At 32.3% G+C, this 56,582-nt stretch overlaps 2 protein-coding genes and 1 long non-coding RNA gene across 4 annotated transcripts; all 3 read right to left on the reverse strand.

The window, feature by feature from the left end:
- Window positions 1-65: 65 nt before the first annotated feature.
- Window positions 66-9,038, reverse strand: LOC134238339 (beta-1,3-glucan-binding protein-like; the record flags this gene model as incomplete). The annotated part of the gene is made up of 11 exons (XM_062720462.1): window positions 8,996-9,038; window positions 4,396-4,482; window positions 4,032-4,115; window positions 3,751-3,867; window positions 3,319-3,446; window positions 2,965-3,039; window positions 2,783-2,849; window positions 1,747-1,923; window positions 1,469-1,546; window positions 1,007-1,124; window positions 66-189 (listed from the first exon to the last, which is right to left on the reverse strand). Coding segments are annotated over exons 1-11 (1,098 nt in total), but the record flags the coding sequence as incomplete, so codon positions are not given.
- A 6,699-nt stretch (window positions 9,039-15,737) lies between these two features.
- Window positions 15,738-17,016, reverse strand: LOC134238338 (uncharacterized). Of its 2 annotated transcripts, none has more exons than XR_009985975.1 (3): window positions 16,896-17,016; window positions 16,254-16,377; window positions 15,738-15,949 (listed from the first exon to the last, which is right to left on the reverse strand). It is a non-coding gene; the product is annotated as an uncharacterized LOC134238338 (long non-coding RNA). The 2 variants fall into 2 exon arrangements; XR_009985976.1 differs by having other exon boundaries at window positions 16,873-16,997.
- Window positions 17,017-30,147: 13,131 nt separating this feature from the next.
- LOC134238337 (uncharacterized) lies at window positions 30,148-51,371 on the reverse strand. The gene is made up of 4 exons (XM_062720461.1): window positions 51,296-51,371; window positions 48,094-48,351; window positions 47,704-47,886; window positions 30,148-30,419 (listed from the first exon to the last, which is right to left on the reverse strand). Exons 1-4 carry the CDS (start codon window positions 51,336-51,338, stop codon window positions 30,148-30,150), a joined length of 756 nt encoding a protein of 251 aa, XP_062576445.1. The 5' UTR covers window positions 51,339-51,371.
- Window positions 51,372-56,582: the final 5,211 nt, after the last annotated feature.

Here is a 56,582-nt window from a genome sequence, read left to right on the forward strand (position 1 = left end):
AAAATAAAAATTGTGTTGATTAAAGATTTAATTTTGGTATGTGAAAGATTGAAAGAACACTTTACTGGTTGATCAAAAGGAGCGTTCAGAGAAGTCCCCCAGATGTTTGTTCCATTAAAATGTCCAAACTTCCAGAAACCTTCAGAAGGCGTGTTTACACGTAGTATTTCTTGGTCATCAACCAGGCAACTGAATAAATACATTAAAATCAACAGGGAAATGTAAATATTTTGTGATTGGTGCTATATCAGTTATTTATTCAGTATAATACATTTAAAAATGTCCCTATAATATTATGTTTACTTTGTTAAATATCCTTAAAAACCATATTCACTACAACCTTATTTGGATATTGACAATTATTGCATCTTAAGAAAAACTGGATGTTATTATGTAAAATAAATTTGTAATAAAATAAAATCATACATTTGTTCTTGTATTAGCTACACAAAAAATGAAATCAAACAGATTCACGTATTAACACTCTGATTTTTATTTATCTATTTTTAGAAAATCTCATGCAAATAAGTAAATAAATAATAAAAAAAAAGTTACATACATGACGTGTTGTTCAGTCCACTCTAGTGAGAAAACGTGCCATTTATGCCAATCACCATGAGTTGACTGCCTAGATAAAAAACAGAGGAACAGTAGGCAAACCGTCTAAGATTAATTACACAGATTTATAGTGATTTGCCTGATCTTTGTTTTAAAAAAAACTTAAACTAAAAACATTTCACTTACTGCTAAATTTTTTTTCGAAATTCAATTGTTCTTCGGTATCTTGAATACCGAGAAGTCAAAACCAAAGGATATGTGACTCTACAGCAATGAGTCTGAATGTCATTTAAATCTTATCTAATATTTCGGAAGTTTATTAGTCCCATAGGGTTCAAAATAACGAGGCTAGACCGTGTTCTAAGATTTCTTGACATAAATATTCCTTTAGGATCAATTAATAGACCAGACTGATAAGACACAATTAGGATGACGATATAATATTCACAAGGCTTTATGAGTTAGTCTTCCTGCACTATGACGAGGGTCGGGTCCCCAATTCAATGTTGAAGCAATTTGATGAATTCCTCGGTTAAGTCCGGTATCTGTATTCATAAGTCTGTTGCCTGAAATAATTATACAAAGGAGAATGTTCCAAAACACATCTTGATATAAACAATAGTTGTTTGCAAATACTGATTACTTTATCAAAATGAATCATTAAAAGGAATTAATTAAATTCTAAAACAAGTTCAGAAAACCGCAAAGCGGAGGACCCCCTCGCAAAAACCATATCTATAAATTAAGGCAGCATTCGAGATCGATCCCGATGTAAATTACGTCACTTCCGTAATGCATAAAAGGAAAAACAAACCCATCCACCCACATATACAAAAGCGCATTAGTATATCTCATCCTACTCTGTTGCGAGGGGATAAAAAGATACACTGTCAAGAAATCTGTACTATACCTCTAGCTTCCATGACGTCAATTTCTCCAGATCGAGGCCAGCTTCCATACACACTATTTGTAGGCATTAGCCAAATAGCTGAGAGATGAAAAAAAAACTATGTACATCTTCAAGTGTGTTGGCTAATCATAATTCTACCCTGTAAATACTTATATTAAAAACGTAATCAGGGAGACCTCACGAGCTTCTGTTTCAATTATTTCTTGAATTCAATAAAATCAATATACTTGTTATTATTTTTATGGGCCTCTTATAGATTGCAGTAAATTAAGTATTACTTGGCCACAACCAGTCGCCTCTGGGTATTCTAACTCGAACATTGACGCGGCCATATTTGATGGCTGCATGGGTGTAAATTAGACCGGACATGACGGGGTTGAGTATTTCCTGTCCATTACCATAAGCTTCTTTGTGACAACCATTGTGTATTGCTTTTGTACAAGCACCCCACACCTCTGAAAAAGAATGGTTATATCAAATGGTGTAAAAATGAATCATGTGACCATGTTGACTGACTTTGAAATTTGACTGACTTATAAATTCTTCTGCAAAACTGTAGTGAAAATTGGAGCGGCAAACAAGTAAGTGTAAATTCATGCAACTTGCCGTGTTGTGTTCAACAAAATAAGGAGAATGAGCTAATGCTCTAGTTCAAACAATTTTCTTGTTTTTGGCGCTTTTTACAAACTCATGTATGGATATACTTCTTCATGGTTCATGCTGTATTTAATATCGGATTTCGCTTGATAATAAATCCTAAATATAAAAGATAAAATAGAAACCAACACGTGTTATCAGTGTAATGTAATTTGGTAAAACAGACTTATAATTCGAAATTACTTGAGATTCAAATATTAATACAATGCATACAAATTTTGTCTCCACAGGAGAGTTTAGAGAAAAAAACAATTTTATTTGAAACACCTTCCGTTCTAATTTAACTTCATTTTTTTGCCCTTGATATATTTCATCTAAATAGCGTTCGTCTGTGTTACTACATTAACTTTATCACTGTATTTATTATGCATTTTTTTGTTTTAGAAGGTTCTACCCTTGCATATAATTTGCTTTGTTAATGCATAACATGATTTTGTAAAATATTCTTTGAATGAAGTACCATCTAACCATTTGAAATTATTTTATTTATATTGATTTTCAGAATCTTTTTCAGGATACTTTCCAATATGTTTAAAAACGTTAGATCTAAGCTGGAGAGAGATCTTGTGAGAATATCTTACACTTAAGTGTACATGTGTATTTCTTTTTCAGTATTTATTTATAAAAATTGATAAAAATGACGATACATGTACGTACTTGGGACATCCATCTGTCCATTATACAAGTCAGATTCCGTAAAGGCTGGGTGATCTACTGTGAGTGTCTATGAAGAAAAATACATCTGTATGTATAGGTAAAGTTAGAACAGGTCTACAAGAAACATATGCTAGTATTAAGGTATTAAGGAGAAATTAATCTCAAACATATTGAATACTTACTGGTTTAATGTAGAGAAAGCCGTGTGAAGCATATATGTTGCTCTGTTCTGGGGTGTAAACTTGGAATTCTCCATTCTGAAAGTTAATAAAATCATTTTACATGTACACTGTATTTCTCCCAGAAGTCCCTCGTGTGGGGAGTCGTTACGCAACGGTTTAGGTAAAACCAATGTCATAACTCCAAAGAGATTGAAAATTGATTTAGACAAAACATTCCACAATTACGTAAAGTGGCATTAGAGTTCGATGGTGTGGTCTTGGCTATTTTTAGACCATGTGAAATTGATATGAAATAAAGCTTCTCAGTATAAGTATAAGCATAAGTGAATGATTTCCAGATTTGTGTATACTTACCCCACCACCAGCAGCCGTTATTTCTATCTTGTAGTGGCTTCTATCAAAGGTGTTAAAATCGTCTCGAAATACGGTGACCTTACGAAGACTTCTAACTGGAGCTATGGCGTTCTCAGGTAACAGACTCACTATGCCAGGCAGTTAAATAAATATTGTATATAGAAAGTAAATTTACTTAAAAGCATTTTAAGTATTCTTCGTATAAATTCTTATTTTTGGAGAGGTTAAAGATGAACATTACATATAGCAGAAAATTATAGTGTCTTTCACTAATTAACAATTTTCAATTGCCAAGAAACTTGTTAGTAAAAGAAACTAGTATGCAATGTTTGTAACTCTATACATTAACGAAGTTGTGTTCTTGGTTGATGATCACACTAGTCAAAAGGCATGTAAAATTCATCTTTATATCTTAAGTTAGCAAAAGTGTACCTGATTTCCATTTCAATTGTTTTAGGACATTTTTCCTTTTAATGGCAATCTGGTAGTGGATGATGTCCCCCACTTTAACATTGGCTTCAGAATCAACATGCTCCCACACTCCGTCATCTACATTCATACAGTTAGAAGAATACCAAGATTTAAATTCAAGTATGTTCTTGAATATTTAGAATAGATAACGCTTAGAATTTTGAATTTTAACCATTTTTTATCAGTTTGAGCAAAGAAGCATAAATTTTACCCATTTATTTTCAATTTGAAGAAAATCATACCCTTTGAAGACTTCAGATTGTATATTCTCTCTTTTTTCCCTTGCTGTTTTGTGCGAATACTGACAAAGGAAATGTCTTCATTCCCTAAATCAATTTGATTTATCATTCTTATACTGCTCTTACAGTCAAACTGGTTTGAAATTATTTCCACAGAAGACACTTTATCAAAACACAAATAATCAATCTCTAAGTTATTAGAACTTCCTTAAATATTTATGTACACTTATCTTAAAATACTTTTAAAAATTAAGAAATATTTTGTCACGTGAAACTAATTTACGATAACAAGTGAATAAAATTCAAGAAAGTCCTGCGTGATATACATATCAATGTTATAAACATTGAACTGATCATCAAGACTTACCTGTAAATTTAAGCTTCAGCTGGGATTCTTTCACAATGGAAATATATATGTTAGCATGCTTTGCACCAGTAACAATGACAGTTAAAACTGTCAAACATAACAATCCAATCTGTTTCATAATGATCTCTTCTTTGAGAACTTATCACAGTTTTTATCTATATATAAGACAAATTTGAGGACTCTCTTGGGTCTGTATTGAAATGCGACCAGAAGTAGTCCTACCAAATTGTCTTACATTTGTTCACTTTAGTTATGTGAACCTATAGAAACTCACATATATGATGGGAATCATCATATATACTATATCAGTGGTACGATCTATATATTGACATCAAATAAGAGAGTTCTAAAGGACATGCACTTGTATTGTCTGTAAGTGCATTGGGGCGGATTTCATGATGTTTCTTCCTTTAAGACAATCTTTTGGGAATTTATCCAAATAAAATTTAGTGAATCTTCTTTGATCTTTTGCCAAAAACATTCAATAATTGGTTTGATAAATCTAAAACTTAAAGAATTAAGGAATACAAAACACAAATGTTCTAATATTCAGATACGGAACTAGGACAAGGTACACAACATCGAAACGCGGTTAGACCATCAGATTTTTGTATCTTCCTCAAGGTTTCGTAAAAGGTCAATATGTCCAAAAATTTATTTTTACAATAGCCCCAAAACAATGTGAGGTATAAAGTTAAACCTTTTACAGTTTATAAATTTTTCATTGACTAACAAATAGAAAGTATCACTTGATAATAAAATACTTGGAAAACATATTAATTGAGAAGAATTCTTCTTAAAAAAGCATATATTTTCAAAAAATACACCTAATTAATTCTGTGATCTTAGTGAAAACCATTATTGCAGAAACAAAATATGTTTATCAATGAAGGGCAAATTGGACTGGGATAGCCTCTTGAAAGTTGTTTTCCCTGTTTATTTTGTCCAAATGTTAAGACTTGAAAGTGAAAGTACATTGCAAATGGCGGATTCTATAGGGGTCTTGTCTTTATACATGTCATGCTTTAATTAACAGCCTCTCAGAGACCATTCACGTCCAACTTGCCCTTCAATATGATCAACATATATTATATCTGAAATGATGGTTCACAAAAAGGACAGAATTAAGCAGGTGCATTTTTCTTTAAATATGCACATTTTCTGATTTAATTTTTCTTAAAAAATATCTTTTTAAATAAAAATATTTCTTATCAAGTGATACTTTCTATCTATTAATCAATGATATATTTATAAACTGTAAACGTTTTGACTTTATACCACACATAGTTATGGAGCTATTGTAAAAATAATTTTTTAGACATGTTGACATTCAAATGACGAAACCTTAAATGAAACGAAGAGATTGCAAACAGTATTAAAAAATAATTGAAGCAACAAAAATCGGAGAAAAAGCAAGCACAGGCCTCTAAAAACATAGAAGTGGAATGAGGTGTGTGCGATAGGAGAATATCAACATATCGATCATAACAAGGAACACACAGCAGGTGTGATCTGTTGACAGGCGATGCTTAGTCCTACGTGTTGTTGATATCAAGTGTAAACGAAATTGTGAAATATATATATATATATATTTGCATATCTACTGCACTCTCCCACAATGAACATGTAGACATCAATTGCATTCATAGCAGTATAGACGCAATTGCTTCCACTATGAGTGCAATTGCTCTATCACAATCGTGTAGAACAATCTCTACTCCACTTATATAATGTTTTGAGAAGTATATATACGAAATGTTTCATAAGAGGAATAAAAATAAGTTTTTAATAATATTCTTTGAAAAAAAAGAAATTCAGAATATCTAAAATTGCTGATTTATATATTTAAAAATTTCAATTTTGGTCAATGTATTAAATTGTAAAATAAAACTTTTTAAAAATTATAGAGAACTACCATGTTTTTATTTTTTGTATCATGCATATTTGAACAAAGAACGATAACTCTTCACACTTGGGTAATAACATTCAGAAAGAAAAAAAATCTTTAACTAGTATATCTATTTCAAGAATGATTTCAGCTATTTAAAATAAATAAAAAAAACTTTAAAAAAAATTATAGAAAAGCATTCTAGAGTAATAATCATTATCAAAGCATTCTCTTTTTTCATCATAGTGTTTAAATTATTGATTTTCGTCAGAGGGTTTAAATAACGTTGATCGATGACGTCACAACTGCAACAAAACAAAAATGTGATGACGGCGCTGCTTGTATCCAGATAACTGTGTTTGAAAGGGAAATACTTTATAAACATGTTTGTGATTTATTAGAGAAAAGGAGCATTAATCAGGTTTACTGATTTTAAAGCCGTATGTTTTTCTTTACTGAAGACAAGAAGCTGCGTCCTTATGTAAGACAGGATTTCCTCTGATATTCTTGAAAAAAAAATCAAAGAATGCAAATATAAGTAATAAACAACGATTATTCAGTGAACATGGCATTATGAATAGCAATAGCTCTGCTGGCATATTTTCCATGATGCGCTAGCGCGCATCATGGAATATGCCAGCAGAGCAATTGCTATTCATAACGCCATGTTCACTGAATAACGTTGTTTATTTCTTAAATATATATATATATATATATATATATATATATATATATATATATATATATATATATATATATATATATATATATATATATATATATTGCTAATTTTTCATGGATATATGCATGAAATTGTTTTGTAAGTGAATTTTATCGCAAAAAATTCAAAGATAAAAGTCTATATCATGGGACATTTTCGTTCCATTTACGTTGTGAGCAATTAAGTTAAGCTGGAAACCATCTACTTATTAATTTTGTTTTCCTTTCATCTATTCGTATTTGATCTTCAGGAACCTTACTCTCTTTAATTATGCTGCTTTAATTGTGATTCAATTAACATTTTTAAATTTTAAAAGCTATACCAGTTATTGCTTTACACTTTGAATATTCTCTTTTTTTAAAATTTATTTTTTAATGTCCCCTGAGTCCTACGCTCTACTTCTGTACATCAAACTGCTGAAGTGTTCTCATGATTATAATAAGCATTGAATCCTCAACCAAATTGTGAAATTCATGGTCTTAGGGTCAGTGATTCTGATGCTACGGCGGGAATACATTATACATTTATTAACTGAGTTTGAGGGCAACATACGTTTTGTCGGACCCATGAATCAAACAGTTTGTCTGAGGCCGTTTGGTTCTTGAGTCAACAAAACGCATGTTGCACTCAAACTCAGTTATTAAATGTTTTGTTATTCCTTTCATTTTAATATTTTTTGACATAAATGTATCTTGTATAGTCTGAACACCAACAAATGCAAATGAGATTAAGCTCTGCCCATCGTGTTGCGTAAGCGGTCCAACATCTCATCGACAGATCCAACATTTCACTCAGCGGTCAAACATCAATGTTTTTATGTCTGCTCAGTAGAAATGTTAGACTTTTAATTCATAGCGAACGGCGCGGCAAGCTATAACGACGCCTGGGCGCTGAGAAAATTCGGACTACTGCACATTCATTCAATCATTCTAGAGCCACAATTCATTGCTTGTTGCTAGTTCTCGCGAGAATAACAACAAAATTTAAAACTTGATTTAATGGATATATTGCAGACAAATAGTAAATAAAATCTTCTCCATTAAAATCAGCGCTGTCTAGACTTGGTTTGGTAAATTAATGCATCCTACACACGACATCATATGACGTTAGAGTAAGTGTTGCCTTATATATATATATACTTCAAAGAGGATCACTTCATTTCTCAATGTCTTTTGAACATATGTAGAGAAATGAAACTTTAAGACAACAGTTATCAAACACGGAATTGGTGAGTTTTCCAACATTCAGCACCCCACAATGTCCAACTTCACAAGGAACCATGAAGCCATCATAATTATTTACTTTAATTGGAATGGAAAGATTTAGTGATAATTTAACTCCATTCGACCACTTCCATGTGTATTTGTCTGGTCCTTGGGTATTGTTAAGTCCTATCTGGAACATTCTTCCTGGAGAGCTCGAGTAGTCATCTTTGAAAATGAAGAAGCATATGTATTTTTTAATGTAAACAGTGTATCCTTTGACAAAAACTGAAAGGTAAGGAAAAAGATCGAGTTCTTTCTATTTTATTTCTTTCCCTGTTAAGTTCAAATTCGGCTCCCCCTCCCGTAAGTTTATTAAAGAACAAGGTATGGTAATCGCTGAACCTAGTTCCTTGTTTGATGCTATCAGAACACAGAAAAAAATCTGATGGTGTGTACTTAAAATCTTAAATTGATCCTTGTTATAAAACTAGCTCTATTTTTTATTCAAAGCCTATACGGAGGCGTCAAGAGAGTGAAGAATTAAGACGTTTTCTCAGTCCTGATGGAATTTCGTCAAAGAGATATCACCCACTTCGGAAAACATAGGGCATATACTTGTCTATTTGAGATTTTTACATACAATATGCTTCTGATACTATTGTATGAACTGGAAATATTTAGTAGATTGGCTAGTTTGTGTTCTATGTTTTCGGAAAGGAATTGTACCGTTAAATTGATTAAAATTTGCAAGAATAGAAATTGAGAAAATTTGACATATTTTCTCACCTTCCTTTGACTGCTGTATATCCCATAACATAGAACCAATCATTATTTTGTGGCAGGGGTGATAAAAAGTTTTCAATTTATAAGTTGTTGCATCATTCTAAAAGACACCCCAAAGCAGGTTCCAAAAAGAGGTCTTACCCTATCTTGTCCTTTGTTATTCTTTTTTTTTGTATCATTAATGATGGCTTTTTTTAAAGTCAATACAATGATCTAGCCACCTGAAGAGGACAATATTCACCGAGCCCGAAGGGCGAGGTAAATATTATACTTTGAAGGTGGCTAATTCATCGTGTTAACTGAAATAAATTGTTGTATTACTATATGATTCAATCATCAACTGAAACAAGTTAAACATATGTAGTTGCATTAATTAGAATTTTTAAAACTAAATCTATTTAAGGTAAGGCCTAGAAAAAGTCAGACTGGTAGGATAGGTTTTTAAAGAATAGGGGAAATGGGGCATAATAGCGGAATTTGACAACTTACCTGAAAAAAAAATCCTTGACTAGCCCCCCTCCCCCCCCCCCAACAATTAGGAGAATCTGCAACTCAAAACTTTGGTGACAAAAGCAAACCAGCCAAACATTGTTATATAAAATTAATAGTAAATATTTACATTAGAAAAGAGCGAGATGAGGTCGGCAGATTCCCTTCATGCCCTCCTAAAATTCTATGTACCTGAATGTCAAATGACCGGAATGGAAATGGGAATATTTTATGTTAATATCATTTATCAATATGGATGTATAATTTCTTAATATATTTCAAGTCCAATGTAGAGAACATAAATCTTCATGTTCGATCACCTGGAAGGTCACACCCAGGTGAACATAACGTAAGTTTACTTTTCACCAATACATGTATATGAGGTCTAAGAATTACTGAGTATTCAATCATACAGTCAAAAAATATTTTTTTAACAAAATATTGAACCCTCTTTGGAAGATTGACACACGGTCATTTTTCAGCATACAAAATGATGAGATTGGACAAAATTACATTTTATAACTCGAGCATTGCAAAACAACCAGTTCTAAATTCAACTATTTTAACAATAAAATTGCTGGTCACGTAAAGTTAAAAAATTAAGATTTCAACCTTCGGTGGGAACATACGTGTATTTAGTTAAAGGTCCTGTAGAGCAAATTTCTGGTTTACTTCCGAGCTACATGCTTTTTAAAAGAAAAAAATCTCTTTACTCACAATGATTACGTATAAAAGTAGTCACAAATCCTATTTTCTGATCTGTATCTAAAGAAATCAATGATCCGCCAAACTGTTTACACGACGCCATTGCCCAGGTAGACGTATTGTTTTCAGTCTCAAAAACTTGGAAACAGAGACCACCTGCCCTATTGTGTACGAAACCAAAACCAGTACATGGTGCTGAAAAGTGGAATAAGATTTTGAAGTTCATTAGAATGGTTTGTAAGAAGAGTTTAAAATTCCCAAACATTATTGATGAACGAAAGAATTTTACGAATAAATACCTCCTTTTGCCAAATCTGTAAAATTACATGTGCCAGAAAAAGAGTGTTTTCTTATAATATTAAAATATTAATTGATGAGTTATAGTATTCTATTGGTTACTTTTTTGGAAGGAAACTTACAGGTAATCTCATACATGTCAACACCGATTTCTTGTTTAAGTTCAGTATGCTGCCAGATGGAATACTTATAAAGGAAACATTTCTTTTCCTGTGTTTTAAAGAAAAAAGTTTGACAAAACTCGTCTGAGGCGCACAGGACTCCACATGCGCTAAGGGTCCATTGACCTTCCATAGATATCAGCCCAGATGTTGGTAAAAAGTCTTTGTAGCGGATGTTTATTACAAAATAAGTACTTCCTAGGTTGCTTTGCATAGTTCCTTCAAAATAAAAAAAAACTAGGTACAATGCGCACTGAGCTTGTGTATAATTATACATGTATATAATGGCAAAAAAGAGCCCAAAAAGAGTCCGATCAAAAAGTAAAATAAAAGATGCACAATGGCATAATGTATAAAGCATCTTTAAAAATATCCTGAAATTTTATTCATTGGTATAGGAGGAGATGTGGATAAGAGATGTGTAGCCTTTAATATTATAGAAGAAATGGCAGTATCAATATTTAATTTGCTCTGGGAAACCCGAAATACGTGGGCGATCAAAAAGTAAAATAAGAGGTCACATGGCACTATGTAACAAAAAATCTTTGAATGCCTCATTAAAATTCATTCAGGGGCATGATGACTTGCGGATAAGAGATGGGTACCAAAAAGCATAAAGACGGATGGACATCTAGATCGTTATATACCATCTCACTTTTCAAGCTGGGGTATAACTAGATGTACTATGTATACTGAGCTTACTTAATGTCCCCCTTCCCCCTTCTCTGCCTCTCATATGATTACATATTATGGCAAAGCTATGTTCTGAAATGGGAGACCGGAAAAAAATGTCAAAAAGTGACAACAGAAGTGCACAATAAAATTATGAAATAAAGAATAAGTAAAAGCACTATCAAATTTTATTCAGTGGTATAGGAGTTGCAGATAAAAGATGAATACCCTTCAATTAAAGATATGGAGATAACGAACAGTATTCATCATCGAAGTCCATAAAACAATACAAAATACGAGCAGAGCAAACACGAACCTCCAAAGCATCAGGGTATGGAGCAGGTGCAAGGGAGGAGTGAGCATCCCATGCTGATCGGTCACACCCGCTATGTGCTCCTTGTCATGATCGGGAAATAACGGAAAAATCCGTCGTTAGTTTAGGTATAATAATGGACTAACGGTAAGTATCCCCAAAAATGTGTTGTGAAAACGAATTTTGCTTATTGTGACAAAATACGTACCTAATATATGTGATATCCATAATAAAAATATCCAAAGTTTCATATTAGGTGTAATGTGATGCATTGAATTTTCTCAAACAACTTAGGTCATCAAAGAAAATGAGGAACGTAACGTTTTCTACTGAATAAACATCTACATCTACACGTTCTCCGCTCCAGAATGCAATTTAAAAGATTTAATAATTTATGAATATGTTTCGGAAAACATTAATATTTATTCGTTGTTCAAAAAAATTCACCAAACCGAGGATAATTGATTGCCTATTACTGTCTCTCAGTCTTAAGCTAATCAATTATTTGATATAATGCCATGGGTTGTGTTAAATCAAAACTAGAGGTACTTTGAGCTTTGTGGTTACTAAATGAATCCTCCGCCACCTATACCATTAAAATGACAAAGTCCATGTTTTGTTCCGGAAGACTCGAAGTAAGTATCAGTATCAAAAAGTAAAATACGAGGTCACAATGGAATTATGTAAAAAAAATCTGTGAAATTATTATTAAATTTTGTTCAATGGTAAATGAGGAATTGCAGATGAGATTGGTAATCTTCAATATCATAAAAAGAATGGTAGTATCCATGCTTTGCTATGGGAAACCCGAAATATTTGTCAGATCAAAAAATAAAATAAAAGGTGCACAATGATATTTTGTAACAAAGATTTTGTAAAAGTCTCATCAAATTATTCAGTAGTATAAGGAGAGTTGTAGGTAAAATATGGGAACCCCACAGCGTAACCGACGGACGGACGTAAAGACGGACATCCCGATCACTATATACCTTCCTACATTTCAAGCGGGAGAATAACTGGATATAAATGAAACCCCCGCCTCACATATGGTAATAATGGCAAAGTATATGTTGTTCTATTGAAGTCCCGAAACAATGGCATTATATATTAAAGAATCTTTGAAAGTATCATGATTTTTCTTCAGTGATTTAGGAGGTATAAAGACACTATAAAGATTGTGAAATTCATGGCCCCATGTTTAAGGATTCTGATGTTAGGGTTGGGTTTTCTTAAACATACATGTTATGTACACTAATAATCATTAAACATTTGAAAACCCTCTCCTTTGTTCATAAATACATGTATTAATCAAACTGTTTGCATAGTTTTAATGACGAAGGGCACTCCTTCCAAAAGTGAAATTTTAGTGGTCCATGTCCAGAGGTTTTGGTGTAAGCGTTGGGCTTCCTGGTTATATAGTGAAAATGCATTAATAATTTGAAAATATTCTCTGCTACTGAGTATTAAACAAAAACTAAAGGTACTGTGAGCAATGAACTCACTTAGTGATACCCCCTCCCGCCTCCCATAATGTCCATCGTTTGTTATATATTGTTTTACGGTAACGTGTTAAGAGGAATAACTCGTGGTATCTAATATATTCAGAAGCCGCCATATCGCACGTCATAGGTAAGAATAAAATAAAAAGAATAATGGCAATGCCCATGTTTTGCTATGGGAAACCTAAAATACGTGTCGGATCAAAAAGTAAAAAAGAACGTGCACAATGGCAAAATGTAGTAGAGGGTCTGTGAAAGTTTCATTAAATTTCACTCAGTGGTATAAGAGGAGTTGCGGATAAGAGATGGGTACCCCAAAGCGTTACAGACAGACGGATGGATGGATGGATGGATGGACGGACGGACGGACATACCGATTACTATATACCCTCCCACTTTTCCAGCGGGGGTATAAAAAAATTAAGTGCATGGATATGATGAGCAATGGCGTTTCTTCCAACACGGGAAAAAACTCTGCCCTTCAGTTTACTGAAATCTGACTGAATGACATGTGGATCTCGGTTTAAAAGGGGAAGGGGGGCTTTTCAATGAATTTATATTGCCAGACTCTCCATCTAAAATTGTTCAATTCCTGCGGGAACTCTTTGTGTACTTTCAAGGGCGGTAGGAAATAATATCGTCCCATTGTCGGTTTTAAAAGTATATAAAAAATGATTTCTTCTAAAGCTTAATCTGCCGAGTGACTATTAGCATTATTATAATTGAAACAGCGTCATTTTAATTTGTTTAATTTTATCAAAATCTACCTCAAGATCAAAGTACCAAAAAAAAAAGGATGGACATAGTTCCGAGTAGATACATATAAGTTCTACTTTTATCCTCTTTTCTATCATTCTTGGAAGATCCTTTGACAATTTGACTCTATCATCCTAAAAATTCAATATAAAAGGTTTCAAGACTAAAAGCTTATCTTTTGCAGTGTTATATTTAAGCTCAAATGAATAGTTGACCTCAAATACGTATTTGGCTAAAACGCTCTTAATAGCGTGGTACGTGTATAAACGTAAAAAGTTATATCAGTGTTTCAATAAATACACTATTTAAAAAAATGTGCCATTTTGCTGCAAACATCATACATTATATACACCATGTATTTTAAAGAAACAATGACAGCTGAAATATACAAAATGTTGTTGATTCTTTTGTACCTGAATTGCGTTGTTTTTTTTAAAGCTACCTCCTATGTATGGTATTTAAGGATAAGACATCAAAATAGTAAGATCTGGACACGGAGTGATTTGTGTACTAGTGCAGTACTGAAAAGATGCTATGCAAAATAAATCACCTATCAATTATCCTTTTATAACTAAATTATCAGAATTAAAAGTAAAAATATATTTTAGAATATTTCCCTAAATTGTATCACATATCTAAAATCACCTGCTAGTTGCTGCCGACTGTTTATATATTTGTAAACACACATGCCGTGCTGTTGTTTGATCCGATCCAAAGAATGTTGTTTCTCTAGTGTTAACTGAGAGTGTGCGGTTCAACCGTGCTCTCCACTTCCCTCAGTAGATACGACAAGAAGTGGCCGTTCGTGTCGAACATATGTACTGAGTTTGTCTTTATATCACAGACCAGGAGGTTTATCAGAGTGTCTGTGCAGTTTCCAAGTAGCGAAATCTGTGGTTCCGAATGCCCTCTGTAGGTAAGCCGATGAACAGAGGATAGACGTAGGTTCCAAAGTTTTTTTTCTAGTTTTATTTATGCTTTTCTTGTTGGTCCTTGCTCAATTTGTTGATATGAAAGTCCTTACTTATGTAAAAAAAAAAGTGCCCCATCACTGCCCGCCATGTGTACTTAAGGAAGCTCTAAACACTAACAGAAACTGTTATTTTTTTTCTTTTTTTTTTGGGACTCGGGGAAAAATATATCATATGAAGATATGCATATTGAGACTTTTTCATTCATTTAGAACATAGGGTACATGCCTTATTTGCACAGGAAAAATGTTCAAAGACAATGGACTATTTGTAAGCAGAAATCTCTGTTGTAGTACACATGTGCTAACATTGGGAAAATTAATGAAAATAATTAATTAAATTTCATACTCTTGGTCTTATATAATGCTAAAAATATTTTAATCATTATAAGTTATGTAATTAACGGTAAATAACAATTTCTTTAATCTTACATCTAAGGGCAGATCACTCTAACTGCAAAAAAACTACCCAAGAAATTGAGCTCTTTAGTATGCAGTGTTTAGAGCGTCCTTAATAGCTTTCCTGAAATATATCTTTCAGGTGATAAGAAATAGCACCACCGGTGTCTGTTAAGACGAGATTATAGCCATCACTGATCCAGAGTTGGTCTGGTGATACAAGGAGAAGGTAATGACAGACATTTCCCAGGTAACACAACAACGTTATTAAAACGTTATAAAAACATTTTCTAAAACGTTATTACAACGTTATTTTGTATGGTTTTTTTAACGTTATCATAACGTTTTTCAAAAACATTGTCCTGCAATGTTTTGGAAAACATTTTTGAAAACGTTTTCAAAACGTTTTTAAAAACGTTTTCAGAACATTTCTTATATGTTTTAAATCGTTTAAAAATATTTTACAACATAAAAATCATTGTACTTCCTACAGTTTTAATTAGTTTAAATTTTTTACACAAATATAATCCATGAACTGTTGTAAACATCCGCACAGTCAATAAAAGTCTTCTTAACAGAAAAAATTTGTCACAATTGAAATTAAAAAAAAAAAAATCACAATATCCTTCTTCCTTTGAAAATCATGTTTGGCACTTTTGGCATTTGGATCACTTGGACTTCTTTGTTTTAATTCTTCTGAAAAACAAAGATTTAGAGAAAAAACTTTAATTAACAAAATGAATGATCATTCTCGCAAATCATTTCTGTAAAATACATGTATGCATGTATATCCATGCATTAGAAGAATTAAAACTATATATAGTCATACATCCGATAAATACAAGGAAAGTCTTTCTAAAATTATTTATAAAAAAAAATTAACTTTGTTGTTGTTTTTTTGACAACAGTGTGTTTTGGGCAAAAGTTCTATAAAATATACATTGTATACTAAATAAATCTATCTCCGTAATACATTCTTGTCAGGAAACTTCAAACATACCTTAAAGAATAAATACCCTGGTAAATCCCTCCAGCATGGTATGCCTAAGCAAACCTTATTATGTCAAATTCCTCTCACTACATGTGATCTTTAAAAAGGTATATTTAGTCTTTGCAAACAGCCGCTGTAAATGAAATATGATATTTATTTCCAAGAATTGTAAATTGTGAATATATACATGATACTGAATATAAATACAAATCATTTAACATTTTCAAAGAAGTATTTAACTTGCTAAGCCCCCCCCCCCCCCCACACACACACACTTACACACACTCCCCCTCGCAAACATACTCGATCTATTCAAATCATGTTTTGAAGCTCTCAATTTTAAAATCTATCTCTTAGCCTGGGGTTATTATACTACACATGAAGTACACATTAATTAAGAAAACTCACACTAGACACAAGTCATAAAACATTTATGTAAATGCACAATCATGATAAACTTAGATGATGAGTTTACTTCAAAAACAACAAATTACCCGCCCAGTTCAAATATCAGTGAAATGTTCAACCATTTACAAGGAATGATTTAGGTTTATACATACACTTACTACTATAATACAATTTCTTAATATATGTATACATATTGAATACTACTTTAAATTCAACATACCATACGATGATGTAAAATATTACCTTAATCCTGTTCTTTGTCTTTCAAGAATGCTGCCCGGTTTTTCAAAATCTTGATAAGTTGACATATATAGATCACGTGGAAATAGTTTGCAGCAAGGAGCGAGCGCTAACCACGGCATCCCGCTGTGCGACTCAATTAACTTTTGATAAACTCATTATCAAGGAGGAAACAACACAAGTGAATAAAATGCACTGCCTTACTGTGTTGAACAACATCACATCTTAGAAAAATACATTAAAAACGGCTTTTAATACATTTTTTCACAATGTTTTAGGAATGTGGCATAAAACAATTAAAGAAGAACTGAATTTAAAGAAATTTTTTTTTCCACCCCCCCCCCCCCCAATATGCTTTAAAAGACATCCCCTAGTAATCAATAACAAACAAACAAAAAAGTATATGCTAAATCAGTAAATGTATTTTTTAAGAATTGAATTATATAGATGTTTGTTGTTTCTATAAGTTTTAACAATGTTTTCCAAACATTTTAAAACAATGTTATATTCAGGTTTTCTGGTAACATTTGTACCTAGAATTAATTACAATTTTAATTCAATTTAATTTTTTTTTAAATTTGAGTAAACGTGACACAATACACCACATACTGTGCAATATATTCTTAATCTCATACTGTAGTTTTTAAGAATATTTTACCCCCAAACAATGGAATGTGAAAACACTTTTTACTATGCTTTTTAAGTAATAAAAATTATTTTTAATATCATTACATGTAAAAATGTTATACAAAAATGTTTTTAAAAAACTTCCGTCCAACCAGTATCAAACGTTATGAAAAACATTTTAAAAATGTTTTTGAGAAACGTTTTCTAAAATCGTCATTATAACCTAGATAAAACGTTATAAAAACATTTTTCAAACGTTATGTCAAAAACGTTTTGGAATAACATCCTTACAACCCGAATATAATGTTATGAAAACGTTTTGTGCTACCTGGGTTCCTACTTAAACTGTCTTTAATATAGGATGAGACATTATTTTCAAGAGCTGTTCATATTCCTTGTATCCACTCCTCCAGTTCTTGTGTAAAGCAGTACAGCATCATTTCCATCATTTTCACGAACTTCACCCATTATGCAATATCAATTATTGCATTCATTTTTTTCCCAAGAAACTGAAAATAAAGAACCAGTTTCATTGTTCAGACTTTGGAAGTAAATTTAAAATTTACAATAATGGTTTTATATGTACATACTAGTATGTATAATTCATATCATCATTAGTAGTAAGGACGCGTGTTTTTTATTTGTTGGGTACAACATAGAAGCTTTGGTTAAACGCTAGTTTAAAATAATTTATCAAAAATTAATAATTCTGACAGACTCCGTTTATCTATTAATTGAAATTTTTTTTTATCTCAGACTTATTAATGTCCAATTAAGGAATTTTTTTTTGTCCTGAAAATTTAGATTTTTTCAGTTATAGTAATATCTTGACAAAAAAACAACTTTAACCTGACAAACTGTAAAATCTCAATTTATATCAGCAGCTTTCATGCCAGACCTTCATTTAAAATACACACCCTTAGGAGACTCTCGGAAGATAAAAATTCTGAAATTCCTCATATACGTTTCATAATCCCCAATGCTTGAATTTATTACACATACATTAAATGGAATCATTTCTTTATCCTACGTCAAAGACATTGAAGACACTGATTACCGATTAAAGATTTACATCGAAGTGATAATCGCAAAAACATTTGAAATATAAAAATATCAGGTCGATTGTTTTAAAAAAAATATTATAATTTGTTTTTGCAAACGTTGTAAATGGCCAATTTCATTTAACTATCCTTGAGAATTTTCATTTATTTTTGTTGATCTCCAGTTCTACGTCAAAAAGAATTAAAATTATGTGAAAAAGAGGACCTTCCCAATCAGCAATCAGGGATCGTTCAAAATTGGTAATTAATTGTAAGAAGGAATTCAATAGCTGATATAGGGACAAATAAATAGACAAAATACACCAAATCAGCATTTTATAGAATTATTTTACTTTAATTAAAGTAAAGAAGTGGAGTTAGGCTTTGACATCATAGCTAGCTCGTTTTCAGCAGGGTATACCGTATATAGAGTTCAAAATAATTCGTACTTAGTTTAAGCTTGGGAGAAAACTCGTATATAGTTTAAACCATCAATACAGGGTGTCCCAAACTTAATACTGTCTATTTGATATAAAATCAAATAATCCTGATTGTTTTGTTGATGTGTAAAGTTTCATTTCATTCGATTTAATAGAAATCGATTTACTTCATTTTAGGGATGTCAACCAACGAGTACCCGGTTAACAGGGTACTCGATCGAACGTCCGAGTATCGAATACGTAAACTAGCACTCAGTTGCTCGGATGTATATATTATTTTCTTATTCCAAAGTAGCCTACATATAATCATCAAAAAAACTTTTGTACATACGATAATTAAGAGTCGTATCCTACATCTGTAAAACACACGTTATCGCCTTTGGCTGTTTATAAACAGTAATTAGTGACCAATTACCTGCTATTCTCACCTTTTGCGGTACTTAATTTTTGGATGGCTTCAAAGTTTGATTTCATTTAGGATCGTTTTTAAATCATTTTTAAATCATTTTAAAATTATTTAGTGAATAGTCTTTAAATCTGACATGCAAAGGTATGCTGCTACTCAGTTAGAAATTTAAAAAAAATATTTTAGTTGTAACGAGAGAGGAGAAAATGCAGCGGTCCGACCGATCCAGACCGGGATTTGAACCAAGGTCCCCTGAAACTGGTTGGTGCTCTTCTACTATCTCTGATATGGAGTCGCCATCAATTGCTGCGGTGGACAGATGCAAAGTTTGACCTATACTCAGCACTTAATGCCGTTGAGCAGTGAGGGATCTGTTTTGTGCCAACACCTACTGCGACACGGGACCTCGGTTTATATGCCGTTTCATTGATGAGAATATTATCTTTGAAGTACTCAGTATTTTACAGATTTATGTCTGCTAGGACAATCTTTCTCATGTCCATGGTATTCTGTCCATGTATTTCATTTTTTAAAAAAATGCATGCATATTCACTTTGCGACCTAAATGCTTTTTTCATTATTATAAAAGTTTAATGTGTGAAGAACCAATCTGAATGTTTTTGTTGACAAACACCCAAACATAATTTTTCTCCTTTGAAGTGCATTATATCTTTAATGTATGTCGAATATAATATTTTTTAAACAAACTGTCGTTCAATTTTTGTTTGACTCTTCATAATCATCAATGTTTACATATATGTATGTCAAAACATTAAGGGGGATGTACAAGCCATATTGGATCTCGTTTGGTATAAAATAAGAAATACCAAGAATACGCTTAATACTCTACTAAACTAGCCCAAAGTTACTCAAAGTGCTAATGCACTAATTTCCCACTGTTAGAGACCAAAATTAGTAAATAATTAAGTTTATTTTGTTTTAATTAGAAGGAAATTAATCATGTTAGATCTGCGCAGCTACAGCATTCACGAGATGAAAAATGCATTGAAAATGGTGTTAGTTTGATTCATTGATAATATGGCTACAACCATTTGTTTCGCTTTTTTCTTGTCATTATCCATAATTCTTGAAAATTTGATTTTTCATATGGTTGTCTTCCTGAGGCCATGTGTTTATTTCGTCCGCCATTCCTCTGTCACACAGAGTTCGAATAACATTGATTTTAGAATAAATGCGACCATAATAACATCAAGACAAGAAATTACTAAGTAATAATCATTAGGTTATATTACTTGCTACTTTTATTTGTTGCATCGCATCGTCTGATTAATGAAAAAACGCAATTTTAACCCCACTCCAGCAAATCGGGAAAAACTGTTTTGTTCACAGCTCGAATTTCCTTGTTAATATCATTCCACTGAGCACGTGGTTGGCATATGCAAATATCTGCTGTGGATAGATGCGTTTATTACCATGATTATGTTTAATTTTTCATGGAACAAGTCTTGATAATTTGTTGGTTTCTTTAAAACTCAAGAAAAAAGATTCAAAAATTCCTAAACGTATGTGTTTACGTCGGGTCTTTTTTCTGTGGCGATAGAAGTTATTTTCAAATGGGGCACTGCAAGGAGGATGCTTAGCATTTAATTTGAAAATGTTAAACAATATGCGGTGCATGAAAATCAAATTGTAATTACATGTCTTACATTCGAAAAGTTGGTACATATGTCTATTTTGTTTAGCAGTTAGATAGAAAAAATAGGCAGTTGTAGGATTTCCTTCAGGCACCTCACATAAATAGCTAGATTGTTTGCAATGACCCACACATTGTATGGAGTAATGTTAATTGAAAGCCTGGTTGGCCCCTCCACTTTTAAAGTTATAGTGATGCACCGGAAATGTAGTATTAGAATTGGTACTAAAAGTATTTGACACCGAGAAAAAGTTAACCTCTAACCCCCCCCCCCCCCCCTTTTCAAGAGCTGTTCATATTCCTTGTATCCACTCCTCCAGTTCTTGTGTAAAGCAGTACAGCATCATTTCCATCATTTTCACGAACTTCACCCATTATGCAATATCAATTATTGCATTCATTTTTTTCCCAAGAAACTGAAAATAAAGAACCAGTTTCATTGTTCAGACTTTGGAAGTAAATTTAAAATTTACAATAATGGTTTTATATGTACATACTAGTATGTATAATTCATATCATCATTAGTAGTAAGGACGCGTGTTTTTTATTTGTTGGGTACAACATAGAAGCTTTGGTTAAACGCTAGTTTAAAATAATTTATCAAAAATTAATAATTCTGACAGACTCCGTTTATCTATTAATTGAAATTTTTTTTTATCTCAGACTTATTAATGTCCAATTAAGGAATTTTTTTTTGTCCTGAAAATTTAGATTTTTTCAGTTATAGTAATATCTTGACAAAAAAACAACTTTAACCTGACAAACTGTAAAATCTCAATTTATATCAGCAGCTTTCATGCCAGACCTTCATTTAAAATACACACCCTTAGGAGACTCTCGGAAGATAAAAATTCTGAAATTCCTCATATACGTTTCATAATTCCCAATGCTTGAATTTATTACACATACATTAAATGGAATCATTTCTTTATCCTACGTCAAAGACATTGAAGACACTGATTACCGATTAAAGATTTACATCGAAGTGATAATCGCAAAAACATTTGAAATATAAAAATATCAGGTCGATTGTTTTAAAAAAAATATTATAATTTGTTTTTGCAAACGTTGTAAATGGCCAATTTCATTTAACTATCCTTGAGAATTTTCATTTATTTTTGTTGATCTCCAGTTCTACGTCAAAAAGAATTAAAATTATGTGAAAAAGAGGACCTTCCCAATCAGCAATCAGGGATCGTTCAAAATTGGTAATTAATTGTAAGAAGGAATTCAATAGCTGATATAGGGACAAATAAATAGACAAAATACACCAAATCAGCATTTTATAGAATTATTTTACTTTAATTAAAGTAAAGAAGTGGAGTTAGGCTTTGACATCATAGCTAGCTCGTTTTCAGCAGGGTATACCGTATATAGAGTTCAAAATAATTCGTACTTAGTTTAAGCTTGGGAGAAAACTCGTATATAGTTTAAACCATCAATACAGGGTGTCCCAAACTTAATACTGTCTATTTGATATAAAATCAAATAATCCTGATTGTTTTGTTGATGTGTAAAGTTTCATTTCATTCGATTTAATAGAAATCGATTTACTTCATTTTAGGGATGTCAACCAACGAGTACCCGGTTAACAGGGTACTCGATCGAACGTCCGAGTATCGAATACGTAAACTAGCACTCAGTTGCTCGGATGTATATATTATTTTCTTATTCCAAAGTAGCCTACATATAATCATCAAAAAAACTTTTGTACATACGATAATTAAGAGTCGTATCCTACATCTGTAAAACACACGTTATCGCCTTTGGCTGTTTATAAACAGTAATTAGTGACCAATTACCTGCTATTCTCACCTTTTGCGGTACTTAATTTTTGGATGGCTTCAAAGTTTGATTTCATTTAGGATCGTTTTTAAATCATTTTTAAATCATTTTAAAATTATTTAGTGAATAGTCTTTAAATCTGACATGCAAAGGTATGCTGCTACTCAGTTAGAAATTTAAAAAAAATATTTTAGTTGTAACGAGAGAGGAGAAAATGCAGCGGTCCGACCGATCCAGACCGGGATTTGAACCAAGGTCCCCTGAAACTGGTTGGTGCTCTTCTACTATCTCTGATATGGAGTCGCCATCAATTGCTGCGGTGGACAGATGCAAAGTTTGACCTATACTCAGCACTTAATGCCGTTGAGCAGTGAGGGATCTGTTTTGTGCCAACACCTACTGCGACACGGGACCTCGGTTTATATGCCGTTTCATTGATGAGAATATTATCTTTGAAGTACTCAGTATTTTACAGATTTATGTCTGCTAGGACAATCTTTCTCATGTCCATGGTATTCTGTCCATGTATTTCATTTTTTAAAAAAATGCATGCATATTCACTTTGCGACCTAAATGCTTTTTTCATTATTATAAAAGTTTAATGTGTGAAGAACCAATCTGAATGTTTTTGTTGACAAACACCCAAACATAATTTTTCTCCTTTGAAGTGCATTATATCTTTAATGTATGTCGAATATAATATTTTTTAAACAAACTGTCGTTCAATTTTTGTTTGACTCTTCATAATCATCAATGTTTACATATATGTATGTCAAAACATTAAGGGGGATGTACAAGCCATATTGGATCTCGTTTGGTATAAAATAAGAAATACCAAGAATACGCTTAATACTCTACTAAACTAGCCCAAAGTTACTCAAAGTGCTAATGCACTAATTTCCCACTGTTAGAGACCAAAATTAGTAAATAATTAAGTTTATTTTGTTTTAATTAGAAGGAAATTAATCATGTTAGATCTGCGCAGCTACAGCATTCACGAGATGAAAAATGCATTGAAAATGGTGTTAGTTTGATTCATTGATAATATGGCTACAACCATTTGTTTCGCTTTTTTCTTGTCATTATCCATAATTCTTGAAAATTTGATTTTTCATATGGTTGTCTTCCTGAGGCCATGTGTTTATTTCGTCCGCCATTCCTCTGTCACACAGAGTTCGAATAACATTGATTTTAGAATAAATGCGACCATAATAACATCAAGACAAGAAATTACTAAGTAATAATCATTAGGTTATATTACTTTCTACTTTTATTTGTTGCATCGCATCGTCTGATTAATGAAAAAACGCAATTTTAACCCCACTCCAGCAAATCGGGAAAAACTGTTTTGTTCACAGCTCGAATTTCCTTGTTAATATCATTCCACTGAGCACGTGGTTGGCATATGCAAATATCTGCTGTGGATAGATGCGTTTATTACCATGATTATGTTTAATTTTTCATGGAACAAGTCTTGATAATTTGTTGGTTTCTTTAAAACTCAAGAAAAAAGATTCAAAAATTCCTAAACGTATGTGTTTACGTCGGGTCTTTTTTCTGTGGCGATAGAAGTTATTTTCAAATGGGGCACTGCAAGGAGGATGCTTAGCATTTAATTTGAAAATGTTAAACAATATGCGGTGCATGAAAATCAAATTGTAATTACATGTCTTACATTCGAAAAGTTGGTACATATGTCTATTTTGTTTAGCAGTTAGATAGAAAAAATAGGCAGTTATAAGATTTCCTTCAGGCACCTCACATAAATAGCTAGATTGTTTGCAATGACCCACACATTGTATGGAGTAATGTTTGGACATAAAACGCATCATGTCTCATTATGTTGACAGCGTTCTAAGCTCTCGCTCATTGAACATACGAAGCTTAATAAAATATATTGAGTTGTTTCTTTGAAATTTAGAAGCAAGCACAATGTTTGCAAAGAAAGGTCCATTGCATATGCTATGTCTATCATCGCAAAAAAAAAGTGAGAGGCTACCCCCCCCCCCCCCCCCCCCCCCGAAAATCCTATGTTTGTTTTTCAAAATAGTGCCAAAGATTCAAAAAGTTTGCATTACTAAGTATGTGATGGAACATATACTAGCCTTATAAGACCATTTGTTATAAAAATATTTGGTTGCCCTCTCTCCCGATCAACTGCCTAGAAATGGCCCGACTCAATTTTTTTTTAACATTCCATTACACGATTTTTTTCTTCCGTCAACAAATATGTTTAAATTTTAAGGATTTTTTTTTCTCACCTATAAATAACGACCCAATAATTTTTCCCTTAGTTGGGAGGACCACCAAACGTCATTTTTAAGATGGTATAAAATATTTAATTCTGTTGATTTTTTTTTCTTTACTCTGTAAAATTGTAATTTTGACAAAATGGGCAAATAGAAAAAAAAATTTATTCATTAAATCTTCTAACCCACTCTGAATGATTTCATTCCTTTTCAAATTTTCCTCTGTAATGAAAATTGTAAATGTTCATTTGACAGAGTATACGAAGGGTGATCAAAAAGTAAACGATATCTTAGGTATTTGATAGTTATATTATTGTTGAAATATTCAAGTACTTTTCAAAGTGTAAATTGGAGGTCTTTGATAACAAATTGCTTAATTAAAAGCACATCCGTTTTCAAACTTGCTTTCACCGGGCAACATAACTTTTCCCAACCTTACTTATACTATAGGAAATGTTAATTGAAAGCCTGGTTGGCCCCTCCACTTTTAAAGTTATAGTGATGCACCGGAAATGTAGTATTAGAATTGGTACTAAAAGTATTTGACACCGAGTGTTTACCTACCTCCCTCCCCCCCCCCCCCCCCCCACGAAATAGGATTTTCGACTTTGGGAAACTTTATCCTTTTTTTTTGCTTGTCAACTTATTTCAGGTAAGTAAAAAAAAATTTTCTCTGGCTGCCCCCCCCCATTTCAAAAACGATGCTACGCCACTGTATCATATTTAACCATCTGCCTTCCTTCACTAAAACGATCTATCCAATCATTGATTGAATTTATAGGAAGTAATTTGTCTTAATAAACTGTGAACAAATTCTTATACGCTACTTCAAAGGCATTTCAAAGATATACCATAATATTTTTGTCGTTTGTTGAACGAGTTCCACTGAGACAACCATTTTTCGTCACAAGTACCTGCATAATGACGTCATTTTCACATTGTGAGCAAAACTTTATTCAGCATATGCTATTTATAGAACTTGTGTTTGGCTATGTGTGTACCAAATTTGTTTCTAATCTGAATTGTGGTTTTGTACATACACATGTATAGAGATAGTTTGCGAACATTTTGATCACCCCTCATACTAGTAGGTACTAAAACAAGGTCATTCATATAGATTTTTGTGTTTAATTTCTTTGTGTTTCAATGGTGATAATTAAACTTTTGATAGATATTATAAGTTATCTTTGGCAAACTTACAAACTCTTAGTTTTTAAGTTAGATGGTGCTCATTTTTCCTTACCTGGAATCAAAGAGTTTAAGATTTTTATATATCAATACTACACTATTTAACAACTGTTCGATAAAAATACTAAATAAATTACTTCAAGAAACACTATAACACATTTCCTCTTTTAAAAGTGTTCATATTATTTGAAATATTTTGCTACTGTAATTCTCTTTTACATTTAAAGATTGTTATGTCCCTCCATATTAAGAAGAGGTCTGGAAAACAAAATTCTGTGCTAAAAATAGATCACGTGCTGCTATCCATGAACTACTTTCATAGTTCTTTACACTCTCTTTGAAGACAACGATACATTGTGTTGAACTTCAAATTATTATTTAAAAGTGCAACATTTAGACATTTTCTCAACAAATGGTTGTAGAGAGAACATTAATGCACAGTTTGCATATTTTTTTGGATTTTTTAAGGCTTTGCTGAATTCTGTAGCTGCGCAGTTCTAAGGAGCATATCAAAAGCATTTTTCTGCAAAAGTATAGATAATTTATGCACAACATGCATTCAGTTATGCATATTTATTGTATCTTTATCATAAAGACTTAAAATTTGATCAAAATATAATGTATTTTAGCCATTTGAAGAAATGTTTACATTTTGTCCTCACTGCACTAAAGGTGGCCGTACATCCCCCTTAATGCGTATTCAAAGTAATTTAGTGAATTCAAAAATAATGTCAGGCAAATCGATATTTTTTTTAATTCAACTTACCATAACACACATTTTAATTACAACATCAAACTGCATATTTGATCTAGTTAAAAATTCTAAAGTAATAATAGAATAGACAAAATAACAAAGTAGATAATTACAACATTAGTAGAACTTCATTTGAAAAGAAGAAAATAGAATTAAATTTAAAAGATTTAAATATTTAATCAAAAGAAAATGTTAGCGATACAATTAAAAATGATTCGACCTAAACCTGAATTCAGTTTTTAATCTCTTGTGTATATAAAAAGGGGATTTTTGTTATCTTACAGAAATTGTCTCAGTACTGGTTTCAAAAGTTTTTGTCTGAGAAGTCTATGGAGCAATAAATTCCACATAAAATCTTTTTGTCCATTTAGGTAATTTTTCTTATCTAAGTAAATTATCTTTTGATATTTTAACAAAATTGCTTACAAAAAAAAAATAAATAAATAAAAAATAAAAAAAAAACAATAGTTTCTGAAAAGATTACTTTATTTTGTTGCACTCCTTACATCTGATGTTTTTTTTTAATCCATCTTTCTTTTTCAAAACAGTAATACACAATATCAATTACTCATTCAAAGTTTGTTGAAAAGTTGTCGTGTTGATATTCTAATCATTTCCAGTAGTATTTAAAATACATGACAAAGAAATTCGATATGTCTATAATAAATTTCAAAATATGTTAAGTGAAAAAAAGATGAATTGTCGTGAATTGACTTTAAAAGTCCCGAAGAAGTATGACTTCATTGATAGACCTTATGATTTCAATTACAAAGAGTATCAAACATTTACTGCAATATATTTTTTTTTGTAAATAGAGATGTAGTTCATAGATAAATATAAAACCGTTTTATTGCACTCCTGATGCGGTAAAACTTAAAATTAAAAACAATAAAATTCATTTTTTGTTGATGTCAAATGTAAACGAAATTATGAAATATTAATTTTGTCAATTCTTCATGGATCTATGCATAAAAAGGTTTTTTTTTTGTAAAATAAGACTTTGATCAAATAAATGTCAAAAATATCTAAACTATATTCAGTGGATAAATGTCTATTTCATTTTATTTTACTTCCTTTTACACTGTAAGTAATTAAGTTCATCCGGAAACATTCTACTTATTTTTTTTTCTTTTCATCTATACATATTTGATCTATAGAAACCTTACTCTCATTAACCATGCTGCTTGTGATTCAAATAACATTTTTAACTGTTTAAAGGTATACCGGTTTTTGCTTCACACTTTGAAAATTCTCTTTTGACTTAATATTTTTGCATAGTTTTCAATTTATTTTTAGGTCCCCTGAGTCCTACTCTTTACTTCCGGAAATCAAACTGCTTAACGTAGAACCTACGTCGTGTGACATCATAACTAGTGAATGTGTTTAGCCTGTGCTAGATCCATTATGACGTCATAATTAATTCAATGTCATTTTTTCCCGTACATTACAGCTTCAATAGAAATGGTAGAAAATACTGCATTTTGAAATTCACGCAATTTAAAATCATGCCGAAATAATCTTAATTCAATTTATATATTTTTTGGCTTATAATGCTTAACGACAATATATTTCTTGAATTAAAGAAACCTGTAGGGACCTTCCATTTAGATCTTGACCTTAAATAAGCTGACAAATCATGATATCTTGTGTAATGAAATAACAATGTATACAACTTACTGTAATAATATAAATAGTATGTAATTATTTTGAAGGAAGTCAAAGATCCTAAAAAATCTTCAGTTGCCAACTCAAAAGTGTAATATTTTGATAAAATGTGTATAAGTCAAAGATGTGCGTGTAGTAGATCGTGTGTACATTTTGTGACATCTATCATGAAATGATGTGCATTCCTTTTCATAATAATTTGTTACTTATTCATATTCTTGGAGTTTGATTACAATTTTTTCTATTAAATATGAACTTTTAAATTAAAAGTACAATTTTTTATAAATATTATTAATCTGAAAGTAACCCCAAACAGTCAATTAATAAATAAATCCTATGTAAGTGCAAAAAGGTCAAGAAAGTAGCAGCATCGGTGAATAACTTATCTTGCGTTAATTTTAAGGGAGAGGTTAATATTTTAATCACTTTTTATAATCATTTGAGCACGTTATTCATCATATTAAAGCTTGAAAACATTCTGACAGAGACTTCTCAAAAATATTTAAAAATGTAGGGTGGAAAATTGACTGAAAATAAATCGAGTTCATTTGCCTATAGTTTTTAAAATCTGGACTTATCTTTTATGTCAATTGAATAAAAAAGAAATTATTTTCCGGAAATATTGCTTAATATTGTTCAATTAATAAACAATAAAAACAATGATGTTTGAAGAAGTAATTTTGTGATTTTTTGTCTTCTTTGCATGATAAGTACCCCCTAAAAATGACTGAAATTGTGAAGTCGCAATATGTTATTATCATTCCATGTTTCACAGGCTGCACTTCAACAAGGAAACATGGCATGTGCTTTTGACTGATTGACTTGCTTATTTATCATTATGAAAAGTTTGAAAATCTTGTGACAAAGACTTCTCTGACATATGTTCTACCTTTAGCACTCTGATGATTATAATAAGCATTGAATGATTGATTGCTTTTTGAGACGCCTCCACTTGCCGATGGAGAGCTACAAATGTTGTCCTATACTTGTCACTCAGGGTCATTGAACAGTGAAAGATCTTTTTCGACTAGCATTCACTGCGACACGGGACCTAAGTTTTGCTATTATAATACCTTTCATCTCATCGAGAGGTCCAACATCTCACTCATCGGTCTAACATCGACTTTTTTTTTGTCCACTCAGTAAAACATCAGAAATGTTAGACTTTTGATTTATAGCAAGCGGGGAGGCGAGCTATAACGACAAGGTTTGGGCGATAAAAAAAATTAGGACTACTGCACATGCATTCAATATTTATTCTATAGCCACAATTCATCGCTTGTTAATCTAGTTCCCGCAGGAATAACAACAAAATTTTAAAAAAAACTATATTTAATGTATATATTGAAGATAATAAGATTGTTTTGGTAGATTAATGCAACTTACACACGGAATCATGTGACGTCAGAGTAAGTGTTGTCATAATATTATTTCAAAGAGAATCACATCATTTCTCAATGTCTTTTGAACATATGTAGAGAGATGAAGCTTTAAGACAACAATTATCATATACGGAATTGGTGAGTTTTCCTACATGCAGCACCCCACAATGTCCAACTGCACAAGGATGCATCAAGCCATCATAATTATTTACGTAAAATGGAATGGAAAGATTTGGTGACAATTTAACTCCATTCGACCACTTCCATGTGTATTTTCCTGGTCCTTGGGTATTGTTTAGTCCTATCAGGAGTATTTTTCCTTGAAAACTCGAGCCATCTTTGAAAAGGAAGAAGATATGTATTTATTAAATGTAAACAGAGTATAATTTTACAAAAACTGCGAGGTAAAGACAAGATCGAGGTAGTTCTATTCTATATCTTTCCCTGTTAAGTTCGGCATTCCATTAAACTAAGTCCATTAAAGGACAAGGTATGATAATCGCTGAATCTGGCCCCTTATTTGATGCTATCAGAACACAGAAAAACTGTGATAGTTTGTACTTAAGAAATTAAATTGATGCTAGTTTTAAAACCAGTACTAATTTTTATTCAAAGCTCATGCGGAGGCGACAAGAGAGTGCAGAATTAGGACGTTTTCGTCAAATTTGAGATACTGTTCACTTCGGAAAACATGGGGCACATACTTGTCTATCTGGGTTTTTACATAATAGATGCTTCTGAGTTTGTGCTCTATGTTTTCTGAAAGAAAATGTGTTGTGAAATTGATTTAAATTTGCAAAAAAAAAATTACATATTTTCTGTCAATCCTATGACTGCTATGTATCGCTCAACAGAACCATTCCTTATTTTGTGGCAGGGGTGATAAGTAGTTTTCAATTTATTAATTGTTGTATCATTCTAAAAGACACCCCAATCCAGGGTCCAAAAAGAGGTCTTACCCTATCTTGTCCTTTAATAACCTCTTTGTAAATTGTAAGATTAATGTTGGAATTTTTTAGGTCAATACATTGATTTAGTCACCTGAATAGGACAATATTCCTCGAAGGGCGAGGTAAATATTATACTTCGAAGATGGCAAAATCATCGTGTTCACAGAAAAATGTATTGTGTTACTACATGATTCAATGATTAATTGAAACAAGTTAAACATAATCAGTTGCATTAATTAGAATTTTTGAAATTAAATCTATTTAAGGCAAGGCTTGGAAAAAAGTAAATCTGGTAGGATGTATTCTTTTTCAAGACAAGAGGCCCATGGGCCTTATAGGTCACCTGAGCATCAAGCAACTTTTCAACCATTGAATTTGGTTCATATTTTAAACCAGAGGCCATGGCATGCACACTTTTGCACCACTGCTCATCGTAACAGCATGCTTAGTTTAGTTACTTAATATCCATAGGGAGAGTACAGGAAAAAATGCATTTCAAGTAATCAGTAATATTCAGCAATAATCAGTAGTGCCCCAACCCACAGGAACCCCTGACCCTGGGTTCACACATTGCACAAATTTGGAAAGCACACCCTTGCTGATCAGAAATGTTTGAAGACATTAATTCATTTTCAGTACATGTATATAATTGGAGCTCCCTCCGCTACGCTACTTTTGAAATACACAATTCTGAATGAAGGACCCTTGGTCTTCATACTTTGCATTTGAAAAAAAAACTTTATCTCCGTTTGTAGTGATGAATTTATTTTCTTATTCCTGAAAACCTCATGCAATTAAAACTGGACACATACAAAACAAATTATATCAGATTTATTGAGGTGTAAATTCATTCAGTATATAATAATAAACTACAAGTAAACTATAAAGATGTTTATAATTAATCAATAGTTCTTGATCATATCAGCAGTTTGCAATAAAAATTAATCTTAATCTAGAATCATACAATATATTTATGTGCATATATACATATAATATACTGGTAGTATATATTGGTTACATATTAATCATTGTACAACAATCACTTGTATCATCATGTCATATTTACAACATCTGCATTCAATAGTTGTGTCCAATAGGAATGTGTTTAACATTTCATATAATGTTATGATTTAAATTATTTTGTTTAGTTTTGAAAGCTAAAAGTCCTTGATTGCTAAAAATGTTTTGCAAATGTCTGAAATTTTACCATAAAACAATGTGAAGCAATTTTCACTTTTATTTATACATCATCTGAAAGAAGCAAGGTTTACCTCCCTTTACGGGCTGGCCATTGACCCCTTCTTTCCACAATACTTACCTTCAAAAAGTGCATGCTTCATGTAGAAGATTTCAGACACTTACAACATTAAAAAGAACTTGAAAAAAATAAAAAAAAAAAAAAAAAATTGAGTCCATTGTACTGTAGTAAGGTTTGGGGCATGAACAAGCACATTGACCCCCTTAGCATATTTTATACCAATACATTTCCCTGTTATTGGACATCTGCACATGATGTAAAAAAATTAACCACTGAGTTATCCTAACTTTTTCACAATTTTGTACAGACAAATTTAATGCAACTGGACAAAATGTAAAATATTTGAAATTATTAAGTACATTGTTTAAACCATCTTGCTCTGGCAATAAGCATTTCAAAGCATTGCAAAAACAAAAGAAAACAAAAAAGTTGAATAAAAATTTTCTATATCATTAAGGGGAGACAGGACACATGTCACATGACTCAAAAGACATATTACGTCATAGTCGATGCTGATATACATGTTAAACGTTGTTAAAATCAACAGTTCTTGTGTAATTTTATACTAAAATTGGTTTTTAAACATTTATTTTCAAAAATAAATATTTAAGATGTATAAAGATCTTGTCAACATTTAGATATTGTGAAATTGCCAAATCCATACATCCGTTTCTCTTTACCTTGCAGTCTGACGTCAGTGACGTCATAGACGTAGTGTTTGAATTCTCAGTGCAGCGAGATCAAGTACACATTAGCTACACCCGTCAAGATCAATTTTATTTCATAATAAACAGGTCACAGTCAATGCATCGTGATAAATTTCTGAAGCAGAATTTTTACATTAATATTTTTTCATGTTTAGTAGCAGAGATTCTCTCTATTTAGAATATTTTGCGTGCCTATGTTTTCGTGTGACGTCACAATTGATTTCCCGCACTGGGAAAATGCAAACGTGAAGCGTTTTTATCATGCATACGTCTAATTCAACGATGTCCTGTGCGATATTGAGGTAAGCTTCACCTTTCGATATTTATGCAGTAAATAATTACGATGAAGGACTGACATTCAATCGTAAATTTAGCGATATTTATCGACAGAATTTTTTCCAAAATGAGGTTTTTGTTGTTGAAGCTGCCTTGAAAATTAAGAAATTATCCCACCCAAATACTATGTGAAATTAAAACAAATGCTTTCAGATAATATAAACACTATGGATATTCTAAAATATTTGAGTAGATAGTGTTATCAAACATATTTAATATTTGTGCGCAAAAATTCGCATTATGGGCTCTGTAACGGACCCGTAAACATGAAGTATCGGAACTCCATACAAACACTATACAGGGCGATATTTGTGAGGCGATATCTTTAAAATTAGTCAAGAAATCTCATGACAGGACCGGTTCAAAATGTTAAGTACATATTAAATTAATAATATAAAAAAATACGAAAAAAATTCATTGACAGGAATTTTTTTAGCTAAAGGTCCTGTTCCTCCTTAAATACTACATATATAGTGTGATTTATTAAGGCCATTCCAAGTTTTTTCTCTGTTTAGCGTCCACTCATCTTTCAAAAATCTACCTACCTATTCGCAAAAAACACACAAGCCAAAACATAAGACACAAGCTTAAAAGTCATAAAAATGACGTCCTTCAAATGATTTGTTCTCACTAAACTGCTTTAATAGAAGAAATATCTATTCTTAAGCAAAAACAACGGGTTAAATGCTTACAATACACCCAATATAACTTAATGTACAGAATTATTTGGAAAAATTTACAAAATTCAAAAATTTCGACTTTATTTAATCAATTTCAGGACTCCTGTTGTTGTGTGTTTTTACTCATATGGGGTGTCATAAACCAAGGCGCACGCGGTCGCTAAACATAGAAAAAACTTGGAATAGCCTAATCTAAAAATTGTGCAATTGAGCTAATATTGTTCATATTTCAAAGAAACAGCTGCTTTAATTCATTTTTAGAACAAGTATTTAACCTTACATAACGAAAACAATAAAAAAAGATTAAAAGTTGTTCATATAATGAGATACAAAGACCATGCAGGTTTCAGGGTCATAAAACAGATCCAATATTAGACTCCATCAAGTCAAAATTTAAGTCTTTATAAAGTGAACACTACTGTGCATATACTAAGTGATTCTTAAAGAATTACTACTAATATAAATTGTACAATGTAACTCATATTTTTCATATTTCAAAGAAATGTTTTCAGCTGCATTCATACATTTTTAGAACAACTTTTTTAACCTTACATACCGAAAACGAAAAGAAAGATTAAAAGTTGTTCATATAAGGAGATACAAAGATCATAAAGGTTTTAAGATCATGAAACAGAATAATGAATGTTTACTTGAGGATAAATAACACAAACTTTTTCCTTCAAAACATTCAATTATCTTAGGTGCCTCTCTCACTTAAGATGTGATATTTGTTGACCTTAACAACAAATGTTTGGCCAAGCAACATAATGTGGTGAGAAAAAAGCAGAAATGAAACTTTACTGCTCAATAAGTTTTTAATTAGATTTCCATAGAAAGGAATATTGAAAAATTATCAGTGTAACTCTTCTGTGTGGGAGATAAAAAAATTGTTTATAGTATGTATCCTTAAACATGTTAAAGAAACATGGATGTTTCTAAGGGTGACTATGGTACTGTACTAATATGACACTTATCACAATTAAAAAATTCCAAATTGTCCATGTCGAGTTGAGAAACATTTCAGTATTAGCAAGAAATAATAAATAAAACTAAATAAACTAAATAACAAATAATTTCATTGGAATCACAGAATGTAGATAACACTATTGTTTTCCATGTAACACAATGAATTAGTCTATGTAAAAAAAAAAAGATCAACATTTTTATAAGTAATAGAGCACGGGAGTATTCAAGTCCTTTCAGATACAGAATGTTCATTTAAAAGTTTTATATGTCCACTGGAGCAAGTGTTTGTTTTCAGGGAGAAAACTATTCTGGATGTTTACAATGTCTTTGTAGAGATACTCAGATAGTCACTTGTGATATTGACCAGGGTTACAAAGTAAGCAATGTAACTTTCATGAAAGTACATATTAATTATAATGTCATAATAATTGCAGAGTTCATCATTATTGTATAATAGCTATAATAAATACTTATGCATAGTACAAGAATGCTCTCTAATATACATATTTACTACTATATAATATAGTAAGATTAGCATTAATAAACCCCAAAAATTGATGATTTAAATGCCCATGAGATGAAATCTTAATTGTTGAACTGTACATGTTTTACTGAAACAGATACATGTAGTACATTAAATACACAAAAATATGTAATATTCTAAAGAGTAAAAATTAACAAAATAGAACATATGAGATAGAAATAATGCTTGATCAATTGTATATTTTATCCAGACTTAATGGATACGTGGCCACAACAGAAAACATATGCTATGAAGAAACAATAATTAACAATCAATCAAATCTTGCAGACATACCTGTATATCATTAACATTTTCAAATAATATTCATATCATTCTTATTCAAAATCTTAGGTAATTTAAACAACATTTCACTTTAGTATATTAATTAGATTATTATAGAACTGTTAGCATGTGAATTAATTTGCAATCTCTTAGGTAATAAAATTACCTCTTATACCAAATAGGTAACAGTTTTAAAATTCTGTTGTGGATTTTAAATTGTGGATTAACAATATAATATAAATATTATTGATAAATAAATAAATAAGTAGACAGTACAAACTATCATAAATAAACTACTGGGTAAATAATTTCATCTCATGGGCATTATAACTCTAAATCTTTTTTGTCCCAATAACTTCCATATAGCGAGTAAGTTAATCTATGCAATTTTAAATTAATTTATGTATATATGAAACATACTGAAAGTTATTGGGACAAACAAAGTAGTTGATGAGTGGCAACCCTTGTTTTGTCCAACCACTCTTGGCAGTTTGTAAATATTTAGCTTCCATTGGAAGCTAAATATTTACATACTGCCTGTTTTATGCTCGAGAGGGTTAATAATACTAAACAATGTAATTAAAATGCAGTTCTGTCATAGAATAACTTGCTTAAGTCAAATCTGCAGCACAATAAATCATATTATGGTCAGACCAATAAGCCGATAGAACATCTGTTTGTAAATCAGTAAAGTTGGTAAATATTAGGTCTAACTGTGTCTTATTCTTTGTGGTTACCTTGTTTATGATTTGCACACAACCCAATTTTTCTTTCATAAAGTTCAGGAAATGTGCATATTGACCAGTACTTAAATCCAAATTAAAATCTCCCATTATCACAGTCTTTTCATCTTTGTCAACAAATAGGAGCAACCTGTTTTTCAAGGTATCGTAAAAGAGTTGAAGAGTACAAGAAGGCTGTTTATATAAAACTACACACTGTATTGGAGTATTGGAGGGCATAATGGAAATTATGGAAAATTCAACAGATTTGGAAGTGAATAACTTGTATGAAGCACACTGTAATTGATTTCTCAGATATATGACAATACCATGATGTGGTCTGCTCTGGGAAGAACTTGCATCATTCCTGAACATTGTAAAACCCTCTAAAGTAAAGTCTTCATCAGAATCTAATTCACAAAGCCAAGATTCAGCTATACCAATAACATCTCCAGCTAAAACACTTGGGTCTGATTTTATATCAAGGAAGTGTTTGTGTAGGGATCTGGCATTGTTGAACAAAAATTTTATGTCTTTACATACTGAGTATAGTGGTGTATATGAGAGTTGCAATCTATTTTCTCTTAACCTGTCCATCTCATTATCAACAGTTTCATCTTTTGAAAGACTTTTTTCATTGAAATCCAGAATGAACAGACCATCAAGTGACCTTACTCTTGAGAGTGCAACATAATGTATATGAGAAATTTTGCGCTGCTTTGTCTGTGCTAGGTTGATTACTGCCTTTGAAAGAGTAGCTCCTTGTGCTTTGTAGATTGTTTTTCCAGCAGAAGGTTGGAGTGGAAACTGAACTCTCTCATATGTCTTCCTGTTATAAACAAATGTTCTTTTAGCTTCAAATACGGGAGTCCATGCAGTATTAACATTTGTGCTAAACAAATGCCTGTATTGATGTCTTCGTGAGATACCTATACTTGAGTCAGCAAACAGTACCCATACTATGGCAGGCCTTAATTGCGATTCTTTATATTCAATGTATTTCACAACACAGGAAGCACCATTTGTCAAACCATCTGTAACATCAAGATTTACTGATATGTCATATAGCATATCTACAGCAATAACCAAATTAGTTCTTAATTGTCCAGTAGATGCTGGGTTTTCAGGCAAGTTTTGAACTAGTTTCAATTTCACTGATGCAGAAAGTTTTGTCTGTGATAACACATCTGTGTCTGCTTTAACAGTTACTTTATTTGTTGAAAGGTTTTCTATTAGATTGTTATTAAAACAATCAACAAACTTGTTCTCAATAAACAGATGAGGTGCCTCTTTAGGATAGTCTTGAGAGTCTTGCCTAATGAAACGTTGAGAAATGAGTTCCTTGTCTTCGTCTGTCATCTTGTTTTCACGAAGTCTGTTTAACATTTCTGCAAATCTGAGGTCATCCTTTTGTCTCATAATTTCAGTTAGTTCATGCATATAAAAATGTTCATGCCACAAATTTTTTGCTCAACTCTGACCAGGATTAGATAGGTCTTTGAAAATCCACTTGTCTCCAACTGGTGGTAACTGATATAAATCACCTACAGCTATGATACTAATCCCACCAAAATCTTGTTTTCTGCCAGTAAGTTGTTGAAGTCTATCATTTATAAATGACAACATATTATTCCCTACCATTGAAATTTCATCTATTATTACAACTGACAAATTCCGGTACTTTGTCCTAAATGAGTTCAGTTCATCTGCACTCATGTGCTGCTGAGTTTGATACATTTTTCTGTGAAATGCTGATGCAATAGTAGTCCCTTTGATGTTGTATGCAGCTTTGCCAGTGTGAGCACAAAGTAATATTCTGGTGTCATCAGGGTTTTCACCTTCTTTTGAGTACAGTATTCTGTGTAATGTTTGAAAAATGGCATCAATAACCACTGATTTTCCTGCACCTGCTCCACCAGTTAGAAAAGCATATAATGGTTCATCTCTGGTTTGAATCCAGTTAGTTACATGATTGTAAAATTCCCTCTGCTTAGTATTCAGGGATTGTAAAAGTTTATGATACTGCTGATCAGGAATGCGGACAGCACTCTTTTCTGTTTCAGTTACTTTTGAGGACAATCCAAGTTCTGGTCCAATATCAAATTCTCTGTGTTGAACTGTATCAGGATTAAAATGGACAAATTCCTCAGATGGTTCAGAACCTATCTCTGCATCTTCTGCCTCAGCATGTTCTGTATTTGGTGCTACTGTCTCCAGATCATCAAGATCTTCTTCAGCTAGAAGCCGAGCTTGTTCTAATTCATCCACAAAATGCTCATACTGTTTTTGCTTCATTTGTATTATACTTGCTTTTTGCATGTAATGCTGTTCATAAGTTTGGTTACTACCAAGTAGGTCAGCATTCTCATTTCTCCAAGGCAGAAAGAGAAGAATTTTTTCTCTGTAATACTGTTCAGAATTTGTTTTTTGGCTGTAGCCTACATATCTAATAACTCGTTTGTTTTTTCGCCTTCTGATCTTAATCCCATTTTTCAAATGAACTAACACATCCTGATCAGTAAAAGTTTCTTGAGAACTGTCCTCTGGGTTATCTTCATTTACTTCCTCTTGTATATCTTTTCTGATTTCTTTTGGGAAAGTCACTTCTAATTCAGAAACAACATCAGCTAAACACCAATTTTCAAGCTGTTTTGGTCTTCTTGCATATCTTTGTATCATACTATCTGCCTTAATATCAGTTGAATCCTTGGGTAACTCATTCAATTCATCTTGATGTTTGAGTAAGAAAACTCGGTCTTCAGGCGGTGAGGTATTGATAAAAACAACCTCTCTACTTGCTTGTGTAAGTGGCATCTGAAGGATTAAGTAACTTGCCTCTTGTGCACTGACCTCAACAAAGTTTAAGAACTTGTTTCCAATATGTCGAACTTGTCGCTTAAGATCCATATTTCCATCTGCGGCTTCTTGAGATGCCTTATCAAGCATTGCACTGATTCCCCTCTGAGATTTGCTGATATAAGCAACAATGTATGTGGCGCATGCATAAGGATCAAGTACAAACTGAATATCTAAGTTAGCATTCCAGGCCTTCAATACTGATGAGTTATAGTAATTCACTCTCATCTCAGATGGACTTCTCTTCAGAAACATTTTGGGACCTTTCAAGGAAGCTCGAATACATTTTATATACTCATCCTCACACATTTCTACAACAGTCTCTAAGAAGGACTCATAGTCTAAATTGCAACCATCTTTGTAATCATTCATTTTTTTCTGAATATCAGAATATATTCTTCTATAGTGTTCAACATCAACATCCAAAGGTTCAAGAAGCATGGTTTTGGGCAAAGGTGGCAATGGAAATCCAAATCTGCATAAAGATCTACCACCTTTTTTGCAAGTCAATGAGTGCTTATGTACTTGAAGCTCTACAAGTTGTTTCATTTGAGGATTATTGGAGTTTTATGAAGAGACTTACTTTTACATTTGACAGCTGACTTTTACATTTTAGTGACTGGGGTTTGTCTATATTCAAATTGTAAAAGTCAGTCGTCAATTGTAAAAGTAAGTCTCTTCATAAAACTCCATTTTCCGGCAAACTACATGTGACATACTTATCTACATATGCCTCTATATCCTCATTGCTGTTTTCTTTGTGCTTTGGAGCATCACTTGTCCATACCAGCATATGAATATGTGGCGAACCTCGGTTTTGGAATTCTACCCTTCGAAACACATCAGTGACAACACCTAGAGGATTATGAGGACTCTTAAGAACAGTATTGATGAAAAGTTGAACTCTGTTGTCAAAGAATCTAGCACATGTCACTGGATCTTGTTTAACTAGTTTTGATTTTTCACTCCAATTCAAATCCTCTAATTCTTCTTGTGACAGGGTTCTTCCATCTAGTGTTGCCAATGTTTTAAGTAGATCTTGCCATCTGGTATCAGCTGATGAGAGAGAAATAAACCATGTTGGAAGACCCAATTGCCTTATCATGGCAAATACATCTTTCTTTTTAGATGAAAGATATGCAGGAGAATTTCGAAGTGTTCTGAATATATAATACCCTTCATTTAATCTCACAATTTTTTTCTGCAGCGGCTGGATTTAAAACTTGTTCTGCAGTGATTTTCTTACCGTCTGATTTACATCTTCTCAATGCCAAGTTAACTTTGTCACTAACTTGCTTAATTTGAATTTTCTTCAATTTAAAAAAGATATTGGGTACAGATTGTGCTGCTCGTCTATCAACACTGCGCAACTCCCATTTTGCAATGTCACTGTAATGTACTGGAACTTCTCTTACTTCATTTTCAATTCTGCTTTGACCACAAAATATTGTCGGGAAACAGAGATATTCTGCATCTTTATCTGTAAATAAACTTATTGGTTTTTGGTTTTCCCCAGGGGCAAACACATATAGTTTATTTGTATCAATATCTGCTTCATCTACAAGTGTATCAGAATTGTCTTGAATACAATCATCTGAGGAAACTTCACAAAAACCATCATCATTTCCTTCAGTCTCACGATCATCACTATCATTTGAAGATCCTATCAGTTCTTGTACTGTTTCCTCATTACTTTTTTCAACTTCATCTCTCCAAGAATGGTCTATCACTATACCTGAATTTTTATACAATTCACTATTTTTCATCAGCCATTCTAAAGCATTTATCACCACATTGGGACGAACATTTTCTGTGAAGCATGCAGATTTGTGGGATAATCTTTTCTTTAATTTCACAGCTATAGTCACATGCTCATCTATTTGTCGTGGAAGGGCATTTACAGTTGGCTGAATATCCACTGGTACATTTACAATATTTCCCTTGACCGACATCTGACCTCCTCTTGGTAATTCTCTTATTTGCATAAAAGGTATCCGTTGTGATATCAACCTTTCTTCCAGTGGATGTAAATTTAAAGCATCAGGTTTGTCAGGCCATTTCATTCCATTTTTAACTGAAAGTCTTGGAATTTTTTCATCCTTCAGAGCTGAACAGCAAGTTAAACATAGCCATTCTATATCATCTACTGATCTAAACCCAGTACAAATACTTTTACTACTAGCACTAAGATTAGTTGTGTCTAGCTTCACAACACTTTTCCGAAACCAAGTCTGATGACAACATGTACACACATAAATTGGGCCAATTTTGACTTCTTCATGGAATTTCTCTATGCAATCTTCCAAAGAATTACCCCGACACCTTTTTTTCGATAATTTGTTTTCATGGTCTTTAAATTCTGTATCAAGCCTCTTTTTAGCTTTAGAAACTCTTTCATTTTCTCTTTCTTTTTCTCTGTGATTTCTTCTACTTTGCCGTTTCCATAGCCGTTCCTTTTCTAGCTGCTCTACACTGTCTCTTTTCCTTTTCTTTGCTTCCCTTTCTTTTAAACAAAATTCTGTATCAAGTCTAGCCTTCTTCTTACTTTTTAAGTCACTTTCTCTCTCCTTGAGCTTTGTCTCTGGATTTTCTCTGATACCTCTTTTGGCAGCTAGTTCTTTCTCTTTAAATTCTTTACTTTGTCTTGCCTTCTTCTTACTTTTTAAGTCACTTTCTCTCTCCTTGAGCTTTGTCTCTGAATTTTCTCTGACACTTTTTTTTTGAAGATAGTTCTTTATCTCTATATTCTTTACTCTGTCTTGCCTTGTTCATACTTTTTAAAGTACTTTTTCTCTCCTTGAGCTTTGTCTCTGGATTTTCTCTGACACTTTTTTTTTAAGCTAGTTCTTTCTCTCTAAATTCTTTACTTTGTCTTGCCTTGTTCATACTTTTTAAAGTACTTTCTCTGTTCTTCTGTTTTGTCTCTGGATTTTCTCGTACACTTTGTTTGAGAGCAAGTTCTTTTTGTTTAAATTCATTACTTTGTCTTGTTTTGGTCATACATCTTAAGGTGCTTTCCCTGTCTTTCTGATTTATTTGTGAGTTTTCCCTTCTTTTCCGCATATAATTTCTCATATATTCATTTCGATTTTTTTGTGATGGTTCAGAAATGATATTTTTTGTAGACATGCTCTCTTGGAACTCAAAGTACTTATCAATTAAAGAACGTCTTTCACTTCCTGGATTGGATTCACTTATTTTTTGAGTAACAGACACAGGTTGAATCTCAAACTGGCTTATCATTGAAATATTACAACTCTGATAAAACGTGAAAAGGTAGTCAACAAGTTGATCTTGACCACTAAAAGTGATTTTTACAGCTTTACCCTCTGCACATGAAAGACCATCTTGTCCATGAGAATGTGAATCAAAAAAGACAGGACAGTTCTTATCATCAACATATATTGCAGAACAAATTCCTCCAACTATAATTAAACCTTGATTGTATCTTGCAAAGAGCTGCTCAATGCCTTCCTTCAAATTTTTACTTTGACTTGAGTGATTCCAATCCATATGAATCACTGTTCCATAGATTTCTTCAAAATAGCAAATTTCATACTCATTACCATGCACAAAAACAGACTTTGGAAGTTCTTGAAATTGTAGCATTTTCGATACAAACTGAACAGTTGACTGTAATTCTGCAACTCTTACTCTATACAATTCATCTCCAGCTAACAGCACTTCATCAAGTTCTGCAGAAGTAGATGCATTTTGCAAAATGATGGACATCAAAGCATTGCATGTACACTGAACACCTCTAGAAAAAAAGATGGAAATAAATGGCTAGCTTGATTAATTGTTCCAAATAATTTTGTTCCAAGTAAATGTACAGAATTCATAGTGCCCGAAGGCAAATTGGCAGTGTTCATAGTGCCTGAAGGCAAATTGGTAGTGTTCATAGCGCCCGAATGCAAATTGGCATTGTTCATAGCGCCCGAAGGCAAATCTGCAATGTTCATAGCGCCCGAAGGCAAATCTACAATGTTTCTAGCGCCCGAAGGCAAATCTGCAATGTTTCTAGCGCCCGAAGGCAAATCAAGTACTCTTTTTAAGGAGGCAGTATCCCCCCGGTCTTTAGCACTATTTTTTACGTGGCTAGCTTCCACGAGTCTCAAAGGTCCGTCAACTGTTTCGTTAATCGTTGGGTCCTTCGTACTATTTTTTACGTGGCTAGTATCCACGAGTCTATTGTCACTGCTGGCATGGCTCTTGTTCCCCATCTTCGCCAATGACACCCTCCAATTCTTCTTGCGTGGCATTACCAAAATTCTGCAAAACACATGCATACCATAAAAAAAGAGATGTTTGTAAAACACTTATGCGTCCCTCCCCCCAAATTGGATTTTTTCCAAGTCCAAAAGAGCATAACTCTGTCTAAAATGGGGCGATCCTATCAAAAACAGAACTTGATCTAGATATTCAGCTGAAAAATCTGTATACTCGGTACTAAATTTCATTTCTATATGCGCAACCTCTGCAAAGAAAATAAACGGAAACTGCAAATAAGTGGAATTTTTCTAAGTCCAAGGGGCATAAGCTGCACAACTCTGTCAAAAATGGTGCAATCATATCCAAAACAGAATATAACCTAGATATTTACCTGATAAACCTGTATACCAAATTTCATTTCATTATGTGCAACAGTTGTGAAGAAAATGAACGGAAACTAAATTGACCAACAGACCAGACCCATGGACAGCAGCAAAGCAATATGCCCTCCCTTCTTCGAAGGGGGGCATAAATATAATAATCTTTTTTGTCAAGGTAGTTCAATGATCTGCGGAATTAAATATTCTTTCATAAAAGTTCAGCCCCCCCCCCCCAAAAAAAAAAAATTAATACACAAGTTAACATTGGTACTCATTTCACCAGTTACTAATAACCCAAAGAGTTCCAAATACCCTAGCAATAGCAGTTCCCATTCAATTCAACCCTAACTTAAAACCAGAAGTCTCTGATGAGACTGAAGCTCTACTGGTCTGTACATGTAACAAAGGAAAGTAGCACTTGGATTTGAAAATCTGCAACAGGCAGCAATGAATAGAATTGTGTATCTTACTGTAGTCTACTGTCTACTTGTGTGCCAAGTAATATTAAAATCAGACCAAATCTGTAGGAGGAGTAGCATTTTAAATGAATTTCACAAAAATTTCTATATTTAGAAACCATGCCAACACTGTTCTGCAAAATCAAAAACTGATGCCCAGAATTACATTTCTTAGTATAGTCTACATATGTGCCAATTTAAATTAAAATCAGATCAAAACTGTAGGTGGAGTATCATTTTAAAAGGATTTCACAGAAATTTCTATTTGTAGTAACCCCGGCAACATTAATCATCGAAATCAAAAACCGATGCACAGAATTATGTATATTTTATAGTCTACTTGTGTGCCAAGTGATACTGAAATCCAACCAAAACTGTAAGAGGAGTAGCATTTTGAAAAATTGTTTACAGACACATTACTAACGCATAAGCTCTACTGGTCTCTGACTAAAAGAGCTAAAAATCAAAACTTCGCATAATAATAATAAATAAATAATAATAATAATAAAAAATTGTTCCTATACAAATTTTACGAAAACAAGTCCAACATATCTAATGTTTTGCTGAGCAGGCATAAAAAAAATCAATGTTGGACCGGTAGATGAGATGTTGGACTGCTTACATAGAAAAACCACTAAACCAGTATCACAGCTTTATAAAGCTGATCAATTTTTCAAGTGTTTTTGATGGTACTACTGTGCTCGCCTAAACGGTCACACCGTAAAACATATAATTGATTTAATAAAGCTTCTTCGGGTATGTAAATAAAGCTAAGTAAGTAAATCAAGCTACAGTACTTGGCCATAAGTGAGTCATAATTTTATTTTTACACTATATATTTCATTGAAAAACACATTTTTCTAAAATATTATTGCAGTTTCGTTTGTTGTTTCTTTTTAATGTCTAAAACACCAAAAAATGCAGAATTTGTTGTAGTTTCTTCACATCATTTCAAAATAGTTTTATCATTATGCATTACCATGAAATCACAGGTCAAGTGCAAAACAAAAATTTTAAGGCTTCAATTTGTTAAGAAATCATAGTAATTTGAGGTTAGAAAATTTTGTCTTGACAATATTTTATAATTTATTCTCAATAGTCTAAGTATCATTTTGTTTTTCATTTAAGATAAGAAAATTTGAATAATTCTGCATGTTTCGGTGAAAAAATCATGAAAATTGAGCTAAAATTGACTTCTCAACATTTTTTTTTTTATATAAAAATAGGTTTTTCAATGAAATATAGTGTAAAAATAATATTATGACTTGCTTATGGCCAGTACTGTACGTAGCTAAATCTAGTGATTTATATATATACCTGTATAAAACTGATGTAATTTAAAGTTAATATTCATTGTGTCCATTTTGAAATCATGACGCTTCGTGTTTTTTTTTAACTATAAACAAGGAAGTTATGTAGATCTACAATGTACAGTGACTGTCACTGTCTAAGTTACTACAAAATAAACATTTCATCATATTTCATGTTTGAAGTATATTTTCCAAACATATGAAAAACAGCATACTAAACACTCAATAAATCAATTTTATTAGTAAATATATAATGCAGCTCGCAGGCGACGACGTTTAAAACACTCGAACAAACTTTCATCGCACGATGTCGCCTCTGGTACAACGCGGGAGACGTAAACACGCATATACTAGCTCAGATTACAAAAACACGATGTATTCGCAAACACACGTCCTATATATTCCATGCCGTTTAAACTCATAAATGTCAACATTCATACCCACCGTTCGTTAAGTAAAACCTTAGAGCTAAAATAAAAGATAGATTCTCTGCCTCTGGGTTTCCACTCTAGTCCAAAATGGCGTCTTACATACAGTCGATTGTGCGCATGCGTAAATATTGCGTAAATATTGAAGCCTGTACAATAGGCAACTATATTCCCGGATAGATCTAAAATAATTTTTTTTGCAATATAAATACTTAAAAAAAAAAAAAAAATAAAAAGTTCTCTTTTCTCATGTACATGAATTTGATAAATTGTTTAAAACATCAAGTTGACAAAAACTTTTCTTGCATGTAATTTGGTGTCATGAAGTTCATCAGAAGATCTTTCAAGATATTATGCATTTCAACATACAACCAACTTGGCCCCACCCTCCAGATTGACCCCTAAGCCCAGGGGTCATGAATTTTACAATTTTGGTAGAGAGGTTAATACTTATTACAATCATGCTATCGGTTCAACATCCTGATGTCCAGGAGTCAAGAAGAAGATTTTTAAAGATTGCATTAATTTTAGTGGTTTTTGCCCCTCCCCCAGGCCCCAGGGGGGCAGGGACCATGAAATTCACAATTTTTGTTCCCCTTTACCCATAGATGCTGTATGCCAAATTTGGTTGAAATTGGTTCAGTGGTTTCAGAGAAGAAGCTGAAAATGTTCAAATGTTAACGCACGACGCACGACGCACGACGGACGACGGACGACGACGGACAAAAACGGATAGCAATAGGTCACCTGAGTTTACTCAGGTGACCTAAAAAGGGGAATGGGCATAATAGTGGAAAATTGACAACTTACCTGAAAAAAATTCTTGACTAGCCCCCCCCCCCCAAAAAAAAGGTAAATCTACCACTCAAACCTTAATGAGGGAGGGGTGTCCAAGGAAAACCAGCTAAACATTGTCATATCAAATAAATAGTGAATATTTACATCCAGAAAAGAGGGGGTGTGGTGTGGTGTGGTCGGCAGATTTCTCTCACGGCCTCTCCTCAAATTCTATGTACCTGAATGTCAAATGACCGGAATGGAAGTGCAATGAAATAACATTCCAGAACCTATTAATATCAATTATTAATATCGAATTGTAATTTTTCAATATATTTCAAGTCCAAAGTAGTCACCCAAGTGAACAAAAGGCACGGAAGTTTACTTTCTACAATGTTGGATCTCAGTCAATATATGAGGTCTAGGAATTACTGAGTATTCAATCATATATATTTAAATGTTTTTATACAAAAACATATTGAACCCTCTTTGGAAGATCGACCCATAATCAACCCTCTTTGGAAGATCGACCCATAATCATTTTTCAATATATAAAATGAGATTGAACAAAATTGCACAGTATTTAACTCGAGCATTACAAAACAAACAGTTCTAAATTCAACATATTTCATTAAAATTGCTGGTCACGTAACGTTTAAAATTTAAGATTTCAACCTTCGGTGGAAACCTACATGTATTTAGTTAAAGGTCTTGTAGAGCAAGTTTCTGATTTACCTTCGAGCTACATACTTAAAAAAAAATAAATCTTTACTCACAACGATTTCGGATAAAAGTATCCACAAATCCTATTTTCTGATCTGTATCTAAAGAAATCAATGATCCACCAAACTGTTTACACGACGTTATTGCCCAAGTAGACGTCCAATTTTGACCCCCAAAAATCTGGAAACAGAGACCACTTGCCCGATTGTGCACGAAACCCAAACCAGTACATGGTGCTGAAAGATGTAATAAAATTTCATTAAATTGGTTTGTAAGAATTCCCGAACATTATTATGAACGAAAGAATTTTAGTAATATATTCCTCTTTTTGACAATCCAGTAAAATGTTATGTGCCAGAAAAAGATTGTTTTCTTCTAATATCAAAATATCTAATTAATGAATTTTAGTATATCATTGGTATTTTTTCTTGAAGGAAACTTACAGGTTATTTCGTACATGTTAACACCGATTTCTTGTTTAAGTTCAGTATGCTGCCAGATGGAATACTTGTAAAGGAAACATTTCTTTTCCTGTGTTTTGAAGAAAAAAGTTTGACAAAACTCGTCTAAGGCGCACAGGAGTCCACATGCGCCAAGGGTCCGTTGACTTCCCATAGACCTCAGCTCAGATATTGGTAATAAATCTTTGTAGTGTGTGTTCATTTCAAAATAAGTACTTTTGAGGTTGGTTTGCATAGTTCCTTCAAAATGAAAAAAAACAGAGGTACAATGTGCATTGAGATTTATAACCCCACTCCCCCGCCTCTTGTATTATTTTATCAGGTCCAATCCAAAGACTATTTCTACCTACGTAGCTATTAATAGCTACCTAGGTATTAAAAGCTACCCAAAGTAGCTATTTTTACCTACTTTCTATAACTTCTGCATTTTGCGGCACAAAGACCAAACGGCGCAACTTGGTGAATACCACATCTTTTGATACAGTCACACTAATGATGAATACGACAAAATTTTGGCCAAAAAATGATTACTTCCTGAATCGGCAATTTTACATTAGTTTCTATGCAAAATTGATAATATACGAAGTAATCATTTTTTGGCCAAATTTCTGTCATATCCATCATCAGTGTGACTATATCAAGAAATTTTGTGCTCACCATGTTGCGCCGTTCCTGCATTTGGACACAAAATGCAAGTAAAGCAGAAAGTAGGTAGAAATAGCTACTTTGGGTAAGTTTTAAATACCTATGTAGCTATTGATAGCTACGTAGGTAGAAATAGTCTTTGGACTGGACCTGTTTATATAATGGCAGAAAAAACCATAAAAAGTGTCTGATCAGAAAATAAAATGTGAGGTCACAATGTATTAAGAATATGTGAATTGATCGTGAAATGTTATTTAGTGGCATAGGAGGAGTATCGGATTAGAGATATAGAGGTACCCTTTAATAATATAGAAGAAATGGCAGTGTCAATGTTTTGCTATGGGAAACCCGAAATACGTGTCCGATCAAGAAGTAAAATAGGAGGTCACAATGGCAGTATGTAGCAAAACCCTCACCTTACAAAGTGTTATTACTAGATGTAGTATAAATACTTAAGTCCCCATCTCCCTCACCTGCCTCTCATATGAATTATATAATGCAATGTTGTGCACTGGGAAACCGAAAAAAAAGTGTCAAATCAAAATTTAAAATAAAAAATGCAAAATGGCATTATGAAATAAAGAATGTGAGAAAGCAAAAATTTTATTCAGTGGTATAAGAGTTACAGATAAGAGATTGATACCCTTCAGTGTTACAGAAAGAATTTTTTTTTTTATTTATATTTTTTCTCATAATAAACAAAGAGATAACTGAAACATATTTACATTTATGCCACACACACACATACTCACCCTTTCACACTATCCACTATCCTTCTATAAATAATATTAAAAGAGAGAGAGAGAAAAAAAAGAAAATACATGTAATTTCAATTTGTCACTATTTCCTCCAACGCCTTATAACATTGTGCATATATTATCCAAATTATTAAATACATATATATTCTTTTATCAATATGAGGATAAAAAAGAGATAAAAAAAGAAAGAAAAAAGAGAAAGACAATAACAATAGTAAATGACATTTGAACTGTCACTCATCAAAAACTGGTTTCCATGTAGACCATAAGGAATTAAAATACACAATTTTGTTCTTTTGGATTGAAACAAATTTTTCAACATTATATTTGATTCTTAGATGACATAAGAGTGCGCTGATATTTGGCATTTTCTTCTGCATCAAACAAGTAAATATATATTGTTTAGTGTATAGTATAATAAAATTTACAACTCTATTATTTTTTGTCAATGGAATCTCTCCTAATATAACATTATTAATGTTAAATCCAACCCTTTTTGAAGTAGTTCTATATATATGTTGGCTTAGACTACTCCACAATGACAAAATATTATTACAAAATAAAAGTACATGTTGGATTGTTTCACTTTCATTCTTACAAAAAGTACAAAAATCAGTGGTTTTAATATTAATCTTTTTAAGATAATAACCTACAGGAAGAATCCTATGCAGTATTCTAAACTGCAGCCATTGAACAGCTGTATCACTTGTTACTTTAAAACAAACTTTAAAAACATCATGTATTTCAAAATTACACTGCCCATAAATACTCAAAATGGAATTCCATTTTGATGTAAATATAGGTTTAACACTATTTGTGTTTAAAATGGAGTATATTGGCTTAGTGCATTTTTCTAACTGTAACAACAATTCATAATAAAATGGCATAAGTGTATTGAAAGATTTTGTGGATAAAGATTTGTCAATAGACATACTTTTCAAATATTTTGATACTGCAGTAAGAACACTATTATATTGCATAATCTGCTTATTTGTATCTGTTTGTGAGAGGCAAAATTTTTTTTGTAAAGAATCAAAGCATAAAAATTTTCCTTCGCTATCTAAAAAATCTCCAATTACTCTAATACCTTTCTCATACCAATTTTTGATAAATACAGACTGTTTGCCAACCATTATATTAGAATTGTACCACACCGGGATATTTAAAAAATTAGTTTTTACACTTTTACAATTATTTAAACACTTCATGACTTCCAGCCATGATTTTAATACATCTTGCCAGAAAGCATTGTTTTTAGGAAGTAAATGCTCTAAAATAAATAGATCCCCAAAATGAAATAGCTTCTCAATAACATCTTTTCCATTCACTGCAAAAAAAAATCCATCCATGGCTTTTGTTTTTGAGTTAACCTTTTCATCCAAGAAGATTTTAAAGCAATAATAAAATTATCTACATCGACCATTTTTAAACCTCCAGATAAGAGATTGATACCCTTCAGTGTTACAGAAAGAATGGCAAAGTCCATGTTTGCTATGTGAATCTTGAAATATGTGTCCAGTCAAAAAGTAAAATAGAAGGTGCACAATGATACTATGTGACAAAGACTGTGAAACTCTCATTAAAATTCATTCACCAACAAAAGAGGAATTGCGAATGAGAGATGGGTTCTTCAAAGCGAAAAAGACGGACGGACGTACCGAGAGCTAAACTTTTCAAGCTGGCGTATAAAAAAAATTAAACACGAAACACCCACCCACTGCACCCCCAAATGTGTTGTAGAAAAAGAATTTTACTAATATTAATAGTAACAAAATTCTTACCGAATATTAGTGATATCCATAAAAAAATTGTCCAAAATTTCATATTAGGTGCAATGTGATATATTGAATTTCTTTCCGCAAATTACAGTCCTCGGAGACAATGAGGAACGTACGTTTTCAGAATGGATTTTATATAATACTGAATAAACACCTACGTGTAGAAGTTCTCCGCTCCTGAATGTAATTAAAAAGATTTAATAATGTATGAATATGTTTTGGAAAACATTAATATTTATTAGTTGTTCCAAAAACTCACCAAACCGAAAATTTCATATTAGGTGCAATGTGATATATTGAATTTCTTTCCGCAAATTACAGTCCTCGGAGACAATGAGGAACGTACGTTTTCAGAATGGATTTTATATAATACTGAATAAACACCTACGTGTAGAAGTTCTCCGCTCCTGAATGTAATTAAAAAGATTTAATAATGTATGAATATGTTTTGGAAAACATTAATATTTATTAGTTGTTCCAAAAACTCACCAAACCGAGGATATTTGATTGCGGATGACTTTCTCTCAGCCTTTAGCTGATCAATTATTTGATAAACTGCCGGGCATTATGTTAAATCAAAACTACAGTTACTGTGAGCACTAGGCTCACTAAATGAACCCCCACCACCCATACAGTTATAAGGACAAAGTCTATGTTCTCTTCTAGGAGACACGAAATAAAGTATCAGATCAAAAAGTAAAAGCATTATGTCATAAAGAATCTGTGAAAGTATCACTAAATTTTATTCTTTGTTATGGAGGAGTTGCAGATGAGATGAATACCCTTCAATATTATAGAATGGCAGACTCCATGTTTGGTATGGGAAACCCGAAATATTTGTCCGATCAAAAAGTAAATTACTAGTAGAAGGTGCACAATGGCATTTTGTAACAAAAATTGTTGAAAGTCTCATCAAAACTGATTCATTTGTATAGGAGGCTTTGCGGATAAGATATGGGTATACTAGTGCCCAAAGCGTAAAAGACGTACGGACAGTCAGACAGACAGACAGACGGATATCCCGACCATTATATACCCTCCCACTGTTCAACTGGGATATAACTAGATATAAATGATACCCCGGCCTCACATATGGTTATAATGGCAAAGTCTATGTTTTTCTGTGGGAGACCCGAAATAAGTGTCAGATCGAAAAGTAAAATAGAAGGTGCACAATGGCATTATGTAACTAAAGGTACTGTGAGCAATGATCTCACTAAATGATACCCCCGCCTCCCATTTAGATATAAGGCAGTGTCCAGTGTTTTGCTATGGGAAACCCAAAATATGTGTCGGATCAAAAAGTAAAATAGGAGTTGAACAGTGGCATTATATAACTAGAGGTACTGTGAGCAATGAGCTCACTAAATGATACCCCCGCCTTCCATATGAATAAATTGGCAGTTTCTATGTTTTGCTATGGGAAACAGATGAACGGACGGACATCCTGATTACTATATTCCCTCCCGCTTTCCAAGCGGGGGTATAATAAAGAATCTTCGAAAGTATCATGATTTTTTTTCAGTGGTTTAGGAGGTATTGCGGATAAGTGATAAGTTCCCCTCATTATTATAGAAAACTGGAAAACCCAAAATATGTGTCCGATTAAAGAGTAAAAAGTAGCTGCACAATGGCAATATATAACAAAGATTCTTTGAAAGTCTCATTCGATTTCATTCAGACGTAAAAGAGGTGATGCGAATAAAAGATAGGCACACAAAAGCGTAACAGATACTGACAACACGATCACTATACAGCATATAAAACATATAAAGTAGGAACCGACAACCCCCAATAAAAACGCCAATGCTTACTTACTGTTGTGCCCGTTCAATAATAGCATTTGGTCACCTACTTATAATCCCACACACTTGAAAAGCGGGAGGGTACTGTAATCGGGATGTCCGTTCGTTCGTCTATCTGTTACGCTTTTTCACAGATTCTTTTTACATACTGCCATTGTAACCTCATATTTTATTTTTTGATCAGCAAAAAATTTTGATTTTACTACCATTCTTTCTATAATATTGAATGGTTCCCATCTTTTATCCGCAACTATGATTGATTGATTGAATATCGTTTAACGCCGAGTCGGCAATTTTTCAGCCATGTTTCGGCGGACCTATCCGCAACTATTCTACACTGAAACAAACTTCTAAGTGTTCACCTAACACTTTTTAAATTTTAAAGAACAAATGCATACAATAAATAATTTCTTTAATTCATGGTCACTGATGCATATCTAAGTTCTATGTTGCGTAAATTTCATGTATGTATCTCGTCAGAATTTTAAGCAAAGTAATGAGCAATGTTGTTTCTTCCAACACGGGATTTATTATCTGCCATTCTTTGAAAGGGGTATGGGGGTGGGACTCTTTAAGGAAAATATAATCTCCGGCTGAAATTGTTTAATTCCTTCGGGAACTCTTTGTGTCCTTTCTAGGCGGTAGGGAATGATGTCGTTCCATTGTCGGTTTTAAAAGAGTATTTAAAAAAAATGATTTATTATAAAGCTTAAATTGTCAAGTGGCTATTGACATTATAATTGAAACAGCACAATTTTGATTTTTAATGGGTTTTAACTAAGAAAAATATATTTTACCTCATGTTCAAGGCACCAAAAACATACAATGGACACAGTTCTGTGATAGTACATATAAATTCTACTTATATGAATAACTGATACAAGTTGATTTATGAATACAGCATATTCTACTACGGTTATTGCCGAGATTAAAGGAATGCCGCGGACATTATTCTCCAATAAATCACAAACGTCATCAAAACATTTTCAGATTAGAAACACGTATCAAACCTGTGCAGTTGAAATATATATTTGACTTAGATTGAAATACTTATTAGACCACATCGATGTGTCGTCTTTCGCAGTCTAAACACGTGTATATTTCATAAAGTAGCTGATGAATGTCGGTTTTTATAGCTAAACGGGGCTGTTCCACAAAACCTCCTACGTCATTTTTAAACTCGGCGATTTTAGTGGTAAAGCAGTAAAATAGAAAATTGATTTTGTTATTGTACATTCATAAAAATTAATCAATACATGTTATAAACATTTTAATGTGGCGAATGCTCAAATCGTTTGCATTCCATGCACAGGTAAACAAACAAATTTACATTCTGGTGCTAAATAGAACAGCATAATCGCAAAAAGGTGACCTAATACGATACGTTTCTCTTTGGAGAAACGATCAGTCGTATTTTAGAACCGATAGCAGAATAGAAATGACGTCCTTGTTGTCGTGAATGATGCAGAATAACCTCCTCAGTCTCGAAATGTTGTTTGAAATATAAGTCTCATCTAACTTTAATCTTTCAAACAACATTTCTCGACCTCAGAGGTTATTCTGCAACATTCACAAAAACACAGACTTTATTTCTTAAGTATATTGGATGTAGGCAAAAAATTTCTTGAGAGAATATAAATAACATTCATGGAAACAAGTCTTATTTCTGCATCTTTTTATCCTTTTTCCTCTTTTCTGTCATTCTTGGAAGGTCCAGTGACTCCTCATTCTAAAAAAAAAAATCAGTAAAAAGTTAACAGCTGAAATGTACAAATTTTTGTCGATTCTTTTGTACACCTGAATTGTACCGAAATTGCATTTTTTAAATCTAATCTACATTGTACCTCTTATGTAGGGTCTTTTAGGATAAGACATAAGGACCGTTAGATCTGGATTTATTTATTTGAAATTAGTAGTAAAAAGTTTTTTTAAATTTTATTTTGATTTATATTTTACATTTTGAAAATACCCCTACCCATTAAAAAAATTATTATGTTATCATACTATAAATTCAAATATTGAAATAAAGATTGTTTTAGATGTTAGTGTATATGTGTTGTTTAAAAAAATCCTGTAAAAACAAGATTAGACTTCTAAAATTCATTCCTCCCCAGGTTCCCATCTATTAATAAAATGAAAAGAGGGTTGTGTTAACTACATTTCACTAAGAAAAAATATTTAGGTTTCTCCTAACCTCAATAAGATTTTGTCACCATGAAACATGCTAAAAAAAGCTTGTAAATTCTTAACTAATAAAAAAGGAAAATATAAGTGACTAATGATTAGAAACATTACTTTCTAAATTTAATTACTTCACACAGTACTGCTCTGAACTTTGTCAATAACATCTCCACTTTAAGTTTACCATTTAGCATATTAAAATTAATATCGAAATTTCATTTGAAAAAAAAAGTTTTATGTGCTAAAGTTTATTTTTTAAAAATTCATATTATAATACTTTCAAATACTAAAGGTATATTTAATTCATGTACATGTAGTTATAAGCTTTGTTTAAAGCAAAATTGCATTAAATTTATTGTCGTCCTGTACAATATTGATTTCTTAAATAATCCTATATATTTGATTGTACAAAAGTCTTTCTTCTGAAACAGTTTAGTACTTAATTTTAGTCTAATTGACCATAGAGGTTTCAATTACATAAATATTTATCATAATAACACATTTTAATAGGTAAATAAAATTTTCAAAAATGCAGCTCATATTGCTTTAACAATAAAAGCAACGAGTCACAATCATATAATAAAAGGGACTTTTATTTCTCTTTCGTGTTACCTACAAAAGAAAGGAAGGGATTTTAATATAATGAAAAAGTTCTCTCAATATATACTCACCAGGCCAGTTTTCTACTCTGTAAATTGCAAATGTGAGAATAAAACTATAAACTTCTTATCTACGACCTCCTAAATCCAGCAAGATTTTAAATATAACCAAAACCAAACCAAGAAGCTTTAGAAATACATCTTAAATATTGATTTCATTGTGCATTATCGATTGAACAAATGTTTTTGTTACGTAATTTCAGTATTATCCTAAGTGGGTCGTGATATGAACAAACGAACCTTCACTACCTGAGAATGCCTCCATTTCTAATGATGGCTTTGCTATTCTTGAAAAGTTTTTACCTAAATAGTCCTAGGTAAAATTTCATCCCCCTTATGCGGATCAACCCCAGGGGTCAAGATTTGAACAAACTTGAATCTACAGAACCTAAGCATGTTTGCTTTTTAGCCGAAGGCTCAAGTAAGCTTTTCTGATCAAAATTTGTCCGTTGTCTGTCGTTGTTGTCAACGTAAACTTTTCATATTTTTATCTTCTTAAGAACCAGTGGGCCAATTTCAACCAAACTTGCCATAAAATATCCTCTGGTAAAGGGGATTCAAGTTTGTTCAAATGAAGAGGAAAGCCCTCTTCCAAGAGGGAGATAATAATGAATTAATAACAAATTAATGATATCTTTTAGAAAT

The sequence above is a fragment of the Saccostrea cucullata genome, unplaced genomic scaffold, assembly GCF_032062105.1.
Source record: "Saccostrea cucullata isolate Sc308-1 unplaced genomic scaffold, CSIRO_AGI_Scuc_v1 ctg3622, whole genome shotgun sequence".
Classification (NCBI taxonomy): domain Eukaryota; kingdom Metazoa; phylum Mollusca; class Bivalvia; order Ostreida; family Ostreidae; genus Saccostrea; species Saccostrea cuccullata.

Coding starts and splice junctions, on each gene's coding strand:
- LOC134238337 (XM_062720461.1), bottom strand. CDS start 51,338: ATGAAATTTTGGACAATTTTTTTATGGATATCACTAATATTCG. Junction 48,352..51,295: donor ATGGATATCACTAATATTCG/GTAAGAATTTTG, acceptor TTCATTTTGAAG/GAACTATGCAAACCAACCTC. Junction 47,887..48,093: donor TAACATGTACGAAATAACCT/GTAAGTTTCCTT, acceptor TACATCTTTCAG/CACCATGTACTGGTTTGGGT.